This window comes from Labeo rohita, chromosome 5 (genome assembly GCF_022985175.1).
Source record: "Labeo rohita strain BAU-BD-2019 chromosome 5, IGBB_LRoh.1.0, whole genome shotgun sequence".
Taxonomy (NCBI): domain Eukaryota; kingdom Metazoa; phylum Chordata; class Actinopteri; order Cypriniformes; family Cyprinidae; genus Labeo; species Labeo rohita.
Window position 1 is genome coordinate 35,565,416 of NC_066873.1, and position 60,948 is coordinate 35,626,363.

Below are 60,948 nucleotides of genomic sequence, written 5' to 3' on the forward strand. Positions count from 1 at the left end.
ACATAATATACATCTCTATGAAATTTGTATGAAAAGCATTAACCAGTCTCCAAATTAATATGAGGTCACAGAAGTTGCAGGCGTAATTATAAAAGAATGATCAGAAACAACCCGTAAATTATGGCATACTGTTTAATTACTCTTTTATATTCATACACTATGGTATTTACATGGTACTACAAAGAATACCATGACATTATTATGATATTAAGATGGAACGTTTTTGTTTGTGAAAAAAGAACTTTAATTACAAGTGCTATTAACATACTACACAGAATCATTTATCATTGAACAGATATGCTTTCACTGAGACTGTGAATAACAATGATATTGGATCAAATGTGATCATTAATCAAGACAGGGCCTTAAGTGAATTCATCAACCTGAAGTGTCTATAAGATGCTGCAGTCTTGTGTTCTCACTGATTCATCCCACCTATTTAAGCGCTCACACAAGGACTTCTTTTCTCTCCCCTACACACACACACACACACACGCTTCAGCCTCTCGACATGTGCAGGTCTGTGCCAGATTCTTCTGCAGCCGACAGCCTTAATGGGGTCAGCTGACCTCTGCTCTCACTTCTCACCAGGGCCAGGCAGAAGGGGAATGCCTTTCTTCACTCTGAAAGACACACAAACTCCCACACATACTCTCATTTTACACCACCTTGACCCTGACCCTTGCAGCATCTTCTCAAGAGGAGCAGAGAAAAGAGCCCTGCTCAGCTGCAGAGCCACAAGCTCTTGAAGGAAGGTGAGAGGTCATTGGTGGGCAAGAGGAAAGCCTTCTCGTGAATTGGAATTGCACCAGGCTTTACCCATGAAATATCACCACAGTCTCGATTTTTGCTAAAGTGGCTAGGGTTAAAATCAATAAGTCTAATGAACTAGAGAGGAGAGGAGAGAAAAAGGAAAGGAAAGAGGAAGATGGCAGGAAATGTGAAATGGAAAGGAAAGGGGAAATTACAGAATAGGGGAAAGGAAAGGAAAGGAAAGGAAAGGAAAGGAAAGGAAAGGAAAGGAAAGGAAAGGAAAGGAAAGGAAAGGAAAGGAAAGAGGAGAAGGACAGAAATAGTAAATCACAGAAAAAAAAGGAAATAGGAAAGATGAAAAGGAAGAAAGTAGTAATCGACAGTAAGAAAGGAAAGGAAAAGAAAGAAAAGGAAAGGAAAGGGGAAAAGAAAGGAAGTAGTAAATGACAGTGGGAAAGATAGAAAGAAAGAAAGAAAGAAAGAAAGAAAGAAAGAAAGAAAGAAAGAAAGAAAGAAAGAAAGAAAAAGAAAGAAAAAGAAAGAAAGTAGTAAAAGGAAAGGAAAGAAAAGAGGAAATAGGATAGATGAAAAGGAAGGACGTAGTAAATGACAGAAGGAAAGGAAAGGAAAGAAAAGAAAAGGAAAAAGAAGGAAATAGTAAATGACAGTAGGAAAGGAAAGGAAAGGAAAGGAAAGGAAAGGAAAGGAAAGGAAAGGAAAGGAAGACAAAATATAAAAAGGAAAGGAGGAAACAATAGGGCAGGAAAAAGAAGAGGGGAAAAAGAAATGAAAGAGGAAAGAGAAAGGATCAAGGAAGAAAAACTGGAAAAGAGCGGGGAAGGAGAGGAGAGAGAAAGAAAGAAAATGCTAAAACATGAAATGAAAAGAAAAGGGCAGGAAATAACAGGACAGGAAAAAGAAGATTATGAAAAATAAAAAGGAAAATGAAATAGAAATAGAAATAGAAAGGACAGGAGAATTTACAGAATGGGAAAAGGGAAATATTCTGAACAAAAAGGGAAAAGACAGAAGGGGGGAGAGGGGAGAAAAAGACAAAATATGAAAGAGAAAAAGGGAAATAGCAGGAAAGAGGAAACGATAAAGGAAATGGAAAAGATGAAAAGGGAAAAAAATGAAAGGAAAGAGGGAAAGAAAAGTAAAAAAGACAAAACAAAAAAGGAAAAAAGGACAGGACAGGGGAAAAAAAGAAAAAGGAAACAAAAATAGAATAATAAAGGGAAAGAGGAAAAATAGTAGAAAATAGGAAATGGAAAAGAAAGTTAAGATGCCAATGACAGGACAGACGATAGTGGAAAAGAAGGAAATTAAAGGAAAGAGGATACTTTAAAGGAAAGAGGATACTTTACTCTCCCTTTAAAAATGGTATCAAAGGCAAAGCATGCTGAGAAGATTCAGAAATACTGACATTCACAGAACTGGTCAGTCGCTGATGTTTATCCGTGCGACTCTCACAGAAAGGACATGCTGCCAGCGTGCTCTTCTGCTATGATCTGTTTACAAGAGTGTCACACAGACAAACGCAGAGTTCATATCTATCATGCACAGTGTCACATCCCTGCAGAGAATGAGTCACAACAGCAGCACACAATGCTCACATGCCCAGAGAAAAGAGGAATAAAAACACATCATGTCCTCACATTTACTCATTACTTGAACTGTCACTCTTGAACTTTGGTTAAACGAACACATGGGGGAGGACGGGAATCATTTCGGTTGGCATTTCGTTATGCAACACAACATGCAACAGACAAACAGAATACAGAGGAGGGGGAAGGCCTGAATACTTTTTATTATATTTCAATAGCTCTGCCGTTTCCCTCCATCCTTGACCCCTTTTCTCGGCTGCCTCTGTTATCTGAAATAATGTCAGACCATCCTTAGAATCTATTCATCAGTGCAGAAAGAAGCTGCCGCTGACATTGATAAAAAATACCATCTGTGCCTCGCAGGGAGGAGAGACAGAGAGGTACGGCTCGCCCCCTCCTCCTCCTCATTCCTCTTCATCAATGCAATTTAAATTGAAGAGCTCAGTGGTAATTAAATTCAAGCTGGGGTTACGGCGGGGGCCGAAGACACGGCTTCGACACAACAGAGAATGCGCAGAGAGGACGCCACACAGAGGGTCAAGGTTCACCAAAGGCAGCCTCGGCCAGCCAGTTCCCATTCATTCATACAACCTGTCTGCCTATGCCGCACAAAAGCCTTCTGACATTTAAAGAAATGAATAAAAACAACAGAGAGAGGGAACGAAAGAAGAAGAAAAATCAATTATTCCAGATTTTTTCCCTCTCCACAAACTGACCTTTTCTCTCTAACATCCTCTGCCAGTTGTTTGTTGGACAGACTTCAAAACTGCCAATAGTGTTTAACTCATAGCCGGCCATATCGGCAGCTCTCGTGTTCGAGAAGGGGATGAAAGAAAAGAGGAAAAGTCGATAACGATTTGGGGGATCTATTTTTGTGAAATTGTTTGTCAGCACAAACACGAGGCGCATGACTAGCGGCAGGTCAGGGGGATTTCGGTGGCGGGGGCCGGTCCTGGGCCCCCCTCTTCTGGTTAAAGCCAGCTTTACTCATTCATCTGTTCTCCCTCGAACGGCCGATGCCGCCCTCTCCTCCCTCCGCTAATCCGGTTACCGCATTCACAGGCAGTACCCTCTCTCTTTTCATTACAGCAGATCAGAGATTGAAAAGCGATTCCTCAATCTGTCTGAGGATGAGATCCAAATTGGATCGGGCTAAAGTGAATGTGGCAGAGAGTGGAAAATGGGAAGGGAAGATGATGCGACTCATTTTTACCCTTTAGAGCTGATGGCATCAGAAAAAGCAATATTCATAGTGTGTATGTATAGGTAGGTGGCCCGTTTGTGGGAAATGCCACACGCTTGATTGACAAGAGGACAACGGCGCACTTCTGGGGGCTGAGGTCACTTCCTCAGAGTACGGCGATTGTTCCCTCGAGTCAGACTCTTAAACGTCAATGTATGCCAGCGGAGATCTCCTATACGGGCCATTCAACAGAATGGGCACAAACTGCTGTGCCACAAACAAAAAACACATTTAAAAAGCATAAGTATCCAAATCTTAGATGTTTATTAAGATACTTCTATTACTGAAACACACAAGATTAACATGTGGCTGTCCCGAACCCTAACCCCTAAATTTCAGTTTAAGAAAATGATATTGAAAAATTTTTTGTATTTTTTTTTCATTTGTATTTTTAAAAATCTTTTAGATTTTTTTTTTTTAGTGAAGCTCAATAAAAATATTTTATATTCTCTTTGTAAATTCTGAAACTTTATGTAAAAAAAAAGAAAAAAAAAAAAGAAAAAAAAGAAAAAGTGCCCCGCTTTTTTTATGTCACTTTTTTTTACTCTGTTGGCAGAGACCGATTGTAACTAAACCCATAAATTTATGATCTGGAAATACTCCTGCGTCCCCCTCTCTCATAGCCTCAAGGTCTGAGTAGATAGACCCATCATTTTGAGGTAAATGCGTTCAAAAATCTGTGTGTACCCTTAAGCAATGTCACTACAGAACACCTTTTTTCTGCAATTAAGCACTTTTTTGGAAGTTATTTCATAACATTTATTATTTATATGTATACCACTGTTCAAAACTGTGCTAGTTAACCATGTGCTGATTAGCATCTTTGAGCTAGGTTCAAAAGTATCTAAAATTGTCACTACCGAAACATTTGGTGGAGTTTCGGTAGTGACATCTTTGTTTTCTGGGTGCTATCCCCTAGAATTGTCACTACCGAGACAGTCACGACCAAAATGGTCACTGCCAAAACATGTCATCATTGTTTCAGTAGTGACAAACGGGAACACATAATCCTCATATTTGGGAGAAATAAACAAAATTTTACTACAGTTATGCAATTTTTTGTATTTTAGTATGTTTTAGTAGTGTTTTAGGATTTGAGTTAAAATTCTGTAATGTGATGTGGTTGCTACCAATGCATTACTGTCACTACAGAAACAAGGGATGTTTTTAAAAAAATAAAATTATCAGCTAAAATGCTATGATAGTTTTTGGTTCAGTGTATATTCAAACTAATGAATTCTTAACTTCGAAACCAGTATGATCCACTTTTTTTCAAAATTCAACAAATCTCATAAATTGCACTTAAAAATACTGTTATAAATTGAATTGTTATGGATTTTGTTAAAATAACAAAATTATTTAATCATCTTAATGTTTTTGAAGAATGTCTCTTATGCTCCTTAAGGCTGCATTAATTTACTCAAAAAATACATAAAAACAGTAGGTATTGTGAAGTATTATTACAATTTAAGTTTTTGCAGCAGCTTCTGTGATCCTTTAGAAATTATTCTAATATGCTGATTTGGTGCTAAAAACATGTTTTTTTATTATCAGTGTTGAAAACAGCTGTGTAATATTTTTGATCATTTTTTTCAGAATTCTTTCATGAATGGAAAGTTCGAACGAACAGCATTTATTTCAAAATTGAATTTTTTTTAATAATAATGTAAAAGTCACTTTTAAGCATTTTAATATGTCCTTGCTGAATAAAAAATATTAATTAAACAAATATGAATCATTGCCTGAAAATCTTACGGCCCCCAAACTTTTGACAGTAATGAATAAGCAAAATACAGCAAAACCATAAAACTAAGATGTCTCCTGAACACTTATTCAATGTTTACATTATAATTAAAAGTCACGTTCAAGTTATTGAATGGATAGTTCAATCTAAAATCTGTGCTGCAGCCTTGAATTAAACTGCTGGTTTCGTTTGGCCAGAGGAGAACTGGCCCCTCCGACTGAGTCTGGTTTTTCCGAAGGTTTTTTTCTCCATTTCTGTCACCGATGGAGTTTTGGTTCCTTGCAGTTGTCACCTCTGGCTTGCTTAGTTGGGGACACTTATTTTCCAGTGATATCGTCAATTTGATTGCACAAATACTATTTGAACTGAACTGAGCTGGATGATGACATCACTTAATCAACTGACTTTCACCGAAAATTGAGTGTTTACTGTTGTTCTTTTGCATTATTACACACTATTTTCCCTATTTAACACTGTAAAGCTGCTTTGACAACCTGTATTGATAAAAGCACCATATAAATAAAGTTCGCTTGACTTGACTTGAATTAAAACGTCTTAAGAGTGTTGCACAAATGCACAAAACATAAATAGCCTAAAACAATTCAAATGTGCTAAAAATACAAAGTAAAGCAAAATAAGACTTGCCAGGAAAACAGGTCTGCACATTATGTTCCTTCACTTCTGAACTGATGGCTATGTGCCTGGATTAAGCAAACTGACAGCTTCACATTTGCAAAACCAGCAACACTCACTTTTAAAGGTGTCTCTGACCTCTCTAGGTCTTCTCAAAGTTGACTTGTTCAAGCGTAAGAGGCTCTGTCCTTCTGCCGGCCTTCAGTTTACAGGAACACATTCATCTCAGAGCAAATCCATTTCCTATTCTCTAGCTCCAGGTCTTGTGAGCTGAAGATAGCCCTCTTTATCTGCTCCTCACAAAACACCACTAAAATTACACCCCTCTCCTGGGACTGTGGGGAAATGTGCTCCGCTCTAAGTGCAGAGCGTTTATTTCATCACCGCGCTTCGCAGATCAACTCGGACTGCGTCTGGTCGACAGCCAAATGCGTCCTCGCATCCCTTCCTTGGCTTCGGAACCATTCCGGTGCAAAACATTCTGACAAAGTGCAAAGAACTGAAAAGTAATTACTTTGGGTTTAGTGACAATAATACAACGGCTGTACTCAGCCCAAAATGCCCCAAGCTGTGCTAGTTCTGGTCGGAAATGTGATCCGTGTTGAGAAACATTTTGGCAAATGAGATGACTGTACAACATTTGCTGGGAATACACAAGACAGGCCGGGAAATAATAATCTTGTGCGTGACAGCTTTTCATGAAAAAGGCTGAAATTTATTCAGTGTTAGTTTTAAATTAGCTAGTATTCATTTTTAATTAAATAGACTATTATTTGCATTCCATACATACTGTCTGAAATTGACAGTATTAAATCTGTCTTACACTTTGCTGCCATCTAGTGGCACATGAAACTATATAATACATAAGCACTCTGAATGTAATAATACAAACACTTCTTTAAAAAAAATATTAGCAGATAAAGTTATGTTTCATTTTCCAAAATAATTTCAGTATGATTATGAATTACATTTGTCGATCCAGGATCCAGAGTAACAGCAGCAATGAGTATCCGTGCTAACGGTAACGATGCATAGAGTACAGTGTGCTTTCTTTATGTCTCAGTAGCTGTTGAGGATCTTCAGTATGTCGTGACTGAGTGCAGCTGAAGAGTGTTGCTGGATGCCAGGAGCTCCAATACTGGTTTCCCAGCAGTCAAAGCCACAGGCCTTCAGCTCCTCAACGGTGCTTTGAATCACCGAAGTATCTGTTTCTGCAAACAGAAAGGACAAAAACGTCCCCATCAGCACCAAGGCCTACAAAAAATTATGTTCAATGAAATGGGAGCTCCATGGAGTTAAAGCTGAATTGTGTAAATGTGTCATTTCTGCATCACAAATCAAATTGCGAAATGTTTTTAATATGCGATGTTATATAATATTTGAAAAGGGTTTTTACTTTTTTTTTTTTTAAATACATAAAATTCATTTTACTTTTAATACTTTTAAATTGACCCAAGAAGACAGTAAAGACATTTATATGTGGATCATAGTTCCCTCAAAAATATTAACTACTAAACTACTAAATATTAGCAACTTTTTTCAGCACTGACAATAAGAAATATTTCTTGAGCAATGAATCAGCATATTAGAATGATTTCTGAAAGATCATGTGACCTTTTAAAATGTATTAAAATAAAAAACAGTTATTTTAAATTGCAATGTTATTTCACAATATTACTGCTCTTACTGTATTTCTGATCAAATAAATCAACACTGATGATAAGAAATATTTTATGCAACAAATCAACAAATTAGAATGATTTTTTAAAGATCATGTGACACTGATGATGTAATGGAGGATGTAATGAAAGCTAAAAATTAAATACTAAATTAAAATTTAAAAAATTAATATTATTGTATTAAAATAGAAAACAGTCATTTAAAATTCTAATATTATTTCACATTATTACTGTTATTTTTTATTTTTTATCAAATAAATATATTAGTAAAAATACATTTACTATATTATATTATATTATATTATATTATATTATATTATATTATATTATATTATATTATATGTGACCCTGGACCACAAAACCAGTCTTAGGTATGGGTATATTTTTAGCAATAGAAAACAATACATTGTATGGGTCAAAATTATCGATTTTTTGAAGATATTTAAATAAAATATATCAAAACGTAATTTTTGATTAGTAATATGCATTGCTAAGAACTTCATTTGGACAACTTTAAAGGCCATTTTCTCAATATTCAGATTATTTTGCACCCTCAGATTCAAGATTTTCCAATAGTTTTATATCAGCCAAATATTTTCCTATCCTAACAAACAATACATTAATGAAAAGCTTATTAATTCAGCTTTGTATAAATCTCGAATATATAAATCTCAATTTAAAAAAAGAAAATTGATGCTTATGACTGGTTTTGTGGTCCAGGGTCACATATTATTATATTATATTATATTATATTATATTATATTATATTACATACTGTTTGGAAGTTTATTTGCAGAAGTGTATTTATTTGATCAGAAATACAGCAAGAACAGTAATATTGTGAAATAATATTACAATTTTAAATAACTGTTTTCTATTTTAATATTTTAAAATGTCATTTTAATTTTTTTAATTTTTAGCTGCCATTACTCCAGTCATCAGTATCTTTCAGAAATCTTTTTAATATGCTGTTTCATTGCTCAAGAAATATTTCTTATTATCAGTGCTGAAAAAAGTTGCGATGCCTAATATTTTTGTGGAAAGTCTTTACTGTCTCCTTGGGTCAATTTAAAAGTATTAAAAGCATGATATTATGGATTGGATTTGCATTTGTATCACTTGAATAAACAGAATAACTTATCAGAAGCATGTGAAAATTTGTTCAGAAAACAAATTAGGGAACAAACTTGGTTTAGATAAAAATCTAATGTAATTTATTTGTACCTCATGTCTCAACATAATTTTCATAATTTACATTGTTCCATCTGAAACACAACTTGTTCACATTTGTGTGTGTCAGGATGGTTATATGCAGGTGGTCTGACAATCTGCCAAACCCTCAAACGTGAAACCCAAAAATCAGTGTGTGTTTGTGTGTGTTTGCATCACCAGGTGGCTGATAATGTTCCTCTAGAGTTTTAGAAGATGAAACTAGGTGTGATTTTATGTGCAAAATACAAAAACAGACCACTTGCCGTGAAGAGTGGAAGAAGAATCCAATGTGTTTTTTGAAAGGTAAGAATACAGTTTTGGTTTAAATAATGCTGAGGCAGCAAACTACCTCATTTACAAAAGCAACAGGACATATGACAGCTAAACAAGACCGATCCTGTTTGCGAATCAAATGAGCAAGAGGACTTTACCTCAAAAATCTTAATTAACAAGGCATACCTAGAAATGACAATTTCACATACTCAAGTTGTTAGGCTAACAACATCATAAACATTGCCCAGCATCTTCCAGCATTGTGTCTCCTCTTTATTGGAGTCTGTTTTTGAGGTTTCTAAGATCCTGATTAAAATTCAATGCGTTAGTGGCTTCGGGCATAAACAAAGAGTGTGGCCCAGTCTGACAGCTGCTGTGTCAAGTTGTTAGCTTTGTCAGACAAGAGTGACAAGCGAGATTCACCTCACGAATCACGCTAAACAGTCACGCAGTCTGCAGGGTGCCACCCTCACCGAGACTTTTCAAACAATACACAGCAATCAGAATGATTAACCACAGGTAGCATATCCAAAATATACACAGTAGGGTTCCATGAAGACATTTCATGCAAAAACAACGATTGGTACAATTATAATAAACTAGGAGTCAGAATTGATCGAAGGTTATCTATTTGTGCACACAAATGCATCACAAAGCCCTATTAACTCTAGAATCAAGGCAGTGATTTTTGCATGGCAAAGTACCATTTGTATTTTCTTGATAAATACATTGAAAAGAAAACTTTTACTGTTATTCTGGTGTGTGTACTGGTACCTGGTCGTAGGAGAGTGATTCCACAGCCGCCTCCTCCTGCCCCTGTTAGCTTGCTGTGCAGCCCTTTGGCCAGAGTGACCCTACAAAGTGTGTCCAGAGATGAGTGACCCACACCCATCACGTTCAAATGGTGCTGGTTGATATCAATCAGCTCCTGATGACAAATGGCACATAGAGAAATGTCTTAAAAAGATCAATATAATCAATCCATCCATCCATCAGGGCTTTCTTGGAATAAAAATATTGATTTGGTTGTTTTTTTTGGTCTTTTGGCACTTTTTATTTAAATGAAAGTCAAGGAAGGACAGAAAATTATTGACGGAAGGACAGGATGAGAATTCAAACTTGCATTGCCCTTGTGCCCACCACAAATCAAAGAGGAATTTGCAAACTGCCATGTTTCCGATAACAGAATAGTATCTTTGCTCTTGTGTAATGTAAACTGATACAGTTTGTTCACTACACAATATTGTGTGTTTGTTGCAAATGTGATAGAAATGAGTCAGATTGTACGGTATGACCCACTAACATCTTGGCTTAATGCAAAAGCACACTGTGCAACATCATCTGTCATTCATAATATATGTATAATATAAAATTAATAAAAATTGGGGGATTTTTAATATATATTAGTACTTTTATTTAGAAAGGATGCATTAAATTGATCAACGGTGACAGTCACGACTTTTTTACATTGTTACAAAAAATATTTATTTCAGATAAATGCTGTTCTTTTGAATGCTCTTCATCAAAGAATACAGAAAAAAATGTATCAGGGCTTCTACAAAAATATTAAGCAGCACAACGATTTTCAAGATTAATGATAATGAGAAGTGTTTCTTGAGCAGCAAATCAGTATATTATAATGATTTCTGAAGAATCATGTGACTGAAGACTGGAGTAATGGCTGCTGAAAATTCAACTTTATCATCACAGGAATAAATTACATTTTAACATATCTTAAAATAGAAAACAGTTATTTTAAATTAAAATACTATTTCACAAAATTACTGTTTATACTGTATTTTTAACCAAATAAATGTAGCTTTGGTGAGCATAAGAAAATCATACCAACCCCAAACTTTTTAACAGTATTAAAATTGCAAGTGCTGATTTTTTCTCTATCAAGACAGAAATTTTTACCATCCTAAAAAATTGGTCTTAGACCAGTGTTTCTCAACCCTGGCCCTGGGCACCCCCCAACACTACACATTTTGTATGGCTCCCTTATCTGACACACCCATTTCAGGTCCTGGAGTTTCTTCTAATGAGCTCAAGTCAGCAGCCATATCACCCTGCAGCCCAAGACTAGCTGCCCACTGAAGCTAAGCAGGATTGAGCCTGGTCAGTACCTGGATGGGAGACCTCCTGGGAAAACTAGGTTGCTGCTGGAAGAGGTGTTAGTGAGGCCAACAGGGGGTGCTCACCCTGTGGTCTGTGTGGGCCCTAATGCCCCAGTGTAGTGATGGGGACACTATACTGTCAAAAGAGCACTGTCATTCGGATGAGACGTTAAACTGAGGTCCTGACTCTCTGTGGTTATTAAAAATCCCAGGATGTCCTTCGAAAAGAGTAGGGGTGTAACCCTGGCATCCTGGCCAAATTTGCCCATTGGCCTCTGAACATCATGGCCTGCTAATCATCCCCATATTCTGATTCTGATTGGCTTCATCAATCTGTCTCCTCTCCAGAATCAGGTGTGTTTGATTAGGGAGACACACAAAATGTGCAGTGTTGGGGGGCACCCAGGACCAGAGTTGAGAAACACTGCCTTACACTGAAAATTGTGGCAAAAAATTAAAACAAATGTCTGGCACAAATAATATACATCTATTGATAAATACACATTGAAGTTTCCACTTTCATTATGAAGGAAAAGCTATTAGATAGCTACCTCCAGTATGTCGTAGTGCTCGGCCGAAGGTCCTTGTGCAGCCATCTCTGTGAGAGTCTGTTCACAGGTGCAGGACACTGCGCTGACGGACTCTAGAACTGGCTTCATTACAGAGGGAAACTGCAAAATAACAGCACAAAGGACTGTAAGGACAGATAAGTGCTGTACAAACACAGGTGAGGGAACAACATTATTCATCGAGAAAAAATGATCAGCTTAAGTTTGTCAGATCAAAAGATAATTACAACTGTCAGCCTTAGTCCAGCAAGATATCACCATACATCTGCTACTCAAACTCTTATTTGACAATAAAAGAGTCCAATGTACTATTTCAATATTCTCTAACATCCATCCATTCATGATATGGATATTTCTCAATCATGGGGTCTAAGCTTTTGACGGATGACTATGTGATTGAGGTGATCAATGAAATCAACTGCTGCGTGGGGTTTGTGCTTAAAGGGATGGTTCACCCAAAAATGAAAATTCTGTCAGTAATTACTTACACTCATGTCATTCCAAACCCAAAAGACTTTCGTTCATCTTTGGAAAACACAAATTAAAATATTTCTTATTAAATTTGAGAGACATTCTGGCAAAAAGTGGAAACACTAATTTCCTCAATTATTTTAAAACCAATTCCAGTATACCTGAAATATGTGCCTTGGGTTTATTTTCTGTAAGTTTATCATTACCAGGTTATCAAACTAAAATGACTGACATCTGTCTAGGTATTGTAAGACGTTTGATAGCATTCTACTGGAAGAATACAAAAGGTCCATTCATTGACCATTGGCTGAAATATTTGGCACATTATATTGTACTGGAAAGAATTACCTACAGTATAAAGGGTAAACTAAAGGACTACCATCAAATTTGGGACCTGTTTATAAAGCAAATGGAAAATAAATATCAGCACAGGCAAAAAATACCTCTCACTGATTGATATGGGTATATGCATTTTTGCATGTGAAAATATATGGATATGTCTGTTTTAGCCTTTGTGTAACAACTTCTTTACCTATATAATTGAATTTTTAGATGCTTTGGGGTAGTTAAGATATATATAAAAAAAATTACCACAACACATGAATACAAAAGTATTCTCGTAGCTTCATAACATTATGGTTGAACCACTGATGTCACATGGACTATTTTAACAATGTCCTTCCTACCTTTCTGGGCCTTAAATGTGGCAGTTGCATTGCTGACTATGCATGGTCAATGATTTAATCAAAAATATCTTAATTTGTATTCTGAAGAGGAACAAAGGTCTTGCCAGTTTGGATTTGGAACGACATGAGGGTTAACTGGTTTGGGAGGAAAAATACAATAACAATAGTGAATTTTCGCCACCTACTGGACTGGAGTGTGAAGTACTAGTTGGCACACAAGAAATACATGGCATCCGCCATAATTTTAATGTTAAAATTGGCATTTTTTGCTGCCACTCTTGGGTGTTGTACTAAGTGTTAATTTGTAGCATGATTTACTGCCATCGTACTGAATTCAGTCACCCGGATATTCTTTAAACCAGCTCCTGTGATGTGGGAGAGTGGGAGTAATGATTTTTTTTAACCATTCCTTTAAAGCAAATTCTAAAAGAGAGTGGAAACGGTTGAGTAAAACTAAATTTTGATTCTTTATGACCGTATGCTTTGACTAATGTGTCACAAAAGTGTAAAATATGGCCTCTTGAAAGTCTGTCCTGACTCTTTTTTATGCTGATAATACCGGAATTCCACTTCACCAATCAGGATGTGCCAGCAGTGAGGCTACCTGCTGCCGTTGTCAAGGTAACGGTGCACAGGAGCGTTGGCAGAGTGTTTCATTTGGAGCTCTTATGAAAGGCACTCAGCACCGGGCCCCTGGAGTGTTCCTCCCTCACACACACACACCGGCCATTATGCTAATTGAAGGGCACAGAAATAAAAACATAGAAGGGGGGGTGAGGGGGGCCATTTACTACCTTGTTAATTTTGTCCTTCACTCCAGAAACAAGCACTTTGGTGCTACGTGGTACTTTGGTATTAGTGAGAAGGATTCTCAGAATGGGGACCCTAGAGAGGAAAATGAAACCATCAATAACTTTTTATATACTTTTCTGAGATATTGGAACAGTAACTTTACATTAATGAGAAAATATATTGTCAAAATTTTGGCAAAGCTTAAAATTTTACCAGCTTAGAGGAGTTATATTCCCAGCGTGGTATCTTAAAAAGCCACCTGTTATAGAAAGCATAAAGTGAATATAAAAAAATTCAAACAAAGCATCATAATGAATGTGCAAGATGGCACAGAATAACAGTCTTACCCCATGTGCCCACAGCATTATCCACCCCTGAAGGGTTACCGTGTATGATCTTCTCGCCCATGAACGCCCACCTGTTAATCAGCTCCATCTCCTCTTTACTCCACCTACAACACAAACAGAAGAAAGATTACTTTAATATAGCTAGCATGTAGCTTATGGCAGACTGTATATGTATGTATTATATAAAGAAAGTAATACTCCTACTTAGCAAGGATGCATTAAAGTGATGAATTAAAACATTTTAACAACATGTAATATTGAAAAAGCTTTCCATATCAAATAAACGCTGTTTTTTCTTTAGAACGTTCAACTAATCAGAGAACCTTTCCAAAAAAATATTAAGCAGCACTGCCAAATTTCAGCTTCACCATCACAAAAAAAAAATTACATTTTAAATATATTCAAATAGAAAACAGTTATTTGAAACCATAATAATATTCCACAATATTAGTGATTCTACTGTATTTTTGTTCAAAATAAAATCAACCTCGGTGAAAGAAAAAGTCACCAACTCCAAACTTTGTGTACCTTTCCCCCCCCCCTTATTTTTAGCTGCTTTTATTGAAAAGGAATATGGGAAGGGGACAGAAAAAATTATAGGGGTGTTCACCTGCAGAAGCATTGCAGCTAAATGTGATTCAGTGTGACCGGTAAAGCATTTCTAAATTTTACCCCTTTTTATCTTCACTTTCATGAAAAGGGTATTTTGAACCACACATTATCAAATCATAGAGGGATTTCTGAGAAGACAAAGGAAGAACAAAGACTTAATATCTCTGGTCCTTGGTTACATAATTTATCATCTGAATCATAAGGGGTGTTGCCATTTCAAGTGGTGTAACCTTATTGCTCACAATCTGGGCTGGCAACCAAAAGGTTACCTTGCAGGTTGCTTCAAGAGGACTCTCTCTAGAATAACTGACTGTACATCACTTTTAAAGAGTTAAAAGCAAATGAAACAATCCCTACTTACATTATCTACATAAAAGCCCCATAATCCATTGTAATGAAGTGTTACCTGGCTGACTCCTGCTGTGGTGTAAGAGGAGACGATATGGTTCCTTTGGCAGACAGCAGAGCGGCAGACAGACAAACATTATAAGCGGCACTGGAGCCTAAACCAGCTCCTGTGGGCAACTCTGACCACACAGATAATGTTATACTGGCCAGAGAGCTGAAAAAAAACAGCAGAAAATGTTCATATTCAAATGTTCAGCTTTCAAATACGTGCAGTTTTAATAAATGAATACCGTTCTTACTCTGCAAAAACTGCCAGGTACATATAGAGGAAGGCCAACACTGCCATGCTTCTTGTGTCTGTGGAATCATCTGAAATGCCTGTGAATTCACGTAGTCTCTTCAAAAGATCAGCGTCAAGCTCCTTCAGGGCACCCTGCTCTGCTGAAACAATGAAAAGTCAAAGAAACATGGGCCGACAATGCATTATTACAACTTCAATGAACAGTCCAAACAATAATGAGAATATACAGGAGTAAATACAGGCAGAATTTTCATTTTTGGATGAACTATACTTTTAATAAAAAACAAATGTCTATCTCTTTTCACCTTTACACCCAGCCAGAAGAGGCTGCAGCGCAGTTATTTCCCAGGATAGAAAAGTGTCAATATTGGGGAGGTTGATGCGCACTTCACCGGATGATGTGGACTGCAGCCGCAGGTACGTGCGCAGGTTCAAACTCACAGCCAAAGCAACCTGTTTAAGATTAATCAAGAACAAAAGAGGGATTTCAGAACACTTGATTTCTAAGCAATTAATAACAATGGCTATTAAATAAATATTCGTTTAAAACAACAAAAAAACAGTAGCTGACACTCTGAACTTCAACACAGCAACAGTACTGACACTAATTGAAACTACAGTTGAGGTCAAAAGTTTACATACACCTTGCAGATTCTGCAAAACGTTAATTATTTTACCAAAATAAGAGGGATCATACAAAATGCATGTTATTTTTTTTTATGTAGTATTGACCTGAATAAAATATTTCATATAAAAGATTTTTACATGCAGTCCACAGGTAAATAGTATAGCTGAATTTACAAAAATGATCCAATCAAAAGTTTGCATACACTTGATTCTTAATACTCTGTTGTTACCTGAATGATCCACACTGTTTTTTTTGTTTTTGTTTTTGTTTTTGGTTCTGTATGATTTTGAGATCCAAGTTTTGACACTGAGGACAACTGAGGGACTCATCTGCAACTATTACAGAAGGTTCAAATGCTCACTGATGTTTTCAGAAAGGAAACACAATGCATTAAGAGCTGGGGGGGGTAAAAACTTTTTGAATTTGAAGATCAGGGTAAATTTAACCTTTTTGTCAAAAGTTTACACCCCTGGCTTTTAATGCATTGCGTTTCCTTTTGGAGCATCAGTGAGTGTTTGAACCTTCTGTAATAGTTGCATATAATTCCCTCAGTTGTCCTCAGTGTGAAAAGATCATAGTCATAAAGTCATTGTTGGAAAGGGTTAAAAAATACACAAAAATGCTGAAAAACCAAAGAATTTGTGGGACCTGGATTTTATTTTCTAAAGAAAAACAGGCAGTTTAACTGTTCAGGATAAACAAAGGACTAATAAACAACTATCACTAAACAAAAAAAAACAAACAAACAAACAAACAAAAAAAAAGCTGTGGATCATTCAGGTAAGAACACAGTATTAAGAATCAAATGCATGTAAACTGGAACGGGTATTTTTTATAAATTCAACAATCATTTTCTCTTGTGGACTATATGTAAACGTATTTTAAGTAAAGTATGTTATTCAGGTCAATATTAAATAAAAAATAACATGCATTTTGTATGATCTCCCTTATTTTTATAAAATAATTAACATTTTGCAGTATCTGCAAGGTGTATGTAAACTTTTCTACATTATTCCCACAAGGGAATCCACTCACAGTAAATCACAGATAATATATTTGAAAAGATTTTCAGGACCATAGAACTTGTACACATGTGTAAGTTACACATTAGCGTTGCATTTCTGCAACGTTTTTCAAAATCCTAATCAAACTATGCCTCACTAAAACAATGACTTTCTAAAACATGGAGGAAAAGGGAAAACTCAATAATTACACGTCAATTTTTGGGTCTCTAATGACTAAACACCCACCTTTCCGTGCACGACAGAATGCTCACCGTGGAGAATTACTTTCCCTGGTGCTGAAACGAAGAGTTCTCTTGTTTGCATCTTGAATATTAGAGCCTATGAACTTATTGTAAAATATTTTCGAGAAAATGTAACAGTATATGCTGACAAACGTAATAAAACCTTGCTAAAATCTCATATTTTTGTTCATACGCCTTTTTTAATTCAACGCACTATTCCTGTAGCACTTTGAAAATAACTGTTTTGCTCAATAATCATGAAATCCTGATGTACAGTGTCAAACCCATCGCTTCGGCTTGTCCTCTGCCATACACGTGAACTGTTGCTGCAGCCTGGACCAATCGGAATTTATCTCTCACATCGCTCACGCTAAACCGACCTATCAGGATGAAGCTCTCATCGTCACCGATTCTCAAAACACCAATCACATTTCGCACAATCTCGTGTCATCGGTTGCGTGATAGAACGCCCCTCTACGGGCAGCAAAAGCTGCCAAAACTGTCAGTAGTAAACACAGAAGCGCGTTTGGAAATGTTTTAACGTTTACGATGTCGTTTTTCGTGACCAAGTACACAGGTCTTCACCGTGCCCTTCGTTTAGGGACATATGTGAGCATAAAACAGACGCAGCCTGTTTGTGGGAATGAAAGAAGGTAAAAAGAATGCTGAATACAAAATCCCATGTGGTCAGGCTAACGTAGCCAATGATTTAATCAGTATCAGAATGGCGTGACATTTATTTTAGGATAATGTCTGTTACTAACGTTCTCTCCTTTTCGTAAGATACACCAGCACATCTGACGAAACCAGAAGAATTCCCAAGATATACACAAAAACTGGAGATAAAGGTTATTTAATTTTATGCTACAAACATTATTATTGACTAACGTGTTGCATGTCATATTGAAAGTGTCAGGTTTGTGTAAACATTGTTTTGTTTTCAATCTCTCACCTCATTAGGTTTTTCCAGTACCTTCACAGGTGAGAGGAGACCAAAGGAGGATCATATATTTGATGCTTTGGGAACAACAGATGAATTATCATCAGCAATTGGGTAATGGATAGAGTTAATGTAGTGTAATGTGTGTACCTAATGACTAAATGCTTATTGTAGTTCATTTCCTACAACAATAAAAATGTCTCTGGTTATCTCTTTAAGGTTAGCCAGAGAATTTTGCATTGATGGTGGCCATTCATTCACAGATCAGCTGGAGAAGGTTTGTCTCTCTCTCTCTCTCTCTCTCTCATTTTAATGAGAAGCAGTGCATGATTTTAAAGGAACAGTTTACCCCAAAATCAAAAGTCAGGCTATTTAAGATGTGGATGAGCTTGTTTCTTCATTGGAACAGATTTGGAGAAATTCAGCATTACATACTTGCATCACTTTATTGTGATGTTTTTATCAGCTTTTTGGAATCTCATTTACCGCACAGGATCCATTAGTGAGCAAATGATGTAATGCTAAATCTCTCCAAATCTGTTTTGATAAACTCATCTAAATCTTGGTTGGCCTGAGGGTGAGACATTTTAAGCAATTTTAAGCAATTTTAAGCATTTATTCATTTAAATACAGTGACCCTGAACGCATTTAAACACTTAAATCACTAAAAATCATTAATATTATTGCTTTTATACAAAATCTGCAAATAAATTATTCTAGGCCTTTTCACAGAATTCCACTTTTCAGAGTGATTTTTGATATTTACATTAAACCAGCTGGTATCAAGTTGATTTTATTTGATGTACAAAAACATTTGGCCTCTGATTTGAAATGTTTTGATGTAAATGGCACTTGGTTTACATTTTGCGTGGCTTAAGTGCCCATATGTCTCTGTTCTGCACAGATCCAGTGTGTACTACAGGATGTCGGGTCAAATATTGCCACTCCCCGCTCATCAGCTAGAGACAGTCATATCAGTAAGCAGAATCACAAGATGTTTTTAATATCTAAATGCATTTCATCATAAAGAAAAGCTGTAAAACATAAACCGTGTTATGATGTTCTCATTTTAAATAGAGAAGACAAAGTTCAGCTCTCAGGCTGTGATTGAGCTGGAGAAGTGGATTGATTCGTTCACAGAGGCGCTGCCTCCACTCACCAACTTCATACTTCCTGTATGTATGTTCCAGAAATATATATGGTTACATAATCTCCACAGCATATCTGAAATATTGATAGAAAACTGTATCTGATTTGAGTTGTTACAAAAATGTTGATGACAATTAATACTGCAATTAGAGTAATTACTGAAGAAAATCCATTTAATCTCACACTCAATTTGCAGTCAGGAGGAAAAAGCAGCGCAGCTTTACATGTGGCCAGAGCAGTGTGTCGACGGGCTGAACGCTGGTCAGTCTGACGTACACAATATTCAGTAAAGTTTATCCGTTCTTTTTGCGTTACAGTACAGCTGTGTCAGTATTAAAAGTCATAGGTCTTACATTATCTATTACAGTGTTGCCCCTGTTGTCCGTTCGGGTGAGACAGATCCGGAAGTTGCCAAATATTTGAACAGGTATAAATCTATTTTAACTGTTAGTCACTTTATATAATTTTTAATTAATTTTTTAAAGAATTTTATTTCATTAATTGATACAAGTTTTATTAATGAACACTGTTTGCTTTAACAGATTGAGTGACTACTTGTTCACAGTGGCTAGATATGCTGCAATGAAAGAAGGCAATGGAGAAACAATCTACAAAAAACCTGAATAGGGGAGGAAGAAAATATCTCAGTGTCTCATCTAGAATTTGAGCCATGTTGCTCTTGTTTTCAAATCCCATTATATAAATACAAAAGGTTCAGACAGTCTGTCCCAGAGTGCACTGTATATTAAGTTTTTGAGAATACTATAAGGAACAATAAACAATTAGGGAACATGGTAGTTTAAGAGAATTTTTACTGAAACACTCTGTAGTCATATTCTGAGTTGCTAAATAGTCTTCAGTGAAACTTTGTATTACATTCATGATCCCATATTTTACCGATATGTAAAGTTAAAAAGTGGATTTAAGATTTTTGTTTGTTTGGTTTTTTTTTAATATTTAACAAAATAGAGTAACTACTGTGGTAAAAATGTGTAGAAGTGTTGATTTTACGATATAAATTCAATACATTTTGTGCTGCATAATATTTTTGTGAATACCGTGATACATTTTGGTGAACAGAAAAGTTAGGAAACCAACAGAATTTATTTGAAATAGAAATCTTTTGCAACATGCAAATGTCTTTACTGTCACCTTTTATTAGTTTAATGCATCCTTGCTAAATAAAATTTCATTTATAAAATCATTTTATTTCTTTTTAAAAATACAGGTAGCATTAGTGTTTTCTCTCCTGAATGAATGACTTCTGTTTGCGTAATTCTAATCTGTAAATCACTGGATGAAAGTATTTGTTAAATGAATAAATGGATAAATGAATGTACAGTTTACTCCAAGGAGACTGTGAGATACTGTAGTGTTACCATTACATTCTATATAGTTGTACAGGAGGAGGCAGACAGCTGCATACAACTTTTTTTTTTTACAGTATAGAGTTTTACAGTACAGATTCATGTGTCAATATATGATACATATGTTCAAAAATTGTTGTTATATTTAAGAGACTTTCCCACATGGAAGGTAAAAGGGTAAATTCACTGTAAAACACTGGTGGAAAGTACCATTTTACTACAAGGCAAACAAATCTGGATAAATATCCTTGCTGACCTTGAAACAACAGACAATTAGAATTTAGGGTTTATTTAAGGATAGGTATCCAAACAGGTACAAAACTGTCACTTTCAAACAGTACAAATATAATTTAGGTACTAATATGTACTTTTAAAGTTTTAATATGCACCTTTAATGTATTAATATGTACAATATGCGGTAAATAAGGCACAAAGATGTACCTTTAAGCTTTAGTACCTTAGCCCCAGTGAAATCTTTGTACCTTTTTTTTGACTGTGTTTTTCAGAGTCAATGTCACCTTGTTACATCTACTGTATGCAGACTGTTATTGCTTGAGGGGAGTGAAGTGGATGACATAAAAAAAAAAAAAAAAAAGCATCACCAGGTTTTACAGTCTTCATCATTTGACTGCTTGGCACATTTATAAAGGCAAACACTAATAGCTTGCTAATCTTGTGACAGAGAACACCGTTTATGGTCTTCGTCATAAGCTACTTTTGGCTAGCTGAGGGAAAACACAATGTGAGGCTTTGTGTCTCAGGGAATGAACATGTTTCTCTGGCAAGCGTCTGGTTTGTACATAAAGAAATCCAAGCGAAAACATAAAACTACACATTCTAAGTCTTTTCTCTCAGTTCATACCCAGCTGTATTCTATAGAGGCTCTATCCATTTCAAGTCAAAATGGCTCAATTGACTACCTCAATGTCAAACTAACATCACAGTTTCAAAGCAAAGCTGTGTGAGAAAGATCACAAAAGTGACAGTAAAGACGTTTACATTGTTACAAAAGAAGTTCTGTTTCAAATAAATACTGTTCTTTTGAGCCTTGGAACTCACTGTTCTATGTGTAAAATAGATTGTGAAATGAAGTTCCATTAAATACAAAACAAGCATAAAAGTGTGTGTAGGAATTTGCATATTTTATACTCATAACTGCACTTTATCCACCTTATTTTTGCTGTAGGAGTGGGCGTGGCCATTTGTTTTATAGGTCTGTCTCAAAACAGTTGTACAAACCAGCTCATTTTGCTGCTTGATAGTGTAAATTGGTATTTTTAACCATTTTTTTAAGGTATTATCTTAATTACGGACACACTGGTTTGTAGCACAAATATTTTTACTGTTTACTGTTATTCCCCTATATCGCCTAATGAACTTAAAGTCTCGCCCATAGGCTTACTTCCGTATTGAAGAATAAGGTGAATATAGTAAACAACGTTTTAAGGATTTTTTTTTTTATTATTTAATGGGTAAACTAGATAACTAATAGGGATGGGTCAATAAATCGATTTGTGGATCGATTCTGAGATCTTCCAAATGCATCGCCATTCTCTAAGCAGTGCCATCTGTTGTTCAAAACTAAGCTCAGAATCGATTTGAGAACGAATCGCGATGTGTTCGGAAATCATTTCTCGATTCGCTATCAGCGGAACTACCAGCAATGCCCTTTTAATTTTAAATGTCATTTAAAAAAAAAATTATATATATATATATATATATATATATATATATATACGTATATATATATACACATATATACACATATACATATATATATGTATGTATGTATGTATGTATGTTTTTTCAGTCATACTAACCTCTGCAGGGCTTTGAACCACCCAGTTGGAGAAAGGCTTGGTGGGAGCTCACAGTTCTTGAGTTTTAAAAACAGCTCATATCAGCCCGTCACATCCAGCAGTGCACCATGGGCAAGCGTAACTTCAGCCTCTGGCAGTGACTAAGGGAACACACAAGTTACAATAATGCAAAAGAGCTTAGGGATTTTATATAAACACATTTAACTGGAACAATTACTGTAAACATGTTATCACATTTACTTTAAAGAGTTAGTTCACACAGAAATGAAAATTCTGTCATTTACTCACCCTAAAGTTCCAAGCCTGTACGATTTTCTTTCTTCCATTGAACACAAAATGAGGTATTTTGACTTCCATAGAATGGGGGGGGGGGCTATATAAGGTTACATTCTTCAAAATACCATCTTTTTGTTCGAAATGAGTTTTTCCTTTGAAGACACCTTAAAATTTCATACATTTTGTCTCTGGATTATACAGTATTGTTATTCCAACGTTCTATAATCTAATAATAAATGACAGTGCACATCCTTTGTTGTTTAGTAAAGTTTTAAGATTTGGATATTCAAATGTTTATATGTTTGTTCGACAATTAAGTTCACAGAGGAAATATTACTGTACACATGGAGAACTTTACAATGCCATTGCTTTTTGTAATATACTGTGTATATAACAACCTGCAGTTCACGTAGTGCAACCAAATTCAAAAGACACTTCATCATCAGGCAAAAAAATAGAGACCAGACACTTTAAAGGTTGTTGCATCCCTATCAGAGAGTGAGAGAGAGCAAGATTCTGTGACATCATGAAATTCAGCTGAGTCGTTTCACCATACATAGCACAGTCCATAAAGACTCTTCAATAATGTGAATATTTTTGCATTACAGCATTATGCCAAACACATTCCTCATCTACAACACCAACCAGAGCACTTGAACATCTTTCAAAGGGAACAGCATGTTAATGTCAGTTAATTTAAATACAAAACTCTGCTATGGGACTCAGCCTAAGCCCTTGTGCATTAGGACAATACATTTATAACTTAACATTAACATTAATGAGCTTAAAGCCCGTTTTCCACATCTACAAAAGTCTCTATACATCAGAAGATACTTCCATGCCTTGATTTATGGAGAGCTGGGGGAAAGGTGGGCAGAAGGATAATGTTTAACTCTATAATTTTGCATATACGGCATACAAGGGGAAAGAGGGTTTGCATACAACAAATATTCTAGAATAACTACAGCCGATTACTCCTTTTTAGAGACCTGAAACCAAGGGTGAATCTTGTGAAGAAATATCCAGGTTATAATTCACTCTCAAAATCAAAGAAAGCAAAATAAGAAACTATATTTTGCATTCACAAAATGAAGCCTCAGATAAATAAAAGCAGCATAGGCTCAAAAATTGCCTGTATACAATGATTTAAAATAATAATCGTTTTAGTTCAAATAACATCCATGATGTTTTCATGACGGCCAGTTTAAATCTAATGGACCTAAAAGTTCTGCAAAACATACAGTGCAGTTGAGGTCAAAAGTTTACCACAAATTGTTAATTATTTTACCAAAATAAGATAGATCGCACAAAATGCATGTTATTTTTTATTTAGTACTGACCTGAATAAGATATTTTACGTAAAAGACGTTTACATATAGTCCACAAGAGAAAATAATAGTTGAATTTATAAAAATTACCCCTTTCAAAAGTTTACATACACTTGATTCTTCAGAAAAATCCTTTAGGTCCCACAAATTCTTTGGTTTTTCAGCATTTTTGTGTATTTTTTGAACCCTTTCCAACAATGACTATGATTTTGAGATCCATCTTTTCACACAGAGGACAACTGAGGGACTCATATGCAACTATTACAGAAGGTTCAAACACTCACTGATGCTTCAGAAGGAAACAACAGATTAAGAGCCGGGGGGTGAAAACTTCATGAATTTGAAGATCAGGTTAAATTTAACTTATTTTGTCTTTTGAGAAACATGTAAGTATCTTCTGTAGCTTCTGAAGGGCAGTACTAAATGAAAAAAAAATATAGGCAAATATATATTTAGGCAAAATAAGAAAAATGTACAACTTCATTCTGTTCAAAAGTTTTCACCCCCAGCTCTTAATGCATACTTTTTTTTTTTTTTTTTTTTTTTTTTTCTCCTGGAGCATCAGTGAGCATATGTAAACTTTTGAACGGGGTCATTTTTATAAATTCAACTATTTTCTCTTGTGGATGTAAACGTCTTTTATATGAAATATCTTATTCAGGTCAGTACTTAAAAAAAAAATAACATGCATTTTTTATGATTCCTCTTATTGTGGTAAAATAGTTAACATTATGCAGATTTTGAAGGTGTATGTAAACTTTTGACCTCAACTGTTCCGTTAAATTTTAGGGAAAAAACAACCCAGAAATTGCTTAACAGATTAACCCTACCTTCTTTATAACAAAAGAAAAAAAACAAACAACACAACAAATCAACAGCAGACTCTGACCTCTGTGACACGGACATGGAATCATTTGAATCATCCAGTGACATCATGCAAAGGGAGATTTTTTTTTTGTCCACTTGGAATAACATTTCATGAGATTCCATCGAGCCCATTGACCTTTCAGGGAAGTCACTGCAACACTCTCCCTTTAAGAAAAAAGTTCCTATGAGAGCTGGTTTGATAGCTAGTTGTCTTTACTGTATGGCTTAATTCCAGTAGTATACGCCACAATGATGAGCAAAGAGTTAGTGGGAGATGATAGGGAGAGCTTGTCATGTGATGAAGTAAAATACCTTTTAGTGGTTAATCCGTCCTTCCTTCATCAATAAAAAAAAAAAAGAAGTCCAAGACAAGGAATTGATCTTAATGAATAGATGAGTTTGACATGAAGACAGCGTTAGAGCATGAGCTGAATCATAAGCAAAAAGAAATGTCACCATGACATTAGGCCAATGATGCATTCTGGAAAAGGGCTCTGTAGTGTATGTGAAGAGAAAGCAGGAACAGAGACATGTATTTCTGCAGGGACATCTCTCATCTAAAATACTGCTGGCTCTACCATGCTAAAATTGATCAACAGTGCTGGGCTTTCTCTTAAAGTTCGGTCCTCAAGTCCAGCAGTTGTTTAGTGCGCTATGGGTTTGAAAGCATTTGCCATACAAACAGGCAAAAGCCTCCTTTGTGTCTTGAGTTGCATGGCTTGCATTGCATTAGTATTGCTTTCCTACTCCCTTCCTGGGGGGTGAGACACGGAGACCTGAGAGATAACGCTGAACTGTTTCTGCAGATCTTACATCTGTACATCCGCCACTATATATGCTTGTAATTTTGTGAGGAGGTTTAGGAGAGTTTGTCGAATGGACATTGAATAAAGTCCAAGCCCAATTTAGTTTTGGAGTTATTCTGGATGCACAAATGGAGTTGAGTTTCTCAGCCTCCGATTGACGGGTGTCGATGCAGTAGGGGTCCCGAAAGATCCTGACTTGACAACATTAAATTTAGCTGGTTTAAAACTGATTGTATAAGGCGTTGGGAGCTCTTTTGGCTTCAAATGCTAACAATGAAGAACATGGATCCTTAAAACAACTCTCTAGGTAATGTCAAGACTTTTTAATATACTTCTATGCTTGAGCTCCTCAGAGAGTCTCTAAAAGCCATGTTTCGCTCAGTTCCGCCACTTTAAAAAGTAAGTTTCATCATTCACTTGCCATTTGGTGGACAGACAGAGAACAAATTGATGAAAAAAGGTCCTTAATTGAAGGCCAAAATGTCATGAAGCAAGATTGTAATCATTTTGTCTCCTACTTCAACCTTTGTGTGGCCACTTTTGCTCAGCCACTACCAGTTTTGTTGATGTTCGTGTCTGTAGATGTATGAGTTTGTATGGGTAGCATAATCCAATGCAGAAATGTGCTTTGTGGGTTATGAAAGCTCAAAGCCAGTGTTCATGCTGATTGCGTAGCGGAGTTTGTCTCTAAGGATGCTTTTCTTGCTGTAGTTGGGCAGCTTGAGCAGGTTGAAACAAGTGGAGGAAGTAGGGAGGCGACCACCTGGCTCCTTCTTACGAATCGTGAAGAAGCCACGCAGAACGCTGCCTAAAGTGTCGCCTGTGTCCTGCGTGTGGAATCAAACACAAAAAAGCAAGATGAAGCAATACAATCTTTGCAAAACAATGTATAGAATAAGGAGATGGGGTGATGCCTAACCTGATCATCTGACACTTCCACACAACGGATGGAGAAAGGGGGTTTGAGGTAGGCAAAACCAAGCAGAGGAGGTCTTGAGCAGCTGGTGACAAACTGAGGAGTAATACAGCCACATTAGAGATAACTAGATAAAGTTCATCAAGACAAACTTTAAGCTGGCTTGAGAAAGCCAGACCAGAAAGTTTGAAAAGTTTAAAAAGTTTAAAATCGTTAGCATGATTAGTATGTTACTAGCATGATTAGCAAGTTATTAGCATGATTCTAGCATGATTAGCATGTTGCTAGCATGATTAGCAAGTTATTAACATGTTGCTAGCATGATTAACATGTTACTAGCATGTTGCTAGCATGATTAGCAAGTTATTAACATGTTTCCAGCATGTTTAACATGCTACTAGCATGATTAGTATATTACTAGTATAATTCTAGCATGATTAGCATGTTAATAGCATGTTGCTAGCATGATTAGCAAGTTATTAACATGTCGCTAGCATGATTAGCATGTTACAAGCATGATTAGCAAGTTATTGTTGATTCTAGCATGATTAACATGTTAATAGCATGTTCCTAGCATGATTAGCAAGTTATTAACATGTCGCTAACATGTTTCTAACATGATTAGCAGGTTACTAGCATGATTCTAGCATGATTAACATGTTAATAGTGTGTTTCTAGCATGATTAGCAAGTTATTAACATGTCGCTAGCATGATTAGCATGTTACTACATGATTAACAAGTTATTAATATGTTGCTAGCATGATTAGCATGTTACTAGCATGTTGCTAGCATGATTAGCAAGTTATTAACATGTTGCTAGCATGTTTAACATGTTACTAGCATGATTAGTATATTACTAGTATGATTCTAGCATGATTAGCATGTTAATAGCCTGTTGCTAGCATGATTAACAAGTTATTAACATGTCGCTAGCATGATTAGCATTTTACAAGCATGATTAGCAAGTTATTGTTGATTCTAGCATGATTAACATGTTAATAGCATGTTGCTAACATGTTTCTAACATGATTAGCAAGTCTCTAGCATGATTAACATGTTAATAGTGTGTTGCTAGCATGATTAGCAAGTTATTAACATGTCGCTAGCATGATTAGCATGTTACAAGCATGATTAGCAAGTTATTGATGATTCTAGCATGATTAACATGTTAATAGTGTGTTGCTAGCATGATTAACAAGTTATTAACATGTCGCTAGCATGATTAGCATGTTACAAGCATGATTAACAAGTTATTAGCATGTTGCTAGCATGATTAGCATGTTACTAACATGTTGCTAGCATGATTACCAAGTTATTAACATGTTGCTAGCATGTTTAACATGTTACTAGCATGATTAGTAAGTTACTAGTATGATTCTAGCATGTTAATAGCATGTTGCTAGCATGATTAGCATGTTACAAGCACGATTAGCAAGTTATTGTTTATTCTAGCATGATTAATAACATGTTAATTGCATGTTGCTAGCATGATTAGCAAGTTATTAACATGTCGCTAACATGTTTCTAACATGATTAGCAAGTCTCTAGCATGATTAACATGTTAATAGTGTGTTGCTAGCATGATTAGCAAGTTATTAACATGTCGCTAGGATGATTAGCATGTTACAAGCATGATTAGCAAGTTGTTGATTCTTTCATGATTAATAACATGTTAATAGCATGTTGCTAGCATGATTAGCAAGTTATTAACATGTCGCTAACATGTTTCTAACATGATTAGCAAGTTACTAGCATGATTCTAGCATGATTAACATGTTAATAGTGTGTTACTAGCATGATTAGCAAGTTATTAGCATGATTCTAGTTGCTAGGCTTGGCTAGATAGATAAATAGATTAGAAATATTAGAATGGAAGTTTGAATTGATTAGAAATAGTATATAGAAGGGAAGTCTTGATTTAGTCTCAAGGGTTTCTGGGAGTTTAAGTTTGAATTCTGACAGTTGGAGTTTGAAGAGTGTTGGCTCATTTGAACATTCCGTCAATGTAAGTCTATGGGATTTTTATGATTTTTAATCTTTAATTTTATGAAAACTATAAGTCAGATCAGTTAGAAAAGATATAGCACACTAAGTGAAATCAGTCTGAAGAGCTGGGCTGAGGTTGGTGGTTCTAGCTTGGAAGCTCTAGAAGGAGAGTAGCGTTCAGAAATTCTCAAGCCAACCTAATAATAAACTTTGAAATAGTCAAAATAAAACCTTTAAGATCTGGAGTTACCTTCAAGAACATGGCTCTCTCATCAGGGGAAAAGTCGCTGGAGAGAATGTCCCACAGCCAAAGAATGACTCTGTGGCTGCTATGGAAACCTCCATAGTACACAGTGTGCTTCCTGGGGGAGACAGAAAATCACATGCATCATTTTGAGTAACCTTTTAAAGACTGTTCTTCACAGCATGTGATTTATAGCGCTACATGTGGACATCTTTACAATTTCAGTGCTGATTGTGGGAAAGATCTACAAGATGAATACAAATGTGGTGAAATGCTGAACTGAAGTGAAGTTCACTTCCAGAATTAAAATTTCCTGATAATTTACTCACCCCCATGTCATCCAAGATGTTCATGTCTTTCTTTTATCAGTCAAAAAAAAACTAAGGTTTTTGAGAAAAACATTCCAGTGTTTTTCTCCTTATAGTGGACTTCAGTGGGAGCCAACGTGTTAAAGATCCAAACTGCAGTTTCAAGGCAACTTCAAAGGGCTCTACACGATCCCAGTCGAGGAATAAGGGTCTTACCTAGCGAAACAATCTGTCATTTTCTAAATTAAATAAAAATGTATATACCTTTTAACCACAAATGCTCATCTTGCACTAGCTTTGCGATGCGCATCCGCGACTTCACGCATTACTTAATTGCATTGGAAAGTTCACAGGCGGTTAGTTCTTTGTCTGTGTATTCTGGTTCAAAAAAAGTAGGGGAGGGCGAAAAACATTGTTTTACCTTTTTTCGTAAAGAGCGTTTGACTTTCTTGTAAACACTGGGTCAGTACTTCCGCCTACATCACATATGACCTTTCCAGTGTGACCACGCAATGCATGAAGTTGAGCATTTGTGGTTAAAAAGATATACACTTTTTTTTTTTTTTTTTTTTTTTTTTTTAGAAAATGACGTTTCGCTAGATAAGACCCTTATTCCTCAGCTGCAGTGTTGCCAAGTCTGCTGTTTTCCCGCGGAATTGGGCTACTTTAACACTGTTGTCCCTGGTTGTTTTTGATATCTGCGAGTTTAAACGACCCCAATAACGTAATATTTAGCCCCTGGAATGCAAATTTACCACAGGAAAACCCAGACAACAGGGTTGCCAGGTTTTCACAACAAAACCCACCCAATTGCTGCTCATAACCAGCCCAACCACGTTTCAAGGGGGTCCCAAAGCGGGCTAAATATGGCGTTACTGTGGTCGCTTAAACCCAAGGACATCAAAAACAACCCACCGCAACAATGTTAAAGTAGCTCAATTCCGCGGGAAAACCGCAGACTTGGCAACACTGCACGACAAATAAAACGTGTATTTTACACCCCTAAATGGGATTTTTAATGGGGAACCTCCTCGAAACACGATTGGGCTAGTTTTGGGCTAGTTTTGTGTAGCAATTGGGCATGTAGAGCCCTTCGAAGCTGCATTGAAACTGCAATTTGGACCTTCAACCTGTTGGCTCCCAATGAAGTCCACTATACAGAGAAAAATCCTGGAATGTTTTTTCTCAAAAACCTTTCTTTTCGACTGAAAAAAAAGACAATTTAACATAATAGGAATATAATAGGTAGCAGTATTACACATTCAAAGATGCCGACACAGGGTAGTGGAATTTAAAAAAATCTGCAGGCTCACTTGAGATCATCTAGATCTATCTCAGCGTTGTCTCCAGAGATGAGCCTCTGAACCTCAGGGGTGGAAAACATATGCAGCCACTCTGGGTTGATGATGCTGCGGAAGCCTCTGATGAATGCGGCCGTCTGCTCCTTGATCTGGGTGTGCATGCGGAAGTGGGCCATCAGGTGGATGTAGCTGATCCTGAAATACATCAGCAAAAAAAAGCAAAAAAAATAAACAGTGCATTTTGACTTTGTTCTTAAAGGTTAATGACAAAACATGAACTGAAAAACATTCTTCTATTGTGTCCTATTCTAAGCTTGCTGATATAAGAGAATCCAATTGTGAGAGAACAATAGGTTTAAATAGATAAGTTAAGTATTTGTCCATGGTTACAAATCCCTAATTGCTTTTTGAACCGCTCTGCTTCCAATACTAATTTGTTTTTTCATCGGGTCATTTCTTCTTAGTGTAATGAATGTGAATAGGAGGCAGCACTGCCACGAAAATTTTATTTACACTTGACCGAAGAGACAAAATAGACTCACTTGTTTTCATTAGTGACAGGCATGGTCTTTCCACCAGGAATTAGCTCATGACAGACTAACTGTGAAGAAGACAAAGAACGGAAAGGAGTTAGCATATGAGAGAAAGAGGAAAGTCGATAGCATCACAAGAACAAACAAAATTGATCAGTTAAACCTAAAGTTACTTACCTGCCCCATCACCTCTTCATCGTAGGATAAAGTCAGACCCAGATCACTGACGTCGCCATCATAACGCTGAAAAATCAAATCAATAAGTGATTATGGATATTACTACAAGAACGAGAGTGAATTTGAGTTGAATGAAAGCCATTCTGTATGAAAGAGAGAAGAGTAATGAATTTTAGTAACTTCTAATAGTAGCTTTTCAGATTTGGTTACACAATGCTGTATATCTGCAATTGTTCACGCCAAACCAAAATGCTTTTTGTGGTATGAAACAGAGAAGATTAGATATCGCCAGATTAAATTTTGGTAAAATTAAAACCACTGTGTGTGAAATAAACTGGATTAAAGGAGAAGTCCACTTCTAGAACAAAAATTGACAGATAATGTACTCACCCCTTGTCATCCAAGATGTTCAGGTCTTTCTTTCTTCAGGCGTAAAGAAATTATGTTTTTTGGGGGAAAAAAGGGTCTCATCTAGCAAAACGATTGGTTATTTTCATTAAAATAATAACATTTTTATACTTTTTAATGTCAAACGCTCTAATGTCTTGTCTCGCTCTGCCTGAACAGTTTTTTTCTGGTTCATGACAGTTAGGGTATGTTGAAAAACTCCCATCTCATGTTCTCCCTCAATTTCAAAATCGTCTTATATTGCCATTTTACCTTTTTAGTTAAATGGGGTCATTGGATGCCCATTTTCCACAAGTTGATATGTTTCTTTAGGGTCTTAATGAAAAGTCTGTAATATACTTCGGTTAAAAATTCTCAATAGTAGTGTAAAACAACACTTTTTTTACCTTGCCAAACTCAGCTCTGCAAAAATCATCCCATTCTGGTCGAGGCTGCTTTAAATGCAAATGAGCTCTGCTCATCCCGCCCCTCTCTTCTCTCTGTGGATTGACGAGCGTGCTGACTTTAACCGCATTTAGCTGTGGATCGTTTGAAGCCACATTTAAACTGCATTTTGGAAGTTCAAAATCGGGGCACCATATCAGTCCATTATATGGAGAAAAGTCCTGAAATGTTTCCCTCAAAAAACAATTTTTTTTTACAGCTGAAGAAAGAAAGACATGAACATCTTGGATGACAAGGGGGTGAGTACATTATCTGTACTTTTTTGTTCTGGAAGTGGACTTCTCCTTTAACAGATCTGGGTAACAGATTTTAGTAATGTCAAATGCTTCTTCATCAGATTTGTTTACTCTGCTGTTTGTATGTACCTTTTCGCATGTGTCCAAAATGTGTTTGGCAGTATAAAATGAAGAAAATTAGACATTACAAAAGCATTAAAGCCATTCTATGTTAAACAGATAGGAGTAACAGATTTTGGTAACTCCTAATGCTATGCTGTCATATGCTGATCTATGTGTGTATCTGCAGCTGTTCACAACAAGAGCATTGTGCTTTTCAGGATAAAAAAGGCCTTTAGACATCACTAAAGTGAATTTGGGTAATATTAAAGCTATCCTGTGTGAAACAGATGAGGGTATCAGATTTCATTAACATCTGATGCTGTCCTGTTGGATTTAGTGACCCTGCTGAGGAGGAGATCAGACATCTCTATAGAGAATCTGGGTATAACATAATAGTTAAAATCTTTCCAAACTCTGTACGAATGTTGTAATAGTCACTGACCTTAATGGAGGTGAGATTTTTGTAGAACTCTGAGTCAAGAGAGGGCAGCTCATCTATGGAGCTGTAGAAGGTGCTGTGATGGTGACCTAGAACCTGACTCAGGAAAAAAGAGGCAAATGGCACGTCAACCACTATGCCTTCGTACATTGCCTTTCCAAGCATCTTTCCAACAAATTCAAACAGCTGAAGGTGGTTCTCATGGATGCTGGAGGTTGGGGAGGGATATAATCTCTCATTCCCACTGGTGGTCTGAAAAAGACATAAGAAAAAAGATTGTTGAATTGTATTTGCAAAATATGGTTAGATTGTTTGGGTTAATTCCAGTCTTTATCCTTTAGAGAGAACAGTGTATACCTTGAATAGATTGAGCGCTGGGTTGAAAACCTTCTTGATTATCTCTTCTAAGAACTCTTTAAACACACCATCCTGGTCAATTCCAGCCTCATCCACACCTAAATCATTCACAAACTTCACTCGGATCACTCCCTTAATGGAGTTGACAGGTAGACGCCGCAGTTGATCATAACCGTCCTATGAAGAGTACAAAAAAAGGAGAAAAATCATTATTATTATTCTAAGTTCAAATTTATGCATTTGAAAGATGCTTTTATCCAAAGCATCTTACGTTGCATTCAAAGTATACTTTTTATTAGTTAATCCGTTCAGTGGAAATGGAACCCATGAATTCGGTACTATGCTCTACTCTAGGGGTGTGCGATAATGACAAAAAATTATATCTTGATATCTTCTGGGATTTTATCGATAATGATAATTAGATGATATTTTGCTGAGCGTGTTATTATGCTGGTATCTTATAGACTACTGTGGACATATTCTGTGTGGTCACTTCACAGCAGTGATAGAAATTCATCTTTCCCAACAAGTTTAAATTGATTTTTACCTTTTATAGGCATTTTTACCTTTTTATACAAGTATGCATCATCTTTTGAGTTGAATTCTTACATTTGGGCTGTTACCAAGCAAATGAAATCAGTATAAACAAAAATCATCTTTGCAATGCAGAGGAAACAGAAACTGAAGTGGCATTTAGATGTATTTACACACTGTTTAATGGAACTCAGAGGGACATGGAATGCAGATACAAATACGTAAATAAAGTTCTGATAACGTCAAACACTAATATTTGAAATTATTTAAAAATGAAAAGATTCTTTAAAAGTAAAATTAAAAGCACCAGTAAGTGACAGCAAGTCGCTGTTAATAAGGGACGGTAATAAACCATTTAAATGATTGTGATTGAACCAAATTATTTAAATGGTTAATTCATTCAGGAACTAAACACTGTCATGTTGCTCAGAGAAGCAGAACAGTGCTGTTGCTGTGTTTGGAATGATTTTTGTTGTCAAAATAGCAAAAACAGGCAATATGGTGACTAAAATAATGCACAAATCTGTACATAAATCTTCTGTTCCAGATTCATACACATTATTATTTATTTTAAGTTTTTATTTTATTTAAATGTTTTCTCTGTTCTCATGTCAGATATGTATGTATGTATGTATGTATGTATGTATGCATGCATGCATGTATGTACCAGGAGCACCTTAAAAAAACCACAACAAATACCTTGTGCGCTTGCATACACTTGGTGAATAAAGCTAATTCTGATTCTGAATTCTAAAACATACATTAACTTCTTGTTCATTGAACTGGTGTATCAAAATCAATATCACATTTTTAATCGTTGACTTTTGGAGAAAAAAAAAAACGGCACTCTTCATGTGATACTGATATTAAACTATATGAAATTATATAAATAAATACATTTTCTGCCCCCATATCTTGAATTACGTGATCACTCTAAATGCATTTTAACAGACTGAATCATGCAGTGAAAGAACACACACTAAATATGTGTGAGTGCACTTACTAGACTTCTTATTGGACTTCTTCACTTAATGTATGCATGCACTCTGTAGGTGTGTTTTGTTTGCTTTTCGCGATGTACTTGATAATGTCAAATCGCACATTGTTAAAAAAACAATTACGATATTATCGCAGGCAATATATATTGCACACCCCTACTCTACTGTTTGAGCTAGAAATGCTAATAGGCATAATACGCATTGTTTACGTTCACTTTGTAAAATTTTGTATTTGAGAATGATGAAACAGCCATTACCTCCAACATGCGTGAGCGGCGAATAGTTATATGAGTCACATGGGGAGAGGCGGAGCTTGTTTCCACCAATCCTAGAGTCTCCTTCTCTTTTGTCACAATGTTTCGGAACAGCAGCACCCTCTGTGACAAAAACAAATCCATACATTTTGACATTGTGTTAAAAGATAAAATGAAGATGATTTTGATCTAAATTGGATTCTTTATCTCAAATTGAATTTTTGGATGATCCAATCTACTGAAGTACTCATGACCTGTTATGACCTATGAGCATTAATAATCTCCTGTTTTGATTTTGATTCTCACATTTTTGTGTGGGATGACATGAGGAATGTACTGAAGTAGCAGCTGTGCTCTTTTTTTGCCTTTCTCCAGCTCTTGAAACAACAGGCTGGGCTTCAGGTCCCTGTATTAGACATACAGAGAAAAGAAAACAAATGAGGCTTATTTTCTGTCTGGGCTTTTATCTTCCCCTCTATAAGAGAATGACAATCAGTAATTTGTATTTGAATGGACCTAGCTCCAACTCTAAAGTAATACCAGAAAAAGCAATTTGGCTCAAATATATATGTGAGGATGACACACTTGCGAAGCCAGTGATCTTCAGGCGTGAATCTCCTGCGACAGTCCCGCTCATATAGAACCATCAGCCAGCCGTGAACGCTGTGGAATAAGTCCAGCTTCTCTCCTTTTGCATTCTCTGAAACAAATTAATGACCATACAAAGAAAGCACATTATCACTGCCTCCATACACAGATGGTTCAAAACAACTGTGGCTTAACTAAACGAAGCTGAGAACAAGAAGGAGGAGAACAAGGCTAAAGAAAAAAAATGCATAAACATAAAAAAGTCCCTTGTTGCAAAAACAAACACAAGGGCTAAATAAAACCCGCTCACCTAAAATACCATCCCAGATCATCTTGTAAACAAATGTGTTGAGGAACGAGGAGATGGTAACAAGCTCTTCCATTTTAAAAGAAATCTGTTCCTCATACACCTCTATGTCATCCAGAATCCTAAAATATAAAGTAAAAAAACGTAAAGAAAACATGCAAATTCACTGCCATCTCGGACATGGTAACATGTTACTTGAATTTTCAAATAACCTTTGCACTCACACTGTTATGCTGATAAATTATTTTTAAATTATAGAAGCATTGTCACCAGTGGACTATACAATACTTACGTGATGAGATGTCTGGAGCAGTCACAGAAGAGCATCAGCATGGCCAGAAGCTGTTTGGACTCTTCTGTGTCATTATTGAGACACTCCAGGAAGAGTCTGAGTCCCCCCTGAGGGCCAAGCTCACAGATAAATGCCCACAGCTTCGGCAGCAGCTCATCCAGATAAGTCAGTCCTGGAACCAGAGTTTAATTTATAACCATAAAATTGTGATTAACAACAATATTAAACAAACGTATTATGAGGTACAATATTTAAATGACCAGTCATTTTTTGGTTGTTTTTCCACTGGACAGTACTACAGTGGTTTTGGACCTACCCTACAAACAATCTTATCTGTTTTTGCAAATAAACTCTTCAAGTATAAACCTTCACTTCCAGGATCAGGATAAAACATTCACATTCATAGATGTGTAAACGACATAGACTTTGTAAATAATTTCATACAAAATGCATGTACCTGTGAGAATCTGCAGGCGGATCTGCGTGAGTGTGGTGAGGGCTGTCTGATACAGCACACAAATACTGCACACCTTCTGGACCTCAGCCGAGTCCACACGTTTCCCTCCGACCGGTTTCAGGATGTTCCGCACAGAAGCAGACTTCTGGAACGCTCGCTTAAACAGATCTAACCAAGCAGAGAGTTCGTTGTTTACATTGTCTAGTTTGTGATTACAGGGTTTTTAAAATATTCCAAACAGCATTTTCTACCCAACAAAAATATTATAGACCAGTTTGGAGTAGATGTCACAGTAATATTTTCCATAGCATTTACCTATTTGATCTCACAATTCTGATTTTTTTTTCCCTGGCAAATGTTTTAAAGTTTAAATCTAATAGTTTGGACTTTAGAACTCGATTTAACTCAACAATTGTAAGTTTATCAAAGCCAGAAGTGTGGGATATAAACTCATGATTCTGAGTCGAGGGGAAAAAAGAGAATGACGTGTTGATTTATTATTATCAGAATTATGAGATATAATCTCCGAGTTGCAAGAAAAAAAAAAATCAGAATTTTTAAATAAAACCTTTTTTATTCTTTTATTTCAAGCCTTCCACAGACTGCTACTTTAAAACTGTAATTTTCTGCCACCAAATAGGCCCCGCCCACAAAAAAAAAACATAAACTCCAAAAATGGTCTACAGAGGTCAGCAGAATTTGCATGAATTTGTTCATGTAAAATTCTAAAATATTTTTTAAATAGGCTCCGCCCACAATAAAACATCACTGTTTGCAAACTCAGAAACTGGTCTACAGAGCTTGGCAGAATGTGCATGAATTTGTTCATTTAAAATATTTTTTCAGATAGGCTCTACCCACACAAAAAAAACATCACTGTTTATAGAGCTTATTTATTTTTTATATTTATATTTGCACAGTTTTGTTCATTTAAAATTCTAATTTCTAAAAAGATTCCAATATCTAAAAATGTTCATTCATATATTTTTAATAGAACTGTTTTTAATATGAATTAAAATATGAAGAAACAGGGCTGATTTGATGCTGTTTTGGCATATTTTAAACATTGTTTTGTCTTATTTTAAATCATTTTAAACCATCTTTTTACCCTCTGAAAGCGTGCTAAGGCCTCCTAGTGAGTCCTGGCCTACGTGGTTGAGCACCACTGCTTGAGGCAACTGATAGTTGTTAGTTTAAAAAAAGTGATCATAAATAGGGCATAAAAAAATTACAAATGGACTTCTGTTAACCTTTAGAAACCATCAGAATCCATGTGCAACCATTCACCAAATAACTTTTGTTCTATGAGTTATGTAAAAATAAAAAATGTTTAGGAACTTAAAATCTATGTTTCTTACTTTTGACGGGCAGATTATTCTGTAATGAGCTTGGCGGAGGAGGGGGAAGCGAAGTGGCATCTTGAGTTTCTAGCTTTTTGCTGAGAACATCACAGAAGAGCGTGCAGATCACTGGAACTCCCCACAGACACTGTAACTGCTTTGTCACCAACGGCATAGACTCATTAAGTCTGGAGAGAACAGAAATAAAGAAAAAAGGAAACATGAGAGTGAAAGAGAAAGAATGCTTAATAGGATGACACAACAGAGAAGTATAATCAATTGCTGTATTTTGTCAATATAACATTGACATACCCATAGTCAACAGTCTGGGAGAACCAGCCCAACACTGGGTGCCAATGTGTGAGATTGGATTTCTTTTGAGATACATATCTTTGACAGTATGACAACATATCTGTCAGATCCTTGACAAAGTGACCTGCTTCCTGCTCTAGAACTTTTACATTGAAATATCCCAGCTGAATTAGGTTACCTGGAAACAAAACGCAGAGAGACGATTACATCCAAAGAATTGATTCTGTTCACCAGTCCAACATCATTGTTCTGCAAACCTAATACACACTCCAAGAAGTGCGTGTGTGAAGCACATATGCTCACCCAGTAAGCACAGAGTGTGGCTTCCCTCCAGACAAACACAGATATCCAAACACTGCTCCTCTCGACTTAAAAACAAGACAAACTTGCGGAAAAGGTCATGGGTCTGCATGGTGACCATACACTGCAAAGAGCACAAATTCAGGTTAAATCATGTTTAGTTTTTGACTTTGTAAGATATGTGTGCAAATTAGGTGTGACTATCCATGTGTTCTTACATCTGGAGTGAGCGTGTTGAGGTGCGAGATGAATGCTGGAACAGACATGATGTGGAGAAGGAAAGACCTCAGCAGGTTGTCTGAGAAATGTGCAGCAATAACAGGCCTGAAACACACCAGGATCAAAAGCCCATCACATTATCGGTCACTTCACAGAAATAGAGCTACTGATGTAATCAGACTGTGAGATGTCTCAGAGAGCAAAGCCAGTTCTCATGGCAACCGACCTGAGTGACAGTGTAAAAATGGCTGTGAGGGTTCCTTTGGAAAGGGAAGGTCGGGATCTTGCCAATCCATTTGTAAGCAGAATCTGCAAACAAAAGATGCTTTTTATGTGAAATGTTTAAGCTCAGACTCTAAGTTCAGACTAGATGGGTTCAAACTAGAGCGTGCATTGAGCTAAAATTAAAATAAAATAGTCTGATTGACTGAATAGTTGTTTAAAATAATTTCATATAATAACTGCAGTCAATAAGATTTTTTTTTTAAGAAATTAATTAAAAGTGACAAAAACTCTTACATTGTTACAAAAGATTTCTATAATTCAATTTACTAACACTTTACTTTTTCACATCAAATAAAAACTGTGATTGTTTACAACCGCATTTGGGATCATTTGAAGCTGCATTTAAACTGCTTTTTGGAAGTTCAAAATTGGGGCACCATAGCAATCCATTATATGAAGAAAAATGCTGAAATGTTTTCCTTAAAAAACATAATTTCTTTATGACTGAAGAAAGAAAGACATGAACATCTTGGATGACAAGGGGGTGAGTAAATTATTTGTAAATTGTTCTGGAAGTGGAGCTCTCTTTTAAATGTCTTTGAAATGTCTTTCAAATTATATACTACCAGCCTGTGACAAGATTCTGATTGGCTGTTTGGATAAGCAGTACCTGAAGAACAGAGTAGAAGCCCTTCTGATTGAGATGTCCCATGATGTTCTCACAAATTCTGTTTAAAGCAGGCTTAAGGGCCTCTCCTTAAGAAAAAAACAGAGAGGAAATTCTAGTATGTATGTATTTTAGCTTGCAAATCATGTCACCAGCTCTGATTACATGTGACACGAACCCTTCCCTCGGATGATTTTCCATGTCGATGTATCAGTGAAGGTTATCAGCATTGTCAGGTACAGCGTCACCAATTTATTATCTTGCAGTATGTCAGGCTGCAGAGAGAAACAGAAAGCAGGAAATAAGCATTCTTCAAAAAGCATTTCCTGACAGATAACTGAAAGACTCAGAATTGAAAGAATGTGCCAGTATGGCACAGAGTAATTCAAAAAGTTATTCAACAATCAGATAAGATGTGTATAACTAATATTATCACAAGGAAATACCTTCAGTTTTTTCAGAAATTCACAAGAGACCCAGAGCACATCTTTGATCTGTTTTAGCCACGGGATAGTGAGATCTTTTGAAAGAGCCAGGGACACATACCACACCTGGAAAAATAACAGCTTGTCACAACAATGCAAAAATGTGCAACGAATATAAAATAAGTCATTGCTTGGTTAAAAACTTACTTTAGGTTCATTCTCAACATCCATGCTACTTAGTATGATTCTACATAGCTTCTCAAACCTCTGTGCAAAAGAGGAAGAAAAAAATGCCATCAATACACAATATCCACAAAAGGTGTAACTGTTCACCTAAATAAACAAATCCTATAAAAATTTTTATGTGATGCTCACCAATTTATCATCTTTGCTCAATATAAATAACAATTTTCTAGCGATTTTGAAGATCGACAATGCATTTCTTTTTGTTGAACCTGCATCGCTGACTGCAATGAAGTCATCAACCTCTTTCCTGAAACAGAAAATAATGATCTGTGTCAGAGTATGCCAAAAATTTTTTTACATGAATGCCATAAAATTAAAACAAACACTGAAATAAAAGTTAAAACTATTCAGAAATATTTTCAAAAAAAGAAAAACTACAAACATTATTATTAAAATTAGTCTAAAATTAAAATTAAAACATAAAATATAAAAATAGTATCAAACTAAAATATTAATACAAATATAATAGTATAACAATGCCAAAATAACACTGGCTCAAACAGCTATTTTTCAAGATATCATTGTGCAAAGATCAGAAAATATTTTAATACTAAAAGAATTCACACTTAATTTGTTGTTTTAGTACTGATTTTTACTTTTTTTTTCATCTCTGGCCATCAAAGTCAGTAAAGACCTACTACTTTCTAGAATGGTTTGATCATTAAAAACGGTTAATTTCAGCCCTAACCTGATTTCTCTTTGCAGCCTGCAACGGCAGAGGAATTTTCTGACTAGAGCCTGGATTTGTGTGGCAGCTCTCTCTTTCTCCTTATGACCTTTCCTTTCCTCTCGTGCTACCCTGGCTTTATCCAGGAACTGGGACTTGGAGGTCTGGGTAGCAGTGAACATGTTTTCACTCCAAACTGGGGGTTAAACATTAAATAAAGTGTCACAGCCAGGAACAAAAATCTACATCACGACTGAGAGCAAACACAATGTCAGAGGACATGCATACAGTACAGATTCAAAATGATTTCAAACCATGGTAAATAAGATTAAAAATCCAAATCTATCTTACATAAACACACACAAAATTACCTTGCCCTAATGTAGTGACTGATAATACTTCTGCTTCCACAAGTCACATGAATACTATCACATATTCACATGTTTTGTTCTGGAGGGCCATTGGATTCTACAGAACAGAAGAGCAAATTTCTTTTAGACCTTTTATTTATGCAAGAAAATTAGCAGCATTTCTTAGAGACAGCACAAATGATCCATTGACTTAGGCACATCATTTTTTGGGAGATGATATATTATAAACAAAAGGAATATTTTACTTTACCATTTAAAATAAAACAAAAACGCTTTAGACACATCAACACATCACAAAGCAGACAGTGAAATCAATGAATATCTGACAGCATTATCAGACCAAAACAAAGCAGTTTTTATAATTTACTCAAAAATAGAAGTGACACTTTGTTTACACAACAGTATGAGCTCTCCATGGAACAAAAATTAACACTGAACATCTAGTTTAAATTTGTAGAAAACGTAAACTAAAATAAAATGTTGTACCTACACAGACAATAACATTCACACTAGCTTTCCTGCTAGCAAATACTAACACAATTGCAGCATTCAGCGAGCTGGTAACGCCTGGGAAATGTTGTCACTTGATAACTGTGTTTCACATGAAAAGTAAAGAAAGTCTTTAGGGTTTTCACAAAGATTTCATTTACCTGAGCGTTTGAGAATAAACGGAAAACTGATGTAAACAAAAGAGCGACCCAGACACCGCAGCTCTAATCCATTAACGGTGTAACCTCCTAATCCTTCCGGAGGAACGTTTTTGTTATGACAAACCGCATTTACACAAGAAACACGACTCGTAATTTTTATTCGTCGTAGCGCATTGATATCCCTTCATTGTTGAGGCGATGTTAGACTTAGCTATTTTAAACTTATAATTTGAGGTTTGGGACAGCAGAGAGCTGGTATTTTGTACTAAGCGGAACTATTTGTGGTTCAGCTGATCTTCTGTTAATATTTGAACATGTATGGAGACATGCAATTTACCAAAAGAAAAAAGAAAAAAAAAGGTACAATTTGCTAATGATTTGCAAAATTGGTGTAAAATTAATATATTAAAAAATTATTAAATTATATTGTTTTAGTTGTTGTAATATGTTGTTTTTAAGAGTGTATTTTTTATATTTGGAGATACTGTATATCCTAAACATATTTATCCAAAAACATTTTATTATGGCATCTAATAAAGGTGCCGGTGACGTCATGTCAAAATTACAACACAGTGTTACACTAATACTGGAAATTGTATCAGACACAAAGTTCGTTGTATGAATCAGTTTTGTTAAATATAGAACCTCCAACACTCAAAAATAAGCGTACAGTTACAATCACAGGAAGTGTGAAGATTAAATGACAGGACATTGCACAGGTGGAGTTACTTCCTATCTACTGTAATGAAAAGCGCAATCGTATTTTCCCGGAGACCCTGTAAGCGCGTGACCTGAATCCTCGTGCACGAGCCCGGGTTGCGACCGGAAGTGATCTAATTCCATACCCGTTCCAAGAGGCCCGAAAGAATCGGGGGATTTCTATGGTAAATAATGACATTTATCTGTTATTCGATCTAATTTAGACATTTCTGTTTGTGTACATTTTAATTACTGTTTATTGCGGCGTATAGGTAGCGTTTTACCAGTAAGTTTGTGTCTATTTCCTTAAAGAAATTGAGAGAACAAGATGATGTGCTAGTTTAGCGCTTTAGCTTCTCTAGTTCTCCATTTCTTATGAGTAACTTTAAATTAAATGGTTTATTTTCTTCGTATTCAGTTACGAATCATGTATATACACAAAAGAAATATATACAGGAATGAAATGAGTAAAATCTACTGGTTTTAAGTAAAAACATCACAGTAGGTTTTGATATGACGTCACTAAACCAGTCTAACTGTGCTGTGAACCGAGGTTTCTCATTTATGAGAGATGAGTTATCGTGATTTAATGTTTAACAGTCTGTCAGTTTGTTTATGTGTTACATTTAAGAGACTTGCGGAAATGTAAGAAGTGATATGCACCGCCCACCTCCTAAAACTCTTGAAAACGTTTACATTTTTGATATAGAACTTTTTTATTTATCGTCTGAAGAAATGTACCATTTACCTTTACTGTGTTATATGTGTACATACATACACATTTCACAACACTCAGTTTTAGGGTGGTGTGTGTGTGCTTGTTTTTGCGACATTGTGGGGACCAAATGTCCCCACAAGGATAGTAAAACCTGAAATTGTTGACATTGTGGGGACCGGCCTGCGGTAAAAAACTATTAAAAATAGTAAATGATGTTTATCTGAAAGTGTAGCGATGCAAACATGTTTTCTGTAAGGGGTAGGTTTAGGGTTAGGGTTGGGTTAGAGGATAGACAATATCGTTTGGTCAGTATAAAATCTATAGAAGTCTATGGAAAGTCCCCACAATTCACAAAAACAAACGTGTGTGTGTGTTTTTTCAATGTGCATACACTGTTAATCCCCTGAAAGAAACTAAATGAGCATCCTGCATTTTCAACCCTCTTATGTCACCATGGGTGATTTTCAGGAAGAGATGTCAGGAGAAAGTGTGGTGAGCTCGGCTGTGCCGGCAGCTACAACACGGACCACCTCCTTCAAGGGGTCCAGTCCCAGTTCCAAATATGTGAAGCTGAATGTCGGGGGAGCGCTGTACTACACCACCATGCAGACCCTGACCAAGCAGGACACCATGCTGAAGGCCATGTTCAGTGGTCGTATGGAGGTCCTTACAGATAGTGAAGGTAGATGTACTGTGATAGCTACTGAAAAAGTGTTTTTTGCGTAATGTTATGAACCATATTGATACAAATGTGTGCTTCTGCAGTGTCCAAGTTACACTTTTCACCTCTGATCTTTCTCCAGGCTGGATTCTGATTGACAGGTGTGGGAAGCACTTTGGGACCATCTTGAACTATCTGAGGGACGGTGTCGTCCCGTTACCTGAGAGCCGGAGGGAGACAGAGGAGTTACTGGCGGAGGCAAAGTATTACCTGGTGCAGGGCCTGGTGGATGAGTGTCAGGCAGCATTACAGGTGGAGTACCAGCTACAACACAGTTGAATGGATAGTTCACCCAAAAATGAAAATCCTGTCATCATTTACTTCTCGTTCCAAACCCATTTGTGTTCATATTTTGAATGCAAAGGAAAATGTTTTCATGACACCTGAGAGATTTCTGTTCCTCCATTTATTAGGGATTTAATAATAGTAATAATAATAATAAGGGGTGAAACAATTAATCAAATGATGATTTAATATTTTATCTTTTTCATATATTTTTTTTTAAATACTAAAGCACATTTTTATTGTTGTGGATGTGCCAGTTGAGATACAGGATTTGCAGAGTTGCAGAGATTTTGGTTAAATGCTTTATTTTTGGTTGCATTTGTGAGTTAATGAAAATGTAAATGGTAGTAAAATAGGTAGAAAAGGCATATATACACTACCAGTCGAAAGTTTTTTTGTTTTTAAAAGTCATCTCTTCTGCTCACCAAGCCTGCATTTATTTGATACAAAGTACAGCAAAAAAGTAAAATTTTGAAATATTTTTACTATTTAAAATAACTTTTCTATTTGAATATATTTTATAATGTTGTATGTATAATGTGACAAAAGCTTTTTATTTCAGATAATTGCTAATCTTTGGATCTTTCTATTCATCAAAGAATCCTAAAAAATATGCTCAATTTTTTTAAATATTGATAATAATAAAAATACAAAATTCTTGTACAGAAAATCAGCATATTACAAAGATTTCTGAAGGATCATGTGACACTGAAGACTGAAGTAATGAGGCTGAAAATTCAGCTTTGATCACAGGAATAAATTACATTTTAAAATGTTCAAATAGAAAACCATTATTTTAAACAGTAAAAATATTTAAAGATTTTTTTTTTTTACTGTACTGTACAAATAAATGCAGACTTGGTGAGCAGAAAAGACTTCTTTAAAAAAATATTAAAAATCTTACTGTTCAAAAACTTTTGACTGGTAGTGTATTTTGCTAAAACAGACATTACAATATATTGATTGTGGGCTCCTGAATCAAATCAAATCATAAATTTTTTTTTGTGGCACGTTTTGAGGTATCAGCAAATATATTATCACTGTAAGCGAATCAACTTCAGAGCAAACACACACAGCTGAACTCACTTCCTCTGCTGGGCGGAGGAGCAGTGGGTGCAGATGAGGACAACGACCACCGCCACCACCACCACAGTAATGGCTCCCATGGAAACAATGATGATGACCAGAAGGGTTGCTGTTCTTACACGCATATATAGAGCAAACCAGATATAGTAAACGGAAGCTCAGCTGTTTGTGCATGATGTGGGGAACAAACCTCATTGGTACTTGTGTGACACATGACAATGAATGTTGTTGGTTTTTGTGATCAAATAAGCACATTTGAGCTTCCATTTACTATTTTTGATGTTCTTAATGTATGTGTTTATATGTGAATAACAGATTAAATTAGATGTTCATTACGTAAAGTGATTGTGTCTTTTCAGAAGACTTGGATTAAATCACCTAGTTCTTTTTGGAACTTTTTGAAGCGCCACATTATTGGTGTAACTGACCAAGATCTCTCAGGTTTCATTAAAAATATCTTAATTTGTGTTCTGAAGGAGAACAAGTCTTATGTATTTGGAAAGACATGAGGGGGAGTAAATGATGACAGAATTTCTATTTTCGGATATCCCATTGAATAAGCATATTATATGTTCAAGAAAATATATATATATATGACTTAAATTCTACATTTCTGGATTACAAATGTTTTCAGAACAAAGATGCATATGAGCCATTCTGTAAAGTTCCACTGGTGACATCATCTAAGGAGGAACAGAGGCTCATTGCCACTGCTAATAAGGTACAAATGCTTTATCATGTCAGTCTTAAAGAAATACCATTTGCTTTCCCCGAGAACCGAACCTTGACTTGTCTTTCTGTGTATTTGCAGCCTACAGTCAAACTGCTGTACAACAGAAGCAACAACAAATATTCATATACAAGGTAAAATGTTGAATTTTTTATAAGGTTTGGGTTGTTGGGAAGCTTACTGTTGGGCTTTTACCTGATCAGTTTGTTCATCTCTTTGTAGCAACTCTGATGACAACATGTTGAAGAACATTGAGCTGTTTGACAAACTGTCTCTGAGGTTCAATGGCCGAGTGCTTTTCATCAAGGATGTGATCGGTGATGAGATTTGTTGCTGGTCCTTTTACGGCCAGGGCAGAAAGATTGCAGAGGTGTGCTGCACATCAATTGTCTATGCTACTGAAAAGAAGCAAACAAAGGTAAAGAGTGATCTCCCCAACACATGGTTAAAATCAAACATTTATACAGTCTAGCATCTTCTATACTTTCATAACATGAAATCTCTATTTCAGGCTTTCTGTAGGTCTTAAAATATCTGAATCTGCCCTGAATTCACAAATTAAGGCCTTAAAAAAACAAAGTCATGCCATTAATTGTTGCGTACACTGCAAAAAATAAGCACTTTTTATCAAAAGGTACAAGGTTGTATGTGTATAAAATAAATTAAAAATGGATATCTGTTGGAAGTTGTATACTCAAAAATAGAAAACAGAGAACTATCTAAAAGATTTTTTTTGTCAAATTCTTTCGATAGGCTTAAATCACTCACTTTTTTATTCCCTCCATCACAGGTTGAGTTCCCAGAGGCTCGCATCTATGAAGAGACCCTTAACATCTTGCTGTATGAGTCTCAAGATGGCCGCGGACCTGACAATGCGCTGCTGGAAGCCACAGGGGGCGCTGCAGGTCGTTCCCACCACATGGACGAGGACGAAGAGAGGGAGCGCATTGAAAGAGTGCGGCGGATCCATGTCAAGCGCCCTGATGACCGCACTCACCACCATCAGTGACCCTGCAGTTTCTCTTCTTTTCAGTGCCTTACCAACTACCAGCGCTTCAGTTACTCCCCTCTATTTGCACACGGACACGTCAGTTAAGTTTTTCCCGAGTCTGCCTCCTCAGATAGACAAAGGGATACTCAGAATCGCTAGTATTGATTATGTTATATGAATATAGCATATAGGGCAGTGCAGCACTGACCTCGAACATCAGTTGTGCGTTAATGTGAACAGAAGTGCACAACAGATTTTACTGCATCCGTGACATTCCCATGACATTTTGCCCTAGTTGCTATTCATAAAGCGAATTCCAATGAATATATAACGAGTCGATCAGCTAAACCTGTCGTTTAATTGTAGCTTTGCAGCGAATGGAGTTTTTTTCCGAATTTAGTCGTCAGCCTAGTATTTTTGTATTTTACATTATTTACCATTGTTTGAGTGAAGACGGTAGGGTTCCTGGTGCCTTATAGGTTAATACTGTTCTTTTTGGAGAGTCCTTTTGTTGTGTATTGTGTGATAGACATTTTGCGTTTAGTTTATTCCTCTTACTTAGTTTATTTTGTTTGTTTGTCGCTTTGAATTGAAGTGTTGGAGCCAGGAGTTCATAGTGCTGATAGTGTGTCTTATTGAGATTTGATTTGAGATACAGGAAATTCAAACAATCTTGAAAATGTCAGTGTGGTTTGACAGTCAACTGATCAGTGAATTCAGTGAAGGAGGATGTAATTATTGCCTTATGAGAAGAATCCAATCCATAACGTCCCTTTTTTTTTTTTTTTTTTTTAAACACTCAGTAGAGAAGAATATCATAAATTCTTAATCTTTCATTGAGGATTGTATGTGCTGGATTTGAGTGGTCTGTATGAGTTTGGCCAATAGAGGGCAGTATAGTGTTACGTGTTTCACTTTCAAAAGCAGTCAAAATTTCTATCCCCTTTTAGCTGCAATCAGTAAAATAGATTATGCTGTTAAATGCCTTTCTGCTGCACTGTATTAAATTCCATCGAGTTAATTACGCTTCTGGGTTTTGTAAGTGATCGCATACGAGCAAAGAAACTGAGATGTAGTCAGAAACGTTAGGATGTATATCTGTAATTGAGAAATGGACACCAGGTATGAGAGTGTAATCAGAGACCGGACCACGTCAAAGAATCTCCAGGAAGTATGAGATAACAGGCTGTCCTCTGCTGCAGCGTGTAGCATCACAGATGGTTTGTGATCATTAGTTTTATTAAAGGTGTATTTAAAAAAAACAACAACTATGAAATCTGTAATACTGTAGAGAAGTTTGTACAGATGTGCACATGAATAAAAATGTTTTACATACAAATTATTTATACACACGTTATCACAAATAAAGATTTCTACAAATTTTGTAGATCAAATTGCGCATTTGCTTTGTATTTTATTTGTATATGTTGATATAAAACAATATTATAAATATGGCTCAACAAAACAGTGTGAATATGACCAAATAAAATATTCAGTTTACAAGAAATGTCATCAAGAGCCTTAGCCTGAAGGGCAGCTTTTATGAAATACAAAAAAATACATATGTGTATATATATATTTATTTATTTATTTATTAACTATTTAGCTGTCATTTTTCATTAGTGCACAGATCGGTTCTTTAAATCTATATTCTGAGCTCTTAGTGGTCTGTTGAGGTGTGTGTGCGTGCGTGTGCGTCACAGTTTGGGGGATGGAGACGGATATCTTCTTCCATAAGGGTTTCCCTCATAAAATATACACAGGCTTGGTGACCTCCTTTAGATCATCGAGACTTGATCCGTGGAGCCACCTTTGATAATGAAAGAGTCTTAAGTACTGGAACAATAATATTAAATTAAAAGGATAGTTCACCCAAAAATAAAGATTCTGTCATTAATTACTCACCCTCATGTTGTTCCAAACCCGCAAGACCTTCGTTCATCTTCAGAATACAAATTCAGATATTTTCAATGAAATCCGAGAGCTTTCTGACCCTCCAAAGCCTGCAAGAGTCCTACCACGGTCAAGGCATAGAAACTTAGTAAGGACATTGTTGAAATAGTCCATGTTACATCAGTGGTTCAACTGTAATTTTACAAAGCTAGCAGAATACTTTTTTGTGCAAAGAAAACAAAAATAATGACTTTACTTAACAGTTTTTTTCCTCCATGTTACTGTAGGTGGCATTAACGAGAGAACCACGACACATGCGTGCGTTTCTTTGCTTGTAAATGTGGTGCAGAATGTTAATGATGGCAGACTGTCCCAGAAGAGATCATTGATTAAAGCACAAAAAGTATTCTCGTAGCTTCATAACATTAACGTTAAACCACCGATGTCACATGGACTATTTTAGAGATGTCCTTACTACGTTTCTGTGCCTTGACCGTAGGAACCCTATGCAGGATCAGAAAGCTTTGGATTTCATCAAAAATATCTTAGGTCTTACAGGTTTGGAATAACTTGAAGGTGAGTAATTAACAACAGAATTTTCATTTTTGGGTGAACTATCCTTTTAAGCAGAAATATGGAAGTAATTACTTACCACCATTAGATGTCCATTTTTCCCTTTATAAATCATAGGCTCTTGACCAGTGCTGAAATCCACACCGCCCTCCTTGCCCACCTGGATCTCAAACTTTATGCTGTGAGAAGATCAAATGTTAACACAGTGTGTCCAAAATAACGTTACAAGTTGGAAAGTAAGTGACGTTGGTCTTTTTACCTTCCCTGGACAACCTTGATGTTATTCTGCTTGTTTGCAGTCATAGCCAGTTTGGTCAAAGCTTCAAACAGGTGGTCACACTGAAGTACCAAGTCCCCCTTAGATAAAAGGAAACTACTTTAGTGCTTTCAAATGATATATGCATTTGTGTAATGTATTGTGAAACAAATTAGAGTTTACATATAGCCCATTGGCTGTGCCTGATTTGCTCACCTTCTGTTTTGGATCATTCAAAGCAACGTGGAGGATCATGACAGAGTCACCCAGATTACTGACAGAAGCACCTGTGTATATAAGATATATTCATTGTGAACTGGGTTCTCTCTGCTTTGCAAATAAATGTTATAATAAAACACAAACACTACAGTTCAAAAGTTTGGAGTCAGTAGGTAATTTTTTAAAAGAAATCAATCCTCTTGTTAAGTTGTGACATAAGAAATGCTGTTTCCGGGTCCAAGCCTCAACTCGTTTCACTTGAGAATACTATCTCAACAGCCATATTACCACTATTTGTTGTTTTCTTGTGGCATCTGAGAGCTTTTAGACGCGAAACGGTGATGTCAGACTTAATAAGCTAATAGTTTTATTTTACAAGGATGGATTAAATTGATCAAAAGTGTCAGTAAATACATTTATAATGTTACAAAGGTTTCTGTTCCAAAGAACTGCTGTTGCATCAAGAAAACCTGATAAATGTATCACAAAAATATTACGCAACACAAATATTTTCAATAATATTTTTTTTTTTTTTCCGGTTGTAACACTGTAAATAAAATAAAACTGTAAATAATGATAATAATAAGTGTTTATTGAGCACCAAAACCAAATATTAGAATGATTTCGGAAGGATCATGTAACACTAGACTGGAGTAATATCTGCTAAAAATTCAGCTTTATTTAGTTATTTATAAAATGTTATTTATACAGTTGTAGTTACTTATATAGTAATATAACTTATATTACTTATAGTAAATATTAAAATGCAATATTATAGTTTTTCTGTATTTTAATCAAATAATTGCAGCCTTGGTAAGCATAAGAAACTTATTTAATAAACATGAAAAAAAAATTACTGACCCCAGAATGTTCTCAATGTCTGTGTTGAAACGTTTTTTTTTTTTCCCACAGAATTGGGCTACTTTAACACTTTGTGTATTTTTTCTCCCCGGAACATGATTTTTATTTGGGGACCCCCCTCGAATTGCAATTGGGCAAGTTTTGGGCTAGTTTTGAGTAGCATTTGGGCGGGTTTTGTTGTGAAGACCTGGCAACCCTGTCAGTAGAGGACAGTTGTAGTTGTTCTCAATAGTGCAAAATTGTATTTTTAGGGTTACTACATGCCCTCAAAGTGCACACCTCTAAAGGGTGCATATTGGTACCTTAGGAGTACACTATAGTCTCTTAAAGGGATAGTTTATTAATTATTAATTAATTCATTAATAAGTCATTAATTACTCACCCTCAACACTTGGAGGCTGACACAGAAGAGAAGAAATTGTTGAATAAAGTTGTTATTTTTTGTTTTCTTTGCAAAAAATATTCTCGTTACTTCAGAAAAAAACGACTGAACAACTGATGTCACATGAACTATTTTAACAATGCCCTTACTACTTTTCTGGGCCTTGAACGTGGTAGTTGCATTACTGTCTATGCAGGGTCAAATAGCTCTCAGATTTAATTGAAAATATCCTAATTTGTGTTCTGAAGATGAACGAAGGTCTTCGACATGAGGGTAGTTAATGACTGAATTTTAACCTTTGGGTTAACTATCCCTAATATGTACTAATATGCACCATTTAGGGGTAAATATGGTACAAACTTGTACCTTTGAGAATAAAAATCTTGAGGAATACTACGGCAGAATAATTAAAAGGAGACATCTTTGAAAGTGCTGTAACATATCTACCCCTCAAGACCCACCTTTTAAGGAAACATAGTCCACTCTCTGTTTAATCTTCGCCTCTTCTACCAGGTATACAGCAGCCTGAGTGAGAATAAGTTGCCTTGGTCTTGATTTAAATCCATTTCTGTCATACTTCACCACAGGAACGCTGTACTGCAGAGAGAAAAAGTGTGTTTAGGTGACATACTAAAAACTGGCTCTTATTCTACCCTGCATGATTGACAATTGGCATTATCTTACATTAGTAAGATTCTGATTTACCTTGATACGTTCATGTCGTATAGTCTGAAGAACCCTCATATTGATGTCTTGTTCATCTGGTAAATGGAAGGAAGTGCATAAGACATACAAAAGGTTCTGTGCAAAACTAATTGTTGTTAATGTAAACTTTACTGACTGATTCTAGTGTCCACAAAAGGAACAGCAACACTCGAAGGGTAGCTGTCCTTCTTTCCCTTAAAGATGGCACTGGTTACTATTTTTTGTTGCAGCTGTGAAAAGACATAGCCAAAATTTAAACATGCCAAAAGAGCTGAAACTGTATTTTAAAGGCACAAAAGCCTATGTGATAGTGACCTGTGCTTTTTTCTGTGGTGTAATTCCCCGGACATACTTCCTCACCATCATACGTGTGTTCAGCTGTCGCAGAATCTCTGAGGTCTACAAACACAGTATCATCAAACACATTCCCAATTTAAAGTAATACTGCACATGAATGTTTGCATACAGTGGCCTCAAAAAGTACTCAGACAATTAAGGCCTTAAACTGAAGATTAAGTTTGGTGACAATTATTGTGATGCCACTTTTATTGCAATGAAATTCAGATTTTAAGTGTGGCTGAAGTGTATCCTTTTTATGATTTTAGTAACTGAGAATTTCTTAATACCTCTGTCATGACTGGGGGAGGTGTCAGCCATGTGGTCTTGTCCAGGACAGTCTTTGGTAAGTTGTCTTTTAGTCTATTAAGGTAGCTCTGTCGAACGAAGGCTAGGTATTCTGAGTTGTCAGTAGTTTTTGCCTCACGGCGTGTGATGTAACCCTTAATAAACCTGCATAAATAAAACACGATGACCCACAAATGATGACAGAATTTTAAATTTGGGTGAACTATCCCTTTAAGTGAAAGGATATATACCTGGGTAATAAAATGTGTTAATATAAAAAAAAATACTAATATAACTACTAACTGTTTAATGACTTTAACAGCCCAGGCTCTGCGCTCTCTCTCTTTGCGTGCCTGCACTCCTCTCCAACATGTCTCAATTTTTGTAGCTAAATGTTGGTAGAAAAAAAAGCTGAATCACAGAGAAATGCAAATAGCGCATATGTGTATATTATAATAAATGTACTTTATGTTGCAACAAAGTGTTATAATGTTCTGTAATATACTATAAATATTGCTTATAGAAAAGAAAAAAACGATTAAATCAATAAATACTGTTATTTACCAGCTTCTTTCTGTTTTCGAAACTCTCCTTTGGCTCTGTAACCTTTGTATTTGGCCTGTATTCTTGTAGCTGTAAAAGCAACATTAAATTAACATTAACAATTAAATGCCTCTTTGTGTTTTCTGTTGCTTACCCAGTTCATGTTTGCAGATTTCAAAGGCATCTTCTGTGGCAAAAAGTGTCCTGGCATATCGAATGAATATCTTTGTCCTTTAAATATGACAGAATATGAAGGATTGTTCAGGTTTGTGTGGTGAGAAAACTAATTTTTTAGTATTGTGAATTTAAAAGCCTGAAACTGCTCACCTGCCCATTTTATACTCATCAGGCTGGTAGCCTAGATGTTGCACAAGTTTTTCCACCCCGTCTGCAGGTACACCTCTCCAGTGGGGCCAAGTAGCAGGACAAAGAGCTTTATACCTTAAGAATATAGCATTAGGTGAGGATTTTGAATATATACCAGCTTTTACAATAAATGCCAGTATACCTCTTCAGAAAAACTTCATATCTACGTCGATATGCAAATCCAGCTCGTCTGACCCTCAGGTGCTCCATTAACCCCAGATATTTCACCTGGTGCCTGACCAGAACTTCATCAAACTTGCCTGTGATGAAACAAAGTAAAAGAACATAATTCTACTTTACCAGAAATAAAAATTCAGTTACACACAAAAGTAAACAACAGATTATTCTCTGTATTCATATACACATGAGTTCAATGAGTTCTTAGTATTCACATAAAAAAGTTTCTTACCTGGCTGTTTATTGTCATTGGATTTGAGGCACCGCACGTACCATGCTTCCTTAGCTGTCAGAATCTCTGTCAGCCGCAGAAGACTGTTCTTAAACTGAGTGGCCACCTACAGATTTAATTTCACAATTCAGAATGTGCATGACATTATTTAAATGTCATGCATGCAGTCATTTTATTTTATTATTTATATATATGTGTGTGCATATATAGAAAGAAATGCTAATTTTAAAGAAAAACATCAGATGGCTTCATATATATATATATATATATATATATATATATTAGAAATCGATTGCAGTATCAAGTCGGTATAGAAGCCTGTTTCTGCCACTGAATAAAAAATTGAAAAAAAAAAAAAAAAAAGTAATTGCAAACTTTTTATCTTACAATTTTTATCTTGCGAGTTTACATCTTACAATTCTGACTTTTTTCTCTGAAATGCGTGATACAAACTCACCCTTCTGACTTTTTCTCAAAATTGCGAATTGACTTTTTTTTCTCAGAATTGCGAGTTAAGTCAGAAATGTGAGAAATAAACTCAAAATTCTGAGAACATACCAGTCTTTTTTTCCCCTCAAAATCTGACTTTATAACTCGCAATTGTGAGTTTATATCTCATAATTCTGACTTTGTAACTTTCATTTTTTTATCTTGCAATTCTGACTTTATAATTCACACTTGCGAGTTCATGAATCACAATTCTGAGGAAAAAACATCATAATTGTGAGATAAAAATTCACAATAACCTTTATTCAGTGGTGGAAACAGGTTTTTGTAAGTCTGTGATTGAGTTTCTTATTTATTTATTTATTTAGTAACCATTTCACATTATGCTTTGATAAACTGATTTTGTTATTTTCTTTATTTTAGAAATTAAAAAATATATATATTTTGTGTCTTTAATCTAATTTGCATCAAAATGCCAGTCTAGTCAAATAATAAGTCAATTAAAAATTTTATTTATCTAGATTGTTAGTGCTGGTACTACCCACAATACAATGTATGCAACTTCCATTTAATTAAAAAAATCCATTCTAGCATATGAAATCAATTTACTGTCCTATAATTGAATACATTTCAGTATTTTTAACACAGGAAGTGGACTCACTGTCTCAGGTCTCCTCCTGCTGTCTCCCTCAGTGACTGGAAAGCACTGTTGTACTATTGGGTTCTTTGACAGGCACATCACCTGTTAGTTACACACATACAAATGCAGACATATAAGAAACACACATGCGCACACACACATTTAACTCTTGTAGGACCAAAAATAAGAGAAAGCAAATAATTAAATGGCTTATATGAGCTATTTTCCTTTCATCCACCCTGACCAGCATTATCCTTGATTGTACACCCTGTGCACTTACGTCTTTGATGTTCTTGTACAAAAGATCATTGTTTTTGTCAATGAACCCTGTTGAAAAAGAACAGATCATAAAAAATAAAAGGTTGTGAAAGCCACAAAACATGTTTCTGAGGTTTAATAAAATGTGTTTTTGTGTCTTCTCTTACCCACAACGCAGTAAGTCACCTCTCCTGCATAATGAAGAAGACGAAAATCCCCTCTTTCCAGAGACTTGCGTGTCTTCTTATCAGCCAGTTTATGCCTTCAGTTCACAGAATAGTAAAGGAAATTGCTTTTATTACACCACAATAAGATCAAGTCACTAAAAATGTGTGAATGAAGTGCAGAAGTTTCCCTTGGACAGAGAAATATAGCAGGGACTCCATGTTAAACATTATATAAAACTGACTTATGATGCTTAAATTGCACATCCATTGAAATAAACATTTGTGCTTGCATATATAATAAATACAAATGTACACCATACAATTAAGTACATGAAGTTGTACTTAATTTCATTCTTCTCATGTATTTTGCAAGTTTTTTTTGGATGCATGTTTCCTGGGAATCCTACAACCTTGACATTGCCAGTGCTATGGTCTACCAGTTAACTACAATAACATGGCAGTTCTTGGCACTCACTCAGTAATTCAGGAACTTAATTTGTATGTGACCTGGATAAAGAGTGAGTAACACAACATCACAATCTCTGTCTCTCAGACTGCTGGGCACTTTCATCAGGGCGTCAGTCAATACAAGGCTTAGGAGAGACAATGTGGCCAAACCAGGGGGTGAATGCTTCAGTTTCAAATACAACAAGGTCTGGTGAAGAATCAAACTGCTGATAGTTTCTAGCACTTCTGAATTAATTAAAAGATACTTAAACTCTTGCTTAGTGCCACATATAATATTGAGATAATGATCAAACATAAACTCACGTTACAAAGTGGGGATGATTGCCCATTTTCTCTTCAAGTTTCTCCAGAAAAGTGAGATCCGTGGCATCGCCCGGCCTCATACACTCCTCATCCTGAAACACCAAAAAACACAAGTTCTCTTCGCAAATGCTTCTGTTAGCATCAATAAAGCATCTTTTACTTCAGAAAGTGTCAAAAAAGTAAATAATATCTGTCTCTACAGTGTGTAAAGACAGTGTACACATTATTCCATACCAACACAGAGATGATTCCCCTGTGTTTTTCTTCAACCAGATCACAGATGATTTTATTGTTGAAGAACTGCACTGGCTCCCACTGAGATACAGTGAGAGAAAATGACACTTACTCTTTACTCTTATTAAAGCATAGCATATCATTCTATAATGATGTTTGAATGATGAATGACTGATTTGCTCTACCTCAATTCCTTCTGCTTCATATTCCTCTTGTTCAGCCTTCAGCGTCAACTGAATGAAGAGCTGCTGTAGCTTCTCATTGCAGTAGTTTATGCAAAACTGCTCAAAACTAAACACACATAAAATAAAATAAAAAAGGTTAAAAAAAAACGTTCAAATTCACTTTCTAGTTCTAGAAAGCATTATAAATGTGAGTACTGGATATCTATCTATCTATCTATCTATCTATCTATCTATGTCTGTCTGTCTTATTTAATTCCAAACACATACCTGTTAACAAAGAATACCTCAAATCCATAGATGTCTAACAATCCAATCACTGTTTTCCTCTCTGAATCCTTTAAAAAGAACAAGGTAAAGGATGAAGCTAGTCATTTAGGTTTCAGTCATAGTTTCTTTAAATCTGTCTGGTAGAATTTAGTTAAAAGCAACACTGTATTCATTTCTTCAAAATGGAACAAATTGCATAAAGTGGCTTTCAAATCAAATATACCAGGAGATTTACAATGTAACCAAACATTGGCCTCTTACTTTGTTCTCCAGAGACTCATTGATCCTGTTGACCAGCCATGTGAAGGCACGGCCATAGATGGCTTTCGCCAGAGCATCTCTGGCATAGATAGCATGATCAACAGTAAACGGACTCAGAACCTGGAGGCCAGAGACAGTTATTACCTTCTTCAAAAATGATTTTGGATAAAAAGATAGTATATCATTACAGTACAAACTTGCCCTTATATTACCTCCTCAGATTTGGCTTCAATCTTCCTGAATGTCAGAGCTTCGTGAAGGACCTGTACATGCACTCCTAACAGCTGAACATCAGCGCAAAAGAGAAATGTTACTCAGATGTGAACTATTTAACATAATTGAGGAAAATATGTAGTTGAAGTAAAACGTTTACATATACCTTGCAGAATCTGCTAACTGTTAATTATTTTACCAAAATATGGGGGATCATACAAAATGCATGTTATTTTTTATTTATGAAAACTTTTTGAATTTGAAGATCAGGTTAAATTTAACTTATTTTGTCTTCTGGGAAACATGTAAGTATCTTTTGTAGCTTCTGAAAGGCAGTACTAAATGAAAAAAATATGATATTTAGGCAAAATAAGAAAAATGTACATATCTTTATTCTGTTAAAAAGTTTTCACCCTCCAGCTCTTAATGCATTGTTTTTCCTTCTGAAGCATCAGTGAGAGTTTGAACCTTCTGTGATAGCTGCATATGAATCCCTCAGTTGTCCTCAGTGTGAAAAGATGCATCTCAAAATCATACTGTCATTGTTGGGAGGGTTCAAATATACAAAAAATGCTGAAAAACCAAAGAATTTGTGGGATTTTTCTGAAGAACAAGAACAAACAAGGGACTCATGAACAACTATCACTAAACAAAAAAACACAACTGTGGATCTTTCAGGTAACAACACAGTATTACGAATCAAGTGTATATAACTTTTGAACCGGGTCATTAATTACTATATGTAAATGTCTTTTATGTGAAATATGTTATTCAGGTCAGAACTAAAAAAAAAAAATAAAAAAAAAACATGCATTTTGTATGACTCCATCTTATTTAGGTAAAATAATTACCATTTAGCAGATTCTTCAAGGTGTATATAAACTTCTGACTTCAACTGTATAACAAATAAACTGACCTTGGATACCCAACGCAGTGCTGCATTAGAGTTTAGAACAGCATAACCTTTGGTGTCTCCATCAAAATGCACGTTCCCCAAATGGAGCACACTGGCAATAATCCCAAAAAGGTGCTTGGATATTAAAGAGAAAATGTATCTGTTTATGATCCAAGGCGACAGCTTTTGTCATATTTGCACATCAGATCATTTATACAAAAAATTCTCCTCTCCTTACCTCAATGTCGTTAGCATCAAAGTCAACAACTGATAATGCATTTTTAACAGTTTTCCAGTCATTCTTGTCATTAATGGAGCTCACATTGGAACACTCTCCCTATTAACACAAACAATGTATTTAGAAAAATTCTACTTAAATTTCACAACCATCTTCTACTTATTTTGCGCATCAGATTCTAAGTTAGAATTCATACCTGCACTAAATAACTATAACGTTTGGTGTCCTTCTCCAAGCCCAGGTGCCTCAGTAGGTCTTCCTCTCCTCCCTCCACCAGCTGGTAGAAAATATGAAAGTTTCTCTCACCATGGTTTTGGTGAACCACTCTAGACTTTTCCAGCAGATAGCTAAGGATGTGGCCACCAACTGCATCTCCCTATGGAATAAAACAAGCATGAGCCTTTATTAACATGCAATATTACTTTGTGATGAAGTAGCTATTATGGTTTTTGTCAATACCTGGCAATCAAACTGGATGTCCATGTACTTCCCAAAACGACTGGAGTTGTCATTTTTCATCGTTTTTGCATTTCCAAAGGCCTAAAAGCACATAGTAAATGGTCAGAAATAATCTGAGAATAGAGTGTATTCATGATGAGTCGTCAATCGGCCATATCGGTGGCATTAAATGTCAACAATGCCACTGAACCGAACAAAACTCTGATTATTGCTGCTGAAACTTATTGTCATGTTTTGGGCTGTACTGATCAGCCCGACCGGGAAAACATAGTACTGTAGGCTGCCAAAAGTTATAACAAATCAAGGAGAAGAGTGCAAAAAACTGTCTGAGGAACAAAAATGCATTTGTGTTTCGCCAAACTGAACCAGGATTTTTTAGGGCAAGAATCTTGACAACATTCATGTTTGTTTTTCCGGTCAGGTAGGTGAAATATTAGGCTAATGTCTTTCTTAATGCTCGTACATATCTTTACCATATTAACTTTAGTTTGTCAAAATATTGTACCCTTTCCTGTTTGCTAAGTCCTTCTCTATATGATTTAGCAGGTTTAGACAGCATAAATTAGCAGAACAACATATGTGCTATTTAGATCTGAGTATCGCCAACATGGCCACGCATCCGGATAGCTGACCAAATCGTGCCGTAAGTGCAAACCCTCTATATTATTGTTGGACTAACCTCTAGAACAGGGTTGGACATGAGCATACGGTCTCTCACAGTGTCCAATAAGGTGGAACTAGGGCAGCTGACTGCATAATACTGCAAGATCTTCTTGGAGGCCTCAGTTTTGCCTGCTCCACTCTCCCCAGATATCAAAATAAAGTGGTTGTTGGCTTCTGATAGCATGGTGTGGTAGACATTATCTGCTAATGCATATCTGAGAAGGACAAAAAATATTTTTTCAGTTTTATTTACAAATGTCTAAGTTACTGGTTTGGCAATGATGGTAAGTTAAATACTTACATATGAGGGGGCAACTCAAAGAAGTTCACTCCCATATAGAGATCCATTTGTTTCTTGGTGTAGATGTCCAGTTCTTTGTATGGGTTTACAGATATCAGCAGAGTACCTATGTAAGTCTGAAAGAATATGTATGACATTAACTTAATCACAAGTACAAGCAAATTAACTTTTGTTTTTGATGTCTCACTCACATATATCAAATCCTCTGTAAAACGTTTCTTCAGATTGTCCAAGAAGGCTGTCTCACTGTTGTGGGCATCAAGAAGCACAAAGTCCTGGATGCCAACTCGGTCTCTGGCAATCAGGGCTCCCTCCAAGTCCAACTGCCCCAGTTTAACCTTTCCTTTCTGCCAATCAGACAAGCACAACACTAACCATGACCCGATGCAATTTGTTTACACTGACCAAGTCTATAGGATTGTGTCATTCTGTGGCCATAAAGTTCAGAAGCTCAGTTTTTTAAGTAGCTGAACAGGCCTAAATATTTCAGTCAAATAATTAGTGACTCACTTCCAATAAATTATTGGTTATAGCATGGAACTGGCAACGGTAAAACTGAGCTGTCTAGTGACTCTTCACCCTTTCATTAATAGACTTGCTAACATGTTGAGACTGAGACCGAAAATTGGGGTCTAAGGTCTCTGATTGAGTCACAATCATCCAACCGCATAATCCCCTGCTGATGTTTAACTAAGTACTTTATAAAGCTGCTCTCTATTGTAGAGGCTTTTGTAATGAGATATCATCTGCAACGAGTAGACCATGTTCCT

The 60,948-nt window shown here is 36.0% G+C and overlaps 5 protein-coding genes across 6 annotated transcripts in view; 2 read left to right on the forward strand and 3 right to left on the reverse strand.

The window, feature by feature from the left end:
- mvk (mevalonate kinase) overlaps positions 1–17,571 on the reverse strand; it is a 20,657-nt gene extending 3,086 nt beyond the window's left edge. The window contains exons 1-10 of one of the 2 annotated variants that reach the window (XR_007827692.1): positions 17,266–17,571; positions 15,693–15,840; positions 15,386–15,527; positions 15,145–15,300; positions 14,127–14,230; positions 13,993–14,038; positions 13,782–13,872; positions 11,813–11,932; positions 9,919–10,072; positions 6,100–7,191 (exon numbers count right to left, since the gene is read on the reverse strand). Coding sequence is in view for 1 of the 2 variants with exons in the window: in XM_051108733.1 (XP_050964690.1) it covers positions 7,040–7,191; positions 9,919–10,072; positions 11,813–11,932; positions 13,782–13,872; positions 13,993–14,038; positions 14,127–14,230; positions 15,145–15,300; positions 15,386–15,527; positions 15,693–15,840; positions 17,266–17,343 (1,191 nt within the window). In the remaining variant the exon portion in view is untranslated. Of the gene's footprint in view, positions 1–5,721; positions 7,192–9,918; positions 10,073–11,812; positions 11,933–13,781; positions 13,873–13,992; positions 14,039–14,126; positions 14,231–15,144; positions 15,301–15,385; positions 15,528–15,692; positions 15,841–17,265 lie in introns of those variants that run through there. The other variant, XM_051108733.1, reaches the window with a different exon arrangement.
- A 179-nt stretch (positions 17,572–17,750) lies between these two features.
- On the forward strand, positions 17,751–20,685 carry mmab (metabolism of cobalamin associated B). The gene is made up of 9 exons (XM_051111333.1): positions 17,751–17,914; positions 18,045–18,109; positions 18,222–18,315; positions 18,421–18,478; positions 19,106–19,178; positions 19,279–19,376; positions 19,547–19,611; positions 19,718–19,777; positions 19,893–20,685. Exons 1-9 carry the CDS (start codon positions 17,811–17,813, stop codon positions 19,975–19,977), a joined length of 702 nt encoding a protein of 233 aa, XP_050967290.1. The 5' UTR covers positions 17,751–17,810; the 3' UTR covers positions 19,978–20,685.
- Positions 20,686–24,458: 3,773 nt separating this feature from the next.
- ube3b (ubiquitin protein ligase E3B) lies at positions 24,459–42,261 on the reverse strand. Its single transcript, XM_051110543.1, has 27 exons — positions 42,119–42,261; positions 41,469–41,565; positions 41,119–41,293; positions 40,560–40,677; positions 40,392–40,451; positions 40,206–40,310; positions 39,938–40,034; positions 39,763–39,848; positions 39,094–39,176; positions 38,867–38,972; positions 38,652–38,772; positions 38,349–38,526; positions 38,055–38,224; positions 36,697–36,864; positions 36,240–36,411; positions 35,951–36,069; positions 35,638–35,752; positions 35,359–35,458; positions 35,056–35,175; positions 33,267–33,443; positions 32,913–33,161; positions 31,281–31,346; positions 31,113–31,171; positions 30,583–30,765; positions 28,968–29,079; positions 26,734–26,826; positions 24,459–26,641 (listed from the first exon to the last, which is right to left on the reverse strand). Exons 3-27 carry the CDS (start codon positions 41,277–41,279, stop codon positions 26,450–26,452), a joined length of 3,210 nt encoding a protein of 1,069 aa, XP_050966500.1. The 5' UTR covers positions 41,280–41,293; positions 41,469–41,565; positions 42,119–42,261; the 3' UTR covers positions 24,459–26,449.
- Positions 42,262–42,865: 604 nt separating this feature from the next.
- Positions 42,866–48,144, forward strand: kctd10 (potassium channel tetramerization domain containing 10). The gene is made up of 7 exons (XM_051110465.1): positions 42,866–43,002; positions 44,004–44,217; positions 44,339–44,508; positions 46,262–46,348; positions 46,439–46,491; positions 46,580–46,775; positions 47,148–48,144. Exons 1-7 carry the CDS (start codon positions 43,000–43,002, stop codon positions 47,364–47,366), a joined length of 942 nt encoding a protein of 313 aa, XP_050966422.1. The 5' UTR covers positions 42,866–42,999; the 3' UTR covers positions 47,367–48,144.
- Positions 48,145–48,537: 393 nt separating this feature from the next.
- On the reverse strand, positions 48,538–60,605 carry myo1ha (myosin IHa). Its single transcript, XM_051110464.1, is given in 32 exon segments — positions 48,538–49,158; positions 49,894–49,993; positions 50,074–50,171; positions 50,287–50,357; positions 51,994–52,129; positions 52,238–52,293; positions 52,374–52,467; positions 52,553–52,636; positions 52,864–53,026; positions 53,165–53,249; positions 53,426–53,494; positions 53,559–53,635; positions 53,732–53,845; positions 53,913–54,030; positions 54,180–54,285; positions 55,288–55,368; positions 55,547–55,593; positions 55,692–55,786; positions 56,463–56,554; positions 56,697–56,777; positions 56,882–56,987; positions 57,149–57,216; positions 57,410–57,529; positions 57,622–57,693; positions 58,539–58,652; positions 58,756–58,854; positions 58,952–59,131; positions 59,215–59,295; positions 59,894–60,092; positions 60,179–60,294; positions 60,370–60,558; positions 60,561–60,605. Coding segments are annotated over 32 exon segments (3,183 nt in total). The 3' UTR covers positions 48,538–49,131.
- Between the last annotated feature and the right edge of the window lie 343 nt (positions 60,606–60,948).

What these genes read in the sequence shown, in the direction of transcription:
- ube3b (XM_051110543.1), bottom strand. Translation starts at nt 41,279, where the DNA reads ATGTTCACTGCTACCCAGACCTCCAAGTCCCAGTTCCTGGATAAAGCC. An exon ending in CCACACTCTGTGCTTACTGG is followed by an intron (nt 38,527 to 38,651) that starts GTGAGCATATGT and finishes TTTTGTTTCCAG; the next exon opens with GTAACCTAATTCAGCTGGGA. An exon ending in AAAATCTCACCTCCATTAAG is followed by an intron (nt 31,347 to 32,912) that starts GTCAGTGACTAT and finishes TTGATTTTTCAG; the next exon opens with CGTTATGATGGCGACGTCAG.
- kctd10 (XM_051110465.1), top strand. An exon ending in AGTGTCAGGCAGCATTACAG is followed by an intron (nt 44,509 to 46,261) that starts GTGGAGTACCAG and finishes AAATGTTTTCAG; the next exon opens with AACAAAGATGCATATGAGCC. An exon ending in AACAAATATTCATATACAAG is followed by an intron (nt 46,492 to 46,579) that starts GTAAAATGTTGA and finishes ATCTCTTTGTAG; the next exon opens with CAACTCTGATGACAACATGT.
- mmab (XM_051111333.1), top strand. Translation starts at nt 17,811, where the DNA reads ATGTCGTTTTTCGTGACCAAGTACACAGGTCTTCACCGTGCCCTTCGT. An exon ending in CACAAAAACTGGAGATAAAG is followed by an intron (nt 18,110 to 18,221) that starts GTTATTTAATTT and finishes TCACCTCATTAG; the next exon opens with GTTTTTCCAGTACCTTCACA. An exon ending in GAATTATCATCAGCAATTGG is followed by an intron (nt 18,316 to 18,420) that starts GTAATGGATAGA and finishes TATCTCTTTAAG; the next exon opens with GTTAGCCAGAGAATTTTGCA.